The sequence below is a fragment of the Hyposmocoma kahamanoa genome, unplaced genomic scaffold (genome assembly GCF_003589595.1).
Source record: "Hyposmocoma kahamanoa isolate Upper Pololo Valley unplaced genomic scaffold, ASM358959v1 93, whole genome shotgun sequence".
Classification (NCBI taxonomy): Eukaryota; Metazoa; Arthropoda; class Insecta; order Lepidoptera; family Cosmopterigidae; genus Hyposmocoma; species Hyposmocoma kahamanoa.
In genome coordinates, this window is record NW_020654810.1 from 17,545,189 (window position 1) to 17,606,851 (window position 61,663).

General features: G+C 37.1%; 3 protein-coding genes across 3 annotated transcripts; all 3 read right to left on the minus strand.

Moving 5' to 3' along the window:
* Window positions 1-27,936: 27,936 nt before the first annotated feature.
* LOC113237083 (tissue alpha-L-fucosidase-like) lies at window positions 27,937-40,375 on the minus strand. The gene is made up of 5 exons (XM_026473344.1): window positions 40,177-40,375; window positions 35,713-36,084; window positions 29,977-30,117; window positions 28,564-28,928; window positions 27,937-28,062 (listed from the first exon to the last, which is right to left on the minus strand). The coding sequence occupies exons 1-5, from the start codon at window positions 40,373-40,375 to the stop codon at window positions 27,973-27,975; spliced, it is 1,167 nt and encodes a 388-aa protein (XP_026329129.1). The 3' UTR covers window positions 27,937-27,972.
* Window positions 40,376-41,780: 1,405 nt separating this feature from the next.
* On the minus strand, window positions 41,781-48,425 carry LOC113237084 (tissue alpha-L-fucosidase-like). The gene is made up of 6 exons (XM_026473345.1): window positions 48,221-48,425; window positions 46,444-46,576; window positions 44,846-45,309; window positions 44,012-44,152; window positions 42,443-42,813; window positions 41,781-41,882 (listed from the first exon to the last, which is right to left on the minus strand). Exons 1-6 carry the CDS (start codon window positions 48,423-48,425, stop codon window positions 41,781-41,783), a joined length of 1,416 nt encoding a protein of 471 aa, XP_026329130.1.
* Window positions 48,426-54,853: 6,428 nt separating this feature from the next.
* On the minus strand, window positions 54,854-60,444 carry LOC113237085 (putative alpha-L-fucosidase). Its single transcript, XM_026473346.1, has 5 exons — window positions 60,282-60,444; window positions 58,940-59,075; window positions 58,188-58,666; window positions 57,090-57,230; window positions 54,854-55,305 (listed from the first exon to the last, which is right to left on the minus strand). The coding sequence occupies exons 1-5, from the start codon at window positions 60,442-60,444 to the stop codon at window positions 54,854-54,856; spliced, it is 1,371 nt and encodes a 456-aa protein (XP_026329131.1).
* Between the last annotated feature and the right edge of the window lie 1,219 nt (window positions 60,445-61,663).

Consider the following 61,663-nt stretch of genomic DNA (forward strand, 5'->3'; position numbering starts at 1 on the left):
CTAATTTTGGTAGCAATAGAGCGGCTTGTGAAAATTTCGTTTAAGAAAGTGCTGCCATCTTACCTATCTCAGCAGCTAAGCAGCAGTGTGAGCATTACTGTGTTCCGGGTTTGAAGGGTAAGGGTTCTGGTGAAATTACAGGTACATGAGACTTGTTAACTTATGTCTCAGGGTGACGGGTGCAGTGGCAGTGTCCTTCAGATCTTTACGATTTAAAGCTCTGAGTGGCACAGCACTGCTATGGACAGGTATAAAGGCACACGACTTGTTGGTTCAGTCACTATATCTTAAAAAAAACAGTGACCGGCGATCTCAAAGCTGTTTATCGTAAATAGTTTTACGCAAATAAATTAGATCGTTATTTTAGATATAAAAGATCTCAGAGAATTTGTCAGAATTTTTTAAAACAACACGAGCTTATTGTTGAGAATTTTTTGTGAAATAAATCCACTAGTTTTATTTATATGGAATTATATGAAACTATTTTGACGTGTTCTGCGCAGTAAATCTAGATCTAACTTGTATCTATTACATTATGAAGATTACCACGTCTGCCGCGTTTTATGATGTTTCATTTATTATCATTGTCTATTTCAATATTTCCTTGTAGCCCTAAGGCCACAATTTTGTTGTGTCACAAACTAAGGCCACAAAGTATGCGCGCAATATACGCGCAAACCTTGAACGCTTCACTAAACGCACCACTTGCGAATTTGTGGCCTAAGGGTCACACACTACACAAGGCGTACCTCCAAAACGTATAACAAAAAAGTATAAGTTGTTGTAAAAATAAATCCAATAACATCACCTTTACTTCCACATTTAGTAGCAGTAGAGCTTCTTGTGAAAGAGTTCGTCCAAGGTAGTACTGCCACCTTACCTATTTCTGCCGCCAAGCAGTAATGTCGGCATTACTGTGTTCCGGTTTTGAAGAGAAGGGTGCTGGTGAAGTTACAGGTACATAAAACTTGTTATTTTATGTCTCAGAGTGACGGGAGCAATGGCAGTGACCCTCAGATCTTTGCGATTTAAAGCTCTCAGTGGCACTGCAACTGTTATGGACAGGCGTCTAGCTTACTATCATCGAATATAATAAAAATAAACAAGTAGATAAGATTGAGAGACTCAAGGACTTGCAGCAAACTTGCCCAACATTATTAGCGTAGTTGTGTACAAAGGACGAACGTTGCAAGCATTTTAGGTACTCTGTAGCGGCGAATCAATTCTATCCACTTAACGTTACCCTAATCTGAGGCTACAAGCCTTTAATGTATGTTTGCCCTTTGAGTCTTTATAAGTAAAGTAGATGAATAAAGAGTAACCTACTCTGCATATTATAAGAGCACAGCAACAATACAAATGAGACTAGGGATCTTACATTAGGTACTCAGTTTTTCTAGTCTGTTCTTATTCGATTGTTTCATAAAGCTTTCAGATTATAAATGAGATATAATTTATAATAAAATAATAAAATGGTAGTTACCTTTCTTATTCTATGTTTCTTTGTCTGCAGCACCTGCTGACATAAGTTCATGGGAAAAGGTTTTTACGTAGAGAGTTACCAACTCGTCGTGCTACTGCTTGGTTACGTAGGAAATGTAACTAACCACTGCACTATTAGTTTTTTTTTAAACGAATGCGCATTTGACCTCTATCATAAATAATGCTTATTCACTTTCGCCTCGAAAAGGTCCAAGTTACAGAGCGTTCGGGGAATAAGTCCGCAAGTATGAAGTTCCACTCTATGGCCGTTCGCTGTTTAGTGTCCATTAGAATATCTAAATAAATTGTACAACGACGATTCTTATTTCGCGTACTATACAAATTCTGTACTCAACATATTAAGAAAACTTCTGATTTAGAATATGGCAATAAATTGTCTGCCTAGACATAAACAAAGGAAAATGCCGGGCGAAGATTACTCGGTATTTTAAGTGCATATTTAACTTCAGGACGAAAACAACCTATTAAGACAATATTTCCAAAGCTACTGTTGTTGGTTATTATGTCAATTTCCTGGGCAAACGCTGCCAACAAAGAGCGCTCTGACGTCAGCGGTTGTGACGTCACTGCGTCATGTGGGTCAATAGAACGAGCTCGTCCGGGTAAAACCGTGCTACTGAAAATAGGTCACAGGTCTATAAATACGCACGCTGAACGTGAGCCTTGTGACCCTGGCCGGGTTATACCGCCCAATAAGGATAAGCTTGAAGCTGAGCTATGATTAAAGTGCAGTGGTGAGAGCGAAATAGCGAATTGTATGTTCTACACTACAAAGGGTATCTGTATGAAAATTGTGAGGAACATTTTGAAGTGGAAGATTTAAGAAATATAATAAATTGAAGTTGTCGGTAGAAGAAATGTGTATGGTTAGTTTTTCATAAAGCCATATTACATTGGTCCCCCAACAGGGTTCCCGTTTTGTACGCCAACGGCAGTAAACGATGCAGGAGATATCACGGACCAAATATGTGTTTTAATTTCCATGAAATGTTTATTTCCTACCTAGGTTAATTTCCCCACATTGTTACGTAAACCTTTTATTCCTAATTTACATTTGTAGTTCGAGCGCTTCCCACTTTGAACTTTGGACTGTGAAATTAAATGGCATGAGACTGAATTTAAATGAAAAATGGTTTGCTTGGCAGTGATCTTATCTCACACACAAATGAACATAAATACACGGGGCGGGAAATAGAGCAAACGGATCTATATCTATAATTCACAATAAAATGTATGCAGATTAAAATATTCAACGTATGTATATTTCCAAACAAAAAAAGGTTTACCTATACGATTGTTCAACAAAACATTTCATTATTCGACGGCAACAATATGCCAATCCCTATTGTTTCGCGTAACAAAGGATCCGACCATTTTTGAAGGAGATAAAACGTCTTTGATGGAACAACTTTAGGACGGACCCGTATTATGTCGTATTATCTGGCCAACCTAAGATGAAAAAGTTACAATTGTCGAAATTGCTAAATATAACTTTGTCACCAAGGTCAGAAATAAAGATTGTACCGTGAAAGATACTTTGGAGACTTGTCGCATTTATCAGCTTTATAAGTAATTTAGTTTAATTTAAGGGAACGGTTTTATACATAAACCTCTTGTTGTCGTGTAAAAGGAAATGACATGAAAATTTAAATTGACGACCTCCGCGGTCGCATGGCTTGCACACTGATTTGTTGATTGATTTGATGTGTTGTTGATTTGATACCGGGTTCGATCCCTGCCGGGTCAATGTAGAACTAACTATGCAATATTGTCTCGGTTCTGGGTGTTTGTGGTAGCGTCGTTATTTCCGATTTCCATAGCACAAGTGCTTAAGTTACTTTGGGAACAAAGCAACGTATGTGATGTTGTCTAATACTAAATTATTTAAATGTATAAGGCACTACGTCAATATCATAGTTTTTTAAATAAAAAAGAAAAGAAAGTCGTCTGAGATTGGCATTATCAAAGTAATTTATTAATTTATTTATTTACTGTTATGGGCAGGCGTGTAGCTTACCATCAGGCACACGACTTGTTAGTCCCGTTACTTAATGTCATAAAAAAAAAAAAAAAAAAAAATTTCTGTGTGTTCGCTCTTTGTTTTAATAATTGTAACAAGCTAATGGAAATAAAAACCAAAAATAAATGAATATTATGATAGTAAAATATCATGATATAAAATAAAATCAATATTAAGAAGAAAAGTACAAGAAAAGGAAGTTTTTTAATTTACGGCACTGTAAACTGTGTCTAACTGTAAACTGTGTGTAACTGTGTCTGTGGTAGACTTCATAATAATTATAATAATAATAATAATAATAATAATAATAATAATAATTATTACGTTAGAAACATTGTGTACGACTCAGATCATGCACGACTTGTTTTCCGTAGCTCAACAAACTGCACTCATTTTGCAGATTAGCAAGCAACACCGCTTAGTTCAGTTGCTACTTCAATTATCCAAGTGCACACTGCTTAATGACATAGTTTAATTGTAGAAGTTCAGAGCAATATGTTTATTTGTAACTGTTTAAAATGTAGACACTATACAAAATTAGTACGAATAATAGGCTCCACTCATTATAGTATTCGATTTTTTATCGTGCAATATTATTTAATATACGAGTATTGTATCGTGAAATATTATTTAATAATTACACAATAATACACTTAAATATTTAAACAATTAAAATTGCCACGTTAATTAGGTAGTGAACACTTGTCCGAGAATGATCGAAATAAGGCTTTATTTACATTGCCGCAGAATTAAAAACAAAGCGAATTTTTATTACGAAATTGTATATATAGTGTACTTCATGTCAACTGTGTAATGTACAAAATAGATACATTACTGTAGCTGCAGAGATTCCCGAGACTGCGTGACTCCAGAAGACGCGCGACCTGTAATTCGGACCAAATAGTTTTTGTACATTACACAATTGTCATAGAGTTAATTATACTAGGGTTTCAAAAATCCGCTTGCATTTCTTTCACATTAATGTAAATTGATGAAAGATGTGTATCAGCACCGCAGCAAGTGGAAGGCTGTTGTCTCTGTAGACAGACTCTATGATGGGAAAAGGGCTTGAATATGTATGGACCGGTTTTTTTACATAATATAAAGTGACGGGACGAACAAGTTGCCTGATGGTGAGCTACACGCCTGTTCATAATAGTTGAAGTGCCACTCATGTCTATAAATCGCCCGTCAACCTGAGACAAAAGTTGACAAGTCCCATGTGCCTGTGATTTCACCAGCACCATTACCCTTCAAAATCGGAACACAGTAATGCTGACATTACTGGTTGGCGGCAGAAACAGGTAAGTTGGCAGTACTTCCTTGGACGAACTCTTTCACTAGGAGCTCTACTGCTGCTAAAAACTACCGGATTGCAAAAGAGCAGCCAGGAAGCACGGCATCCTTTCCAGGGTGAGGCGTTACTTAATACCAGGACAGTTGCTTCAGCATACCAAGCACAAGTCCGGTCGTGTATGGAGTACTGCTGCCAACTATGGGATAGTACTGCTAAATATCAACTAGCCACCTTGTATTCACTTAAAAAGCGTGAGAAGAGGCTTATAGGTGACTAGGAATTAGTAGAGTTGACGCTGCAGAGCCTTGAACGCCGCCGTAAAGTAGCCTGCTTATCAGTATTCTACAGGATATATAACGGAAAGTGTGTGAGGGAATTGCATGAATTAATTCCGCCTTCCCCTTTTCATCTTCGGGAACCATACGCAGGCTGGGGTTTCATCCCTATGTTTTGGGTATCCCTAAGATTCACACGAAGCGCTTCGCTTCCTCATTTTTATAGCGAGTGGCTATGGAGTGGAATTCCCTGCCTGCAGACTTTTTCCCTGAACTTTATAACTAGGGCCTTTTCAAGGCCAGAGTGAATAGGAATTATTTAGGAATGCATGCTACATTGTCGATCATCATTAATTTCCATCTGGTGAGATGGAGGTCATTTGACTACGCATTTATTTTTTAATAAAACAAAAGGATTTAATATACACCAAATGTGACTTATGGCAGTAAAATATTTATGTTTCTACTTACATGTATTTCGAAGCATTAAGCTGGGGCGTAACTGAGCCATATTTAGCGACACGCCTTCAGATATTAATGGCGCTTTTAGCGTTCCCCAAAAAAGGTTGGAAATGTAATTTATGATCCACCCCAAATATATTTTGTAATTCATCTTTATATCAACCGTAGCAAAAATCAACCATGTTGTAATTTATTTTTCAGTGGTACAAATTACAGAAAACATTTTTACGACATCAATTATAGACAAAGATGAAATAAATTATTGACGCTGTCCATTTCATTTTTAGTTTGTTTCTGTGTTTTGTTCACGTGTGCAGTGGAGTCTTTGTATTGTATTGCGTTTTTACTGTATCTGTGAACCCAAATCCGCCTTGGGCCTTGCGTGATGGATTAGCAGCTGCGTCCGGCTATATAAATTCTGTAAGTGTTTATGTGTTCGTGCCGCTTGCAATACATTTTTATCGTTTATTATTTCTTGCGGTAAAGGCTGACCATGTAGACAGATCATTATATGAGACAGTGGCCAGCTGTGACAGGTATTTGGTTTGGTACAGCACGTAGGTAATCGCCATCAGAATAACACAACTTATCTGCATATAAGTGGTACTGTCCTCCATATGTATTTAGTATTCACAGCAACATTATGCAGTCTTGATCTTAGAGGTTGTCAAAAAGATATTTACGTAACATGCGCTTCAAAGCTAATTGGTCCAAGATATTATGAAGGTGGCTTTCCGCGGCTTGTGATATCACGGGCCGCGTCACGCCCGCGCTGATTTGTACATACGAGCCCGCGCCAGCACGGGCGGTACTATTCCCATGGGGTGTTGCCACGAGCTCGCACGGCGCAGCCCGTGAAGCTACGGGCTGTGGAAAGCCAACATGGAACATGAGCGCATTCCAAAAACGGATTGCGAGAAGGGCGAAAGAATTAGACAAAAAACCAGTTCGGCGGGAAGGAATAGAGAGCTTAAGGCTACAGGAAAATCGAAGTTGGCATCCCTGCCAACCGGTTTGGAACTGAAATGAACATCTAAGGAATAAAACTGAAAAGCGTAGTCAAAATTCTTAAGGACTTGCGATCACAACATTTTGGCCTTCGTGATCTGGATACCACCCTGGAGTTTCATAGCCCTGGCATTCATAGTATAGGGAATTTCCTTGTCCAATGTTTTGTAAATAGTACTCTTGTCTGGTCTGGACAGAACTCACGAAGCGGTTTTGACCCGCGCCCGCTGCGGTTGCGGGACAGCTGTTTTATTTCAACGCTCACGATACCGCAGGTTTGTGCGGTCACGTAGCCGCCGCGGTCGCAGAACGGCCCACAAACTTGGCGGGAGAGGATCGCAAGGCGCGCAGTTATCGATCTATGAACTATCGATTGAGATCGTAAGTTAAGTCTCAGACGTCGCCATGGAATCACATCAAAAACGATCTATCGCGTTATACTTGCTTCATCGAAGAATTAAAAGAAGAAAGCCTAAAAGATTCAGGGTGCATCCTCTGATTCCAGAAAGAGATCGTTACGGATTATTCTTACGGATTGTTCTTATAAATGAGTTAAAAACATGAAGACAAATTCATTAATTTTATTCGGATGTCCGTTTCTACTTATTCAGAACTTTTAAGAAAAATGGTAACTGGTAGGAAACGCGTCTCTCGCGGTTTGCGGCCGCCGCGAGCAACCGTCTCCGCTGCGGGCGTAAAACGCGTCGTAAAATAAGCTACTAAATTTTGCATACATTTCTACATTCTTCGGAGGCCACGGTCCCGCAACCTCGGCGGGCGCGGGTGAAAACTGTTCCATGACTTCTTAGCCTAAGTAAATAAAGACGATAAAAAGCAAGCATATATATATATATATATATATATATATACGTCCTTTACTTAGTAAATAAGTAGACGATATTCAATAGAAAATTTTGTTTTGTTAGAAATTAATCGAAAATATATTAATTTTGATTTCTTCAATTAGGTAATTGTTACAAAATAATCTTCAATAAAGTCTTTGAAAATTACGCGTCCTCCAATTAAGATTCTAATTTGTAATTTGTAAGGCTTTTTAAATTATCTAATTTGTAAGGCTTTTGTTGTTACAATGTTATAAATATATTTCAAAATTATTATTACATTAATAAATAATTGAAATTATACTGTGTGTTTTTGTTTACATATTACAAAAAGGTGTGATCAATATCGCGTACCATACGGTGTCGAAAGGTACAAAAATTATTTTTAGCCTTGTTTTATGAATTCATGCAGAAATTTCTTTGCTTTTAAGTAAAAAAATAGGATAAATGATACAACATTATATTTTTGCTGAAGTAAGCTGTCATTTTTGAAGACAGATCGGTAGGCAATAACATAACTTTTTTCAAGTGTATCATCATCATATCAGCCAGAAGACATTCACTGCAGAACATAGGCCTCCCCCAAAGATTTCCAGACTAGTCGATCGGACGCGGCGTGCATTCATTGATTACCCGCCGCCCTTACCAGGTCATCCACCCATCTAGTAGGGAGCCGTCCCACTGAACGCCTTCCGGTTCGTGGTCTGCATTCGAGAACCTTTCTGCTCCAACGGCCGACAGTTCTACGAGTTATGTGCGTTTTTTTTTACGGGGGGGAAATCTTTATTGATACCCTTGAGCACAGGGAGACTCAGTGGTTATGTGGGGGCTCTCTCTCCTGACTGGAGGGCCTACCCCACTAAAACCCCCCCGAGTTTATCTACCGCCAGTTGATTCGGCGCCGTGGGGTCGGTGCACATTCACCACGACGCCGCCCGGCCGCCCGCCCGCCAGACGCATTGCATGGCCTCACGTGCAATGCAGGCTCCGGAGTCCCTGCTCAGAGCCCGCTGGCTAGGGGATCAGGCGAGCAGCGAACTGCCTTCACCTCTTGGGTGTGCTGCGCGGTGTCATCCGCAGCGCTGCACTCGTGGCACGACGGGTACGGTTCAGTCCTCGCCACCTTGTGCAGGTGGTGACCTAAGCAGCCGTGCCCGGTCAGCACCTACACAAGGTGGTACGACAATGGCTCGTGGGACCGGCTCACCCACTCTACGAGGACAGGATGGATCGCCCCTATGGTACGAGCTCCATAGGGAGGATCCGCCAAACTCTCTTTCCACCGGTCCCGCATGCGCTGCGCCGCGAGACGGCGCTCCCGCTCGACCTCTTGGGGTGCAGGGCGCTCGTCTCGGTCCCTCATTCCCCGTCGGTAGGCTTGGACCTACGCCAGGACCTCGGTTTCAAGGTCCCATGGCGGAGTACCGGGCGAGTTATGTGCCCTGCCCACTGCCACTTTAACTTGCTAATCCATTGATCTATGTCGGTGATTTTCGTTCTTCTACGGATCATTTCTGATTCTATCATGTAGAGAAATGCTTGGCATGGCTCGCTCCATAGCTCGTTGCGTGACTTTGAACTTTTTTATAAGGCGAGCCGTAGGTCACCGCTGGCAACACGCACTGTTCGAAGACTTTTGTCTTCAAGGACTGCAGTATTGCGGACGAGAAGGCGTCTCGGAGCTTCCTGAAAGCTGCCCAATCGAGTCGAATTCGACGATTGACCTCTTTCTCGAAGTGGCTCGTCAGCAAATCGAAAATGAGTGATGTACTCGCCATTGGTGTCGATGCCGAGTCCTTTCCAGTCCAGTAACTTGAAGGCATCTTCCCATGCAGTGGTGAACAGTTTTGGAGAAATGACGTTTCCCTGTCGCTTCCCTCTTTGCCATTGGATAGGTCTTGTGCACTGGTCCTGTAGTCGAACTAGCATAGTGGCGTTTCTGTACAAGCATTTCAATACTTCGATATATTGATTGTCAATGTGACACCGTTGTAGAGCCTGTAGCATCGCCCAAATCTCGATCGAATCAAAGACTTTCTCATAGTCCACAAACGCTAAGCATAATGGCAGGTTATACTCTTCGATCTTCTGTATAATCTGCCGCAGTGTGTGGATGTGGTCTATGATACTGAAGCCTTTTCGGAAACCGGCTTGTTCGTGGAGCTGGAAGTCATCGAATCTGAGCGCGACACGGTTCGTGATGACTCGTGAAAACAGCTTAACGTGACTTAGAAGCGAGATGGGCCTGTAGTTCTTCAGTAGGATGTTGTCTCCCTTTTCGAAGAAGAGTATTACCATGCTGCTATTCCACGCTTCTGGCGTAGATCCTTCGACCAAGACTGAATTAAAAAGCCTCTGAAGGATTCTTACTACCGGTGTTCCGCTATTCCGTCTTCGCCCGGTGCCTTGTTGTTTTTTAGCTGTTTCAGAGCCATCCTAATCTCGTACAGGCTGATGTTCGGGATGTCCTTAGTATAGTATCGGGTGAGCTTAGGATCTAGGATCTTTTGAATCAGCAACAGGCCGAGTAATCGAGGCATATAACTGGCTATAGAACTTCTCGATCTCCCCTAGTACCTTATACTTGGACGATACATAGGGCGCACTATAAGTTTCCGGAACTGGCCACTTACATAAACAATATTTAAAAAGTGATTACAACATTTAAAAATGGACCTCTTTGACTGTAGAATACAGTTTGTTTCATCTGACTGTCACTTGTTTTTACATTGTGGCGTCATTTTAGAAATTGGTTGTCTACATCAACATGGATCTAACTTGTGAAAATTTTCGTAGTATTATTTTCTACAACATTCAGTGTAATTTAACAGCTCAGCCGAGCTTCGCTCGGCTTCAAACTGATTTTGGCAATAAAGCACCACTGCCAAAAGCAGTTTGCAGAATTCAAACGCGGTCGTGTGAATCTCAGTGAGGAATTTCGTGATGGTCGCCCGTCCACTGCTGTGAACAACAAAAACATCGGTGTTGTGCGCCGTATGATCAAAACAGATAGGCACGTGACATACCACGAGATTCGGGCATCGTTAGGCATTGCCATGAGTCAAATACAATCAATACTACACAAACATTTGGGCTGTGCTCTCGGTGGATCCTACGCAATTTGACTGAGGCTCAAAAAACGGATCGCGTCTCTTGGTGCAATGTCATGCTTACCAGATTCAACGAAGGGGCGTCAAATTTGGTGTGGGATACAATAACAGGTGACGAAACATGGATTCATAGTTATGATCCCAAAAACAAAGCAGCAATCGAGCGTATAGCTCTTTCAAGATGAGCCGAAACCAACCAAAGTGGCGCGCGTGCAGAGTGCCTCTAAGCGGGTGATTGCGTCTTTTTTTAATAAAACTGGACACGTGGCTACTGTTGCTTTGTAGAATCGTTGTACCGTGAATAGTGATTGGTACACGATCATTTGTTTGCCGGAAGTTATTGACAAACTCCGTAGAAATAACCGTAAACGCCGTATCATCGTGCACCACGATAATGCCAATTCTCACACCACCAGATAGATAAATGAATTTTTGAAGGTGAACAACGTTGACCTTAGGAGCCATCCCGCGTACAGTCCCGATCTGACACCTTGTGACTTTTATTTATTTCCAAAAATTAAGAACCAGATACGCGGTCAACGATTTTCATCACCTGACGAGGCTGTCGAAGGGTATGAAATTCTCAAAACGAGTGGACGTCATGTAATTCCAAACGTGATTCACTTAAAATGTTTTTAATTATATATGTAGACATACGTATATAGGTTCTTTTGGGGTAAATGTTGTCTGGATTGTGTTTAATAATGAAGACGAAGTGCGGGTAGTTAGAAAAACTCTGACGGCTAGAAGATGTTGACATCCGCTCTTCAGCCCCTTCGAGACCATGGACGTCGCAATACTTCCGAAACGTCGAGGTCATTAAAATATGTTTTATGTAATCGATATGTTTAGCGAAATTGAGTTATTGATATTTTTGGAATCAGCGAACCGACATCTACAACCTCCTACAAGCGTTTTTTTAATACATTATTTAGTTTCAGTTTTAATGTAAAGCCAAATCAGCGTAAGTAACAATAAAACTTTAGGTGCAAAAATCTCGAAAGCTATGGAAATGCAAATGCGTTAGTTATGACAAGGGCAGTATTGTAGCTCTGTTCCATCCTGTATATCGATGGGTCCTATGTATAAGGGCCAAAGTGCAAAATTACAATTTTACAGGAGAGGCTTCCAAACTTTCAATCTGGTATATTTTCAAGATTTCCTTGTATTTTGCAGTTTCCTTGAATACGTTTGATTTTGTTTTAATGCTATCTTATAGATTATAATGAAATGAAGCATTCACTACAACAACGTAGCAAGAACAACGACGCACCCATTTATCTTAAAAGAGAGGCATAACTTTCATGATGCCGTATTAAAATTCTAATCCAAATTACTCGAGAGTCGGCCTTGAGCCTACTAACGCCTACCACTGCCTCAACACAGATAAGGCGTTACCAACTTCGGGTCACTAATAACATTTTAGGAGGGGTGTTTGGAGTAAATAATTTCCTTCACATTTCTTGAAAATGTTGAAGAAAGAACAACGATCCTACCTCCACTAAAATGTGTATGTAACGTACAAAGTTGACGATTTCCTATTTGTCTTGATAACTTCTAGAAACAGATTTTCTGTTTCACAACTTCTTATTATTATTATTATTATTACTATTATTATATCGATAGCATGCACTATGAGTCTTGCCATCTGCCTCTTGTACCAGACGTACAAGAAAGAAACGGTACATTCGTGCGGGGAGGCTTCTTTCGTGCACCCCAACTACAAGTTCGTGTTTTGCAACTACAAGTGCACATTCATATTTTAGCAACAGTTAGTAGTACTTCCACCGGAAAACAGATACTAAAAGTCATTGACTTACAATTATATGGACGTCGGGTCCGCGCTAAAAAGTATCCGAACTTATAGGGCGGTAAAATCGTACACAGAGCGTCATTCACGCTTTAGTCTTCGTTTGTTCTACTGACAGCGAAGCAAGCAAGATTAGACAGTACTGCGATGACATTACAATTTAAATTCAACATTTTAGCCTTTTCATATTCCTTTACATGTCACTATGTTTAAATAGGTTGAAGTGGGACATTTTTTTCGTAGTTTTTGTATTAGACCCGTCGTCCATTTATTTGTAAGTCAGTGCTAAAAGTAGCAAAAGCTCTAAATGGAGCTTAGACTGCTATAGTCGTTGCTCCACTTAGACCTTTGAATCGCAAAGATCTGAAGGACACTGTTACTGCGCCTGTCAACTTGAGACATAAGTTGACAAGTCCCATGTGCCTGTAATTTCACAAGCATCCTTACCTTTCAAAATTGGAAGTGGCAGAAATAGGTAAGGTGGCCTTAATTCCTTGGACAAACTCTTTCAGAAGAAGCTCTACTAAAGTTCAAAATATTTTTGTGCGTTTGCTAGGGTACAAAATTTATGGACGCCATTTTGGATTTCTGTAGTACCGAGCAATCTTTTAAATTTTGAATTCATCGCCTTCTTTTTCGTGAGTTAGTTGTATTCACGTGAGCTTGTGTAAGTAAGTTATACAATCCCAGAATTTTATGACCACATATTACCTTATTCAGCACTTCATTTTGGTGTTCGGAAATTACAAAAGTAATGTTCAACAAACTAGTAGCTTTATCACTTTATGATTATTTGTCATTTGGGGCAACTGTCTTTAATACATTTTTAAAAAAGTTGTTTTTATTTATGACACCATTTGACGGAACGACGTAAAACGCTGTGGAGTGAAGTGTCTAGTGCATGTGCGGTGTTTAAAGTGAAATGAGCAAAAGACTCTCATACAATAGGAGTGCTATCTAGAAAGAAAGAAAGAAAGAAAAATTGTTTATTAGCGTCATAATTATGCCATATTACAATTTACAAATTTTACATTCTTAAGCCTAGATATAAGTATAACGCTAAACCGACGTCTACTCAGCATTAGTCGAGGCATATTGCAACACCCCAACGCTGGTCTTCCGGAGACACCGGCCAGTTAGGAAGTACCAGTACGCGCTGCAATGACACGCCGAACCATATAATTTATGGTGACAAGTACGAACTCAATATGATGTAATAAAATACTTAACAGTTAATGGTAAAAATATTAAATTAAATGTTCATTGGTATGTTCATATCTCACTTAGTATTAAGTTTATCAATGAAACAAGCAAGAAAAATATTGTCCTCTCTTTCTTACATAATTTGGAATATAAGATTATATATTAATCGATCAATCAGAGTACGCAAAATGTAAACAAACATCGCTATGTTCGAAATGCGTGATCGAAAGTTCCAGAATAATCAGAAAAGAATAGTAAAATTGCTAGAAAGGGACGGCAATATATAGAAATCTAGAATTAGAGAATTTTCACTTTCGATGTTACGGTTTTACGTCAATAACTTTGTGAATAATAGGTAAAACTAAGTTCTTATAGAACTACAGCATTTGTATAGTGAAATAGTAAAAGATTTAGCTGTAATCTCTGAAAAACTGACAAAAGTTTGAGAAAAATTTTGTGTTTTCGTTACAGGAAATCTAGAAATATTAACAGATTATAAAAGTTATAGTTCTTAAAGTTACTAGATAATGTAAAGGTCACTAATAGTCACAATTAGCCATAACTTTCAGTCCAAACAATGTAAAAATAAGAAAGTTATGGGCAAATTAAGATGGAATGATAAAACAAAATAGTAACCTTTTGTCAAGGGATTGACCTTGAGATAAGTAAATAAGGTCTGGTATAAAAGGAGTCCGTACAGAGCATCCATATTCAGTACCGGGAAGTGACCAGAAGAAAAACTAAATCAGTGAAGTGTAAATAAAAGTGATTTTAGTGACTTACTATAGTATAGTGACTAGAATTAGTAAATTAGAGCCATTTTAGACTGTGATTAATTGGATACTGTCAATTATTGCTGATTTACTTAAATTCGAAGGTTGTATTGCAACTGTGTTCCTGTGCTCGAGAATATAGTACTTATTTCTGGTTATCGAGTTTTAATAGTACCACCGGTAAGGGTGACTCGTGGATACCGGCACCTACAGACGCAAGGGGCCGGATTCGCGAGTACGGGCGAACAGTCCTGGATATGAGCACGGTCTGGTGAAAGCGGAATAGCGGCACGTGTTAGGAATTCGTGTCGGAGTTACAGATATTGTCGCGCCATCCACAGTCGTGCACAAGTGGTATGCCTGGTGAGATCAGAGGGATACTGCCACTGCACCCGTCACCGTCGGACATAAGTTGACAAGTCTCATGTGCCTGTGATTTCACCAGTACCCTTACCCTTCAAAACCGGAAGGCAGTAGTGGTGACATTATTTTTATTTTTTTATTTTTTTTTTTTATTGTAATGGTACAAATTACAGAAAACAGATTACAGCATTATTTTCAAACAAAATTATTTTAAAAAGAAACATCAGTAAATCAGCATTCCAATTATAATTGTACACAGCCTTCAGAAAACTATAGATTGTGCGATCTTATTAACAAATAACAATAATAATAACGTAGAACAATTTTAATATAGAGTAAGGTGTTCTGTAGGTAGTATGAGTGTTGCAAGAACAGTATTAAATGTGAAAGTTGTCAATTTGTTTCGTCAATTATTTTCGCATATAAACAGTTGAAGTCGAGGAGAGAATTACAGGTTCGCCACAAATTGACTATTCCCGTAGTACATTATTAATTCTATGGTATACGGAGCATCATTTACCATTATTCGATTTCCATAAAGCGAAATTAATCACTTTGCCGATATACAATACACAAAACCCTAGCATGTTTACGAGGTCACATTACAATGCTACAACAAATGTAGAACGTGCATAAATGGTCACCATTTCTTTTTGGAATAAAAGAAAATTTATGTCCGCCTTGTCCAAAATTGAATAACCAAATTGGGAAAAGGGGCAATTTTTCTTTATTTGTAGCCTGCTTGTACCGTAAAAAGGTACATATAAGTAGAACAAAATGCCTTCACGTTTTACCCGTATGTGCAATAGGAAATAAACAAACAATGTGTTGCTTTTCTATGTTTTTGTTGTAGTTGCAATATATATATATATATATATATATATATATACATAGCCTTGAGTAAAAAGTTGAGATCGTATTAGGAAATTGTGACGACAATTGTAGCGCGATCAGGTGTCAACATCAATATTTTCGAAAACCTGTGTAACCTAGTTTATAAAATCTAATAATTATATTTTATTTTTTGGCATTGTGATTTTAGCATCGAACGCACACACCTGTAATTTAGCTTAGGAATAATTTCAATTAAAATTTAGTTTTTATAAGACCTTTATGGTTTTTCTTAAGTCCTCCGGCCGCAGTCTTCGTAATTAACTGTACTGGAGTGAAATAAAAGAACAACACAGAAAGAATAGGAGGTAGAACCAAAAAAATAATGTAGTAAATTATCGTCTAACAAGATAGCAAGATGTTTTTACTGCTAGGAATGGTGACAGAGCGCAAATTAAATTGTAAAATAGAAAAATAATAATCTAACTTATCTTTCCTATGAACACGAATAATGGGCCCATTTCGGTTAAACACTGTTCATAAAACATAATTTACTTTTATATCTGTATTCGAACAGCAATTAATTATGATTATTCCTCGTGTTGTTCCGCAAACAAAAGGGCCGTACTGTTGTGTATTTGTAACGTGTTAGTGAAATTAATTTAAATACATAGTATTGTCATAAATATCAATTAAGTAATTACAAATTCGTGGTTCAGTGTTATCTGAGTACCACACTCGTCAATAAGCCCGCCCCTGACTAATACTGGCGCAAAGTACCCATCACGCTTGCCGCGTTTCCTCGCTGTATGGTAATTGACAAAGAACAACCCGGCGCGGGAGTTATCTCCACTCTCTCTTAACAACAGCAAACGAAACGAAAATTTAGCGACTTTCCAAATCTCGATATTTGTCTCGTTTCGAAGTCACTGAGCCACTGAGATGCGAAGCTGCAAATGTATTAATGAAATTAGTTAATTAAAACTGAAGATCTTCTAGTTCTCAACACTGCCAGAAATGTCCTCAAAAACGAAGTGAACACTAAGTGTTTATTGAATGTCAGGATGTTTCACCGCCCCGTGGTATTCAATTATTTTTTGAGAAATTACTCCACTAGTTTATTATAATTATTAATAAAAAGATCGAATTCTTAAGACTTCGATCTTTGTATTAATAATTGGACGTAGTAAAAAGGATCTTATAAGTGTTTCTCACTCTTGTTTTATTTTCAAAACTAATAATGTCAAATAACTCCAGAGATATTTATTTATGTTTATATGTTGGACTTTTTTGCTGATCTAAGAAGTTAGACTTCAGGAACCGTTTGGTTCATATAACTCAGTTTTTTTATAATTTTGTGGATTGGATCCTTTTTGCTTAACGACATCCGATTATAACTAACTTTTAGTTGAAAATTGTCTTAACATTAAGTACGTTGAAAATTTGTCGTGAAGCGACATTGTTTTGGAATAGAGAAATAAGAAATTAAAAGATTTAAGGAATAAAAAACTCCAGCTAGTATGAAATACTTGGTTGTGTAGTACAGTACGTCTATTGGTTAACGTTGAAATTGACAATGCCTCACATTTTATCGACACGAACTCCAGTTGATTCGGTACAGTTCATTGTTTTTTATTTATTTGGGTCAACAAACAGTAGACACAATCATAACTTAGAACTAATTTTATTTACAGTAAATATGTAAATATTATGTCACCAACACCTTAACCACTAATGAATACAAAAAACTGAGAAGTGGTGATGCATTTCAATAATAAACAACTAAAGAAAAAATAATAATGAAAAAGAAATAGTTATGAACAATTCAAATCAATAAAATGTTTATGTTATACACATTACAAGTTAATATTGAATGGCAAAGGTATATTCTAATGCTAATAAATTAAAATTAAAATAATTATTGAATAGTAAATAACTTCACACGTCCTTAAGTTTTATGTATGTATATTTAGTGAGTGAAGAAATAGATTATAAAAATAGTAAACAAGGTCACTAAAAACCAAAAACAAACATCTGCAACAAGCACATAGAAAAAGTCGTCAGATCCGCTAGTTCGTTCCGTGGCTTAGTTAGCATAGCGTTCGAATCCAACTGGATCGAAGGAATTTTTTCAGTGTTCGATCTTTGTATTAATAATTTTATTATAATAAACTAGTGGAGTAATCACAAAAATAATCGAATATCATGGTGGTCAAACATCCTTACATTCAATAAACTTAAAATTATGTATATTTATTTAATTTTATAATTATCCTCTTAATCCTTGACCTCATTCCGACGGTGCCCGCTTAGATGTGATAGGAGAGATGAATGCGTTACTAAGCCCCTTGCGGCGCTCCGCCATTAATGAGTTGGTTAATTTCCCGTGAATTTGCCTCAGGAAATGTTTTTGGAAAAATGTTGTTTCCGAAAAATATTTTCTAACGGTCAATTAAGCTCCCAAAGTCATATAAGGATGTAAGGTTCTTAATTCCAAAGTGGAGCAAAGAAGTGTATGACAAACATATCTAAATAACGAAATACTATGGGTTGCTGAACACAGTATATTCTCGCTCTACTTCGGTAGATAATGGACGTAATGGGCCTTGTGATGTAACAAATAATAAACGTTTTCTACTGAAACTCAAAGGCGTGGCGTCTTTTGTGGAACTATGCAAACATACTCGTGCAGTACCTACAATTATTTTCTAAATATCTCGGCGGTGTTTTGGCGGTCGTCGAATTTTTATCAGTTGTCCTTTGCACTTACAGAACTTGGAACTATTTATTTAGTTTACATTTTTGTAAACTCGATTGTTATATTATTAAAGATTAAATGCTATAATGAAAAGGGATTTTTACAGCTTGTAGTCCGACGTAACAACGTAGTTCTGAATTCAAATTATTATAAATTATGAATGTAATAATTACTTGATGTGAAAATTTAATTTATATATTCGAATACGAGAATGGAGATTCTAAAAAAAATCTTGAACTGTATTATGAAATTATTTTAGAAGAGAAGACGAAAAATATACTTTATTGCTAATGAAAAAAAAAACATTTATAAAATAGACTTGAATATAAAAACTTTGTATTTTAAATATGAAATAGAACAGACATTTTCAAATTTAAATGATTCTAGCGCGCGGTGTATATGCTCAGTGTTGTCACGTATTTATTTTAACCAACGGAAAGCGAGGTGGCTTATTTCGAGATCTTGTTTAATATATAAAAATATCTATTTTGGTTTTGCCCTCTAAAAAGCAAAGAGAAATCAAAAGATTTATAAAACGTTATTTTTAGAGTCTCCTTTTTAGCGGTGCTCCCTGATTATTCATTTTATCTCACAATTTCAGTAAGTACCTTGACAAAATACCCTCAGATTATCTTGAAGTCACATTGTCTTTGATACTCAAATCCGTTGATGGACGCCTAAAGTAATCTGCATCTTAATGCTTAAATACGTAGTGCAGTGTAAGTAAATACGTCGATATTTCGGGAAAGAAAGGACGTAAATGCCAAACTACAAAATTTACAAGACGAGTGAAATACAAGCAGCTTTTTATGAGTTACTAAATTTTGAGTAGACAGACAGAAGGATCTGAAATGAAAGAAACTGAATGAGCATGAAAACTGAACTACTTAGACAACTCTTTTTGCGTTGACTCTTGATGAATATTGACTCTTACAACCTTTCTTCCACGAAGTATCGATATAATAGCACTACTATTAATACTATACTAGCGCTTTGTAGCGCCACGTCAATGTTACCACAATAATACTTTCAAATACCAAAAACCTCATGATAAAAACTCTCTAAACAAGAATTAATTCTTCTGGTCACAATAGTTGTAGTAGAGCTCCTTGTGAAACAGGTCGTCCAGCGGCAGTACCATCGTACATATTTCTGCCATCAAGCGGTAAGTATCACTGTGCTCCGGTTTTGAAGAGTAAGGGTTCTAGTGAAAGTCGAGGTACATGAGACCTTTCAACATATGTCATAGGGTGAAGGGCGCAATGGAGTGTATAGTTCAGATGTTTCCGATTTAAAGCTCTATGTGGCGCTGAACTGCTATGGACAGGTGTGTCGCTTACATGTGTCCTGTTACTTGATATAAAAAAAAATATAAACCAGTCAAGAACCAAACAGTCAATATTTGGAAGTTCCATAAATTCAATACGTTTATTAATACTTGGCCAGAGAATATTAAATTTGAAAATAATAAACGAAATATAATTAATTATATTTTACACATCTTAACACAAAATTAACTAAAATTCGAAAATAAAAACAATAAGGTAGCAAAAAACTTGCAGCTCAAATATTTACCAAAAGGGAGGAATAACTGCGTTTCAGCAAGAAAATAGTATTATATTATTATGACATCTCTACGCTTTTTTGGTATAGACAACTCAGTTATAGTCTCCGAGTATTTTGTATATACTTGGTTTATTTATGTCTCAGATATAGAGAAGTTAACAAAAACTGCCCCCGTGTCCGAACGGCAGTACCATCGTACTTATTTCTACCATCAAGCGGTAAGCATCACTGTGCTCGGGTTTTGAAGAGTAAGGGTTCTAGTGAAACTCTAGGTACATGAGATATGTCAACTTATGTCTCAGAGTGACGGACGCAGTGGAGTGTATACTTCAGATGTTACCGATTTAAAGCTCTAGGGCACGTTCAAATTAGCCACTGTTAGCCACGCTGCAGCTGCGTTGCAGCCGCGCGGCGGCCGCGCGACTGCCGCGCAACTGTCACTTTTCATACAATTTCGAAAAGCCTTGTAACCGCGCTGCGGCAGTCGTGCTGCAGTCACGGTTAGTGAGGTGTCATGTAAATTTTTCAAATTAACTACGATGAACGAAAATCGAGTTGAAGAATTCATAGAGTATGCAAAACAACACCCTGCAATATGTGATTTCAGTTTCGCTAGTTATTCTAATGGACTGGAAAAAAAGGCATGGGAAAATTTATACTAATTATAAGTCGTTCTTCTGCACAAATAGTGTTTCCGAAGATGGTTTCTTGTCGTTGAATATGGCTTTCCAAGAGTAAGTAAGTAATTCCATAAACATGGTTCTATTCATTCTAATGTAATTTTTGAATTTTTTGTCGTCATATAGCCGAACCTTGTAGTATTAATTTTGATTATTTTGACAAAAATAAAGATAACGAACGGATTCTAATACGTTCTGGTATTCTTTTTAATTTTTTTTCTTCAGTTTTAACAAAATAAGTAAAAGTAAGGTTTCTTCGTTAGAATCCATCATGTAACTGAGTTGAAAGATAATACATTACTAAAAATTAGATCGCACTTCATTAGATCGCGCTGCTGCAGCGCGTCTAACAGCGGCTAATTTGAATCCGCCCTAAGCAGCACTAAACTGCCATGGACAGGCGTGTCGCTTACCACCAGGCGCACGACTTGTACATACCGTCACTTAGTATCATAAAAAAGTAAAAAAAATATAATACCGCTTAATTGGTTGATATATTTATTGTCAGGGTATATAAAAAGAAACTACTCAAATAATTATATCCCCCATTTAGTAGTAAAACAATTAAGTTGGCATCACCGCGATCATTGCGGCTACCCGCACTCGGCTCGCTCTCTCGCTGTTGTAATAATAAGATGTAAATCAGGTGTCATAACAAAGATATTACGCTGGTAATGTATCTATGAGGATTATTTTGGGAAAAGGTTTTGTGTTATATGTCTCTTAGGATTACATAAAACGTATAGATTTTAAGACTTTCGTGGTTATTCAGTAAATGATTATCACTAATATCAGGTTTCATACCACGGTATGGCTTCTTTTTATTTTCCCGATATTTCGGAACTGACGGATCGGACTGGACGGCGGCAGATGACAGCTTTAAGAGCAGACATATCTGTCTACCCTCTTGCGCTGTCGACGACTACCTTCATCGCGATTTGTTTTGAAATATCGGGAAAATAAAAAGAAGTCATACCGTGGTAAGAAACCTGATATTAGTGATAATCGTTGACATAAAACATGTTTCCAATATTATAATAGACTAAGTATTAATTTTGACTTCACATTATAAAAAAAAAACGGTAGACAAGTCCAATATGTCTCCCGTAGCTTATGCCATCTACCACTGTCCTGAGCTAGTCTTACCCATCTACGGACCGCGACGATGTCATCTACCCATCTCATTACAAGACGTGCCACATTTCTGTAGCCCCCTTTTAGCCATCATTTGGTTGTCGCCTTACATCATCCGTCAAAATCAAAAAATCATTCATTCCATATAGATAAAATAAATTTACACTGGCTACTGTTTTAAGCTACTGCTCGTTCACTACGCTGACTTCCCTGAGAAGAAAGAGCAAGAAACTATAGGGATTGCTCTTTTCAAATAAACTTAAATGCTATGGAATACACTTTGAATAAAATTTGTGTGAATTCTGGAGCCGTGTCGTCTTTCCATACATCTTTATCTAACACGTAGTTTTCAATTTTGTAATATGACTTTTCAATCAAAATATTTTTAATGTAGTTTTTAAACTTAGGAAATGATAATCTTATTATATGCTCCGGAATCTTATTGTAAAAACGTATACAGTTCCCCATAAAAAAGTCGAATCGTGGTACCATGAGTTTGGACTTAGCTCTAAGGTTAATATTATGGAAGTCTTTTTTCTTATTGAAATTATGTATATTTTCACAGTCATATAAAATATTTGAGTAAATGTACTGTGACGCCACAGTCATGATACCACTCCTTAAACTTTTCTTTGTCATCACCAGGCCTCACAATACGCCCAATTACATTTCAGCTTTGTTATCCATTCTCTGTTCTTAGTTTATGTGCGGGCTCCGGAATTCGAAACTCGGTCTATAAGTTTGCTTCAAAGCATGAGACGCTCCATAACTCTCTGTGCTACTCTACATACATGTTTCGGCGCAATAAATCATTGTGGGCAGGACACATAAGTTGTACAAGCGGGTACATAAGATTTAGTAAATTTGAAATATATCTGATAATCTCGCATGGACGAAAAACTATGAAACAGAGACGCCTCCTGCAGGTTACAGAGTGTATCGCGCACTCCTTCTGACTTCGACGGAGTCTGCGGGGGAAACAGTGGTGGTTAGATTCTCGGGCTGCACACACGCTACCTAGAAGCAGTCCTACGTTTCGCCTAGTCCCTTTTTTGATAGTTGAAATCAATAGAAAGTACAAGTTGTTATTAAATCTGCCCAAACGACGTCTGAAGCTTCAATTTTAAGCCATGACGGTTCCGACACACATATCACCTAGATTTATTGGTGATGGTACTGACAGACCGCGCCGGAGTAAAAAACTGTTTCTACCACAAGGCAGTACTACTGAGTTCCAAATTGGAGAATAGGAAGAACCAGCGCAATCATTGGCACTGGTGACTTGAGATTTCAGCTTGGGCCATCATCGCATTGGCGAAAAGGGTACAAAGGGTGATTGTTTAATATAGCAACACTTACCATTAGATAAATCCTTTGAATGTACGTCAGTTACAAAAATATTTTACTCAAAAAAAAATATGGCGATCTATTTGTTTATTTTTTTATTCTAAAAAGTAGTCGTTTTCACAGAGGCTGTCACTCTTTTACTATGTGCTTAATAAGCAGTTACGTACACATTTTAAATTACAAATAGTTAGATTTCATCCTTTAATGCTTTTCGTCTCGTAGATACGATTCATAGTTAGATTTCGTAGATACGGAATGTATATTCTTCGATTTTATACGTTATTCCATTGTTTATTCCAACAAGCTCAAGTACTCATACAATGTTATTAATATTTCCATAAAAATTAACATACTTATAATAATCAACATATTTATAAGTCATTCTTGCGATGTTTTCTTACAAAACCGTTAATAAGTTAATTCCAATGCTTCACCATTCAAAATCCTCTTCATAAATATTCAAAGAATGATTAAAACGTAAGAGAAACATTAGGAAAATCTGTCCAAAGTTGTTATATTAAAGAGACGATCCTAAAATATACCGGGAAAAGTTGGAATGTTCTTAAACGCGCTCAGTGTTAACTGTTATTGCGAAACTTCGCTGCAGGGCTTGAAGAAATATGCCCAACTGTTTTTGAAACACTTGAATAAAGGACACTATGAATGGTTTAACTTAAAGAGCCCTGTCATTTTTTACGTTTACACGTTTACCAAAAATCGGATAGTTATTTAATACATTTTTGAAGTGTTGTAACTAAACAAAGCAGTTTAAGATAAAGACAAGATAGTTCATAATTTATTATTATCGATATAGCTCTTTTAATTATATCCGGATTTTTTTTAAAAACACAAATTTGCCTTGTTGCTTAAAATTATCTTATCCAAATGCATTAGCGCTGCATGTGCGTCATAACGTGGCATTTGCACGTTACATTACAATACAATACAGTGGCTATGAACTGTAGACGACTAGAACACGTCTCAGTTTCCAATTCATATTCCTGTTCTGCAAACCATGGCGTTATTCGCATTCGCGACAAAGATGAGTTGCGACCTTCGCAGTGCCACGCATTGCCTGCCGTGCCAGTTCTTTGCATCTTGCTACATAAAAACTCGTGCAAAGAATATTGTGCCGAGGCGGCACAATGTTCTTGTGTATATACAGCTACTTGTGCATATTACAATATATTGTACACAGCTGTTCGCATTTTGTACATAAACTGCGCTGAAATGGCAAGAAAAGAAATGCGCTCTGCTAATAGACGAGTCCAACATAAATCATTACACAATGTTTTGTAGAATAATGGGCTTTTTCCTTGACCAGACGTCTAAACACAACTTGATGAATTAGGAAAATGGCGGCCCATTTATATCTCTAGGTATAGCGTAAAATAAAAATCCATCGCGTTTATATGAAAAGCTTAAGTATTCGTAAAGTCACATCTTGTTGTCAGTATGCTCTAATTTTAATTAAACTTTAATTTTAAAAAGTTCGCCATTCCAATATTAACAATGCATTATTCCACCTATGTACTATTGTGCATACGAGGTGAAATAAATAAGCTTGCGCAAGCAGAAAAACTTTCTCTTCCCTAGCATGAAAAGAGAAAGATGTAATTTTTTAAAACATTTATGTTTTTTTCGTTCTAGTAATTCCGAACCCTTTATTCACTTATTTCATCGTTATACTTTGTTTTGTACGATTTTAGATATTTATTTAATGAATAAAAAAGAGAGATACATTCCCAAACAGTTATTATTTTGCTGTTTTACAAGAAGAAAACTTTTGTAATTACAATAGATGAACAGAAACAGGAAACTTTTATTTTTCAATATTAACTTAGATTTTTTTATGATATCGTGTGATGAGATGAACACTGATGAATGACACGCCTGTCCATAAGAGTTGCAGTGCCACTCAGAGCTTTAAATCACAAAGGTCAGAGGGGCACTACGCCCGTCACCTTGAGACACAAGTTGACAAGTCCCATGTGCCTGTAATTTTACCAACACTCTTACCCTTCAAAACCGGAATGCAGTAATGCTCAAAATTCTTCGAAGACGTCGGAACTTCCCGCATCACGAAGTACAAGGGTTCAAATTTAAGGCTAATATAATCAGAATATACATATATGCTTATTTATTATTGTATTATATGCATTCAAGCGTTGTTGTTTTGTAGGCCAGGAGCTCATAACACACAGACACTAATAAACATCGCTATAACTTAAGTTTATTTTGGAATAATTGTTTGTATTAGAAGCTTAAAATTATCAAGGTCTCATGTCTCATGTAGGTACTGAGGCAGTGATCGTGTGATGTGTAAAATATGTAAATAGATGTACATACACATACGTGTCAGGCTCATGGATCTGTCGCATCATCAACACGCATCAGTGCTTTTATGCTACATGTACATACGCCAGCACATCAAGCTATACCTTGACGTATCTTGTTCCGTTGCACTGGAGGCGATTTTCGAACAAAAATGTGTCGTCTGGTGTGCCGTTGTCTGTACATGCTCGTCGGTGAAGGGTACCCCTGACCAGGTCTTCCTGACCTTTTTAATTTGGTCATGGTAAGTTCGCATTGGTCGGCCATTACCAATGGTGTGGAAGGAGGCAACAGAAAGGGAAAGGGAGGATATAGCCCCCGTCCAGATTCACCGGCGGAGAGTCGGTCATAAAAGGAGCGCTATGGCTCTTAAGCTGCTGACATAAGCGGATTATGGGTGGCAGAAGTCAAAGTAACATGGGTCCTTGAGCGGCAGTCTTAGGGGAGTCTGTCGCTCGTTACTGGTGGTCCCGAAATTTCGATGTACGTGTTCTCTCAAGGTAAGCGATGGGGCGGTAACATCTTTCCCCAAAATGAGATGGGGTTCGATGCCCAGTCGAACTGCTCAACGTCAGAGTTGTGAGAGAATGCGAAAGCGCCCCCGTTATGAACACCGTCAGGGTTTAGTCGGTAGGAATCCGACATAACCCTACGCCTCCCCTGGGCGGCAAGTATCCATGAGCATTTTTTGGCGTTAAATAAATGGTCGGCCATTACCAACTTGTTCGCTCACACTTGCCTTATAAATCTGTTTCGTCCATCTTCTTTTATTCTCTCAACATGTCCGAACCATTTAAGCATCGTTTGCTCTATCTTTGTCACTACATCTTATCTCACGCCGCAACGCTATTTGTTAGGTACCTACATCTTCCAAAGCGACTATTTCATATATTTTGCGACTAGAATCAATCATTATACCACTATAATCATGGTTTTTGAGCGCAATTGGATCCAAGTGACTTCACTTGGATCCAATTGCGCTTCGAGGGATTCGAGAATGGTGCCGTCTCGGAACAAGTTTTTTTACTAGGGTGGATAGTACAACAGCCTTAAACTTTAAAATACCAGGCCGACTAATTCACTTCTTTATACCTGACTACTCAAATACTAGCTACTCGTTTTCAGTGACACAGCAATAAGCCACGCGATTTATACATTTCGATCTGCGGACGTACAGATTATATTGAACGGATTGGAAGTAGCGCGTCAGATGTTATTTATTGGAGGCTGACGCAAAGCCTTCGTAATCTGTCGTTGGAACTGGGTCAAATATATCAAAGTATATAAACGTAATCTAACCGCACAGAGGGATATAAATTATTTGATTTGTGGGTTATGTGAACAAAATGGCGGTGATCGGCAATCTCAAAGTCATTTACCGTAAACAGTTTTCCATTGCAAATAAAAAATTTTGGTATTGTTATGGTAATTCAATGATCGAGGGTGACAAAACTGATATTTTTAAGGTTGTGGTTTAATTTTTTGATTATTTATTTATCCCGGAACTTCTCATAGAGACGTGCAGTGTCCCTAATGTTTTGATTAAAAAAAATGGATGAAAACAGCGATATACGAACAGAGAGAGACACCGTATGGGACGCTACTGTGCCAAAACCGCGTGTCTTTAGACGCGTGTTAGGTACATTGACAAAAAGCCATTAGCTTAAAAAGCTAACAAAAAAGAAAAAAAAAATTAAGATTTGTGGGATTTTGTTACATTTTTTAAATAGCATGTCTTTTTATTAAATAAATAAAGCTATGTATTGTACATAGCTATGCTTATCTTTCATTCCAGTGTTGCCTAATATGTGGATTTAGAAAGTAATCATCATTCGGTAAATCATATTCGACTGTCAGAGTTTATGATAGGTTGATTCATTGCTCGGCCATTCATAACAACTCAATCGCCAGTGCAGAAATTGGTATTGAGTTTACGTCTGAAAATCGTAATCGTTGTGGAGATCTGCGGTCACCCCTTAGGTCCATTAGAATATAGGAGAATTTTATCTGTTATTTTATTTAACTTAAGTGGGTAAAGAGTCTAAAGTGTGTTGGTTTATGTTGTTTATCTACAGTAGTACAGTAAAAAATATTTTAAAAAACAAAAAAAAAACAATTTTTTATGTTACATGTACTTCTTTGATTAATTAAAATAAAATTGAATTTAGGTTACAATTTCTTGAAAATATTTGCTTACCTTCTCCATTATTAAATTAAGTATTACAATTTATCATGTCTTATTTTTGTAAATGAAGATTGAATTGAAATGAACTAATAAATTTGGATATTATTACAGACACTTGTGATTACATCGTACATAAACTGACGAAATATTTTCATCTTAATATTTAAATACTTATAATGAATGCACCGTCTCGTTATGTTAACGATAAACGTAAAAAATTGCAGCAGGGCGTAATGCAGTAAAGCATAGTAACGAAAAGGAAAACAAGCCACTCCTCTTGAGTAGTGTTGGATGCCTGACCGCTATTAGCTGACGCTGGCCGTGCCTCTGCATTTTGAGCTGGGCCTGATACCTACCATAATGAACGGGCAAAATTTATGCTTCAATTCCCAAACAGCGCATGGCAACGCTTTCTCACAAATACTCCCTTAAACAGTGTGAGATTTAAATTGGTCATAACCCTCTCTCTTGCTAAGATATTTTTAAAACATATGCAGATTTGCTTGTCATATTGGCACCGTCTGGCAGTTTTACCATGACGACATCCGATGTTATGTTGTACTGCAATGAAATAAATTAATTGTATTCTTATATTTTCACAATGATACATAAATTATAAACAAGAAATACAAATAACTAAAAGAGAAGCCGTGTTAGCCTAATGGTCAAACCATTCAATCTCTCAAGCAGAGGGGCGTGTGCTTGAATCCGGGCACCTCTGAGATTCTTGAAAATTTAATTTGAAATTTACCATGACGTTTTCGGTGAAAGAAATCATCGTGAGGAAACTTGCACACATCTGCAAAGCAATTTAATAAGGTGTGTGAAGTTCCCGTATTAGGCCTCGTAGGGTCTATAGCCCAAACCCTCTCATTGTGAGAAGAGGGATAGTAGGACTATATAGACTAATTATTTATTTATATTTATTTATTTTATTTATAAAAATGTTAGTTTTGAAAAATAAACTTTTTATGTGAACATTAAATTCTTGTAGCTAAATCATGTATTATACAAATCTACTGTAGTCAAAATTTGTTATACAGGCTATATACAGATATTTACATCCAACGTAGTGTATTTTTCCGGTCCTAGCAATTGAATGTGATAATTATTGTTTTTCATATAATTGGTCAAATCCTTCACACTCAGTGTATCATCTACGGGCCATAATAAGAAAATGGCGTAAATCGATAGAATACTATCATTTGCTCTCGGTACATCTGAAACTCTTAACGGGTCGTATGTTTCTTTCTTGCAAGTGTACCAGACGTGTGGATTGAGACTATCATTTTGGTGATACCAGGGCGAGGTATCGTAAATCGCTTCGCCGTTAACTTCAAGCCATTCGCCCATCTGCAAAAGCCGTTCTCGGAATATAGGGGGTATAACGCCTTCTTTCGTCGGCCCGACGTTGATAAGTACATTTCCTGAAAGTTTACAATATGAGCCTGTGCACACGGCGTATTTTAGAGCCAATGCACATGGCGCATTGTATAAGCGCCTACGACGAGCGTTTCTTGAGCGTGCGCTTACTTTGAATCGATTCAAACGCGTTCAAACATCGCATTGCAAGCAAAAAGCTTATATCTGCCGTCCACTAACTAAAAGTGACAAATCTTGAAATATTCGTTTTAAATAGTAAAAGATAGAGTACACAATTCTATTTTAAAAACAGTTAATTATTATAAAACTAACGATGCATAGCTGAAATATCATTAAACAAGTTCAATATTCTACAACTGGGTTATGGTTTTTTTATGATATCTCAAAAAATATTTTGTTACCCGCGTTTTAGCTAGCGGATGGCAGATATACTTCACTGGAGTTTACACTTATAATTTCTGTAGGCGCTTCATTTCAAAAATCTAACTGAAATGAATAAACAAAATTAAAATTAAAACTATCTTTACGCGCAGATGACGTGCGTTTACAGCGCCTGTACGCGCGTCGTCGGCGCGTATGATATACACCGTGTGCACGGCTCTAACGATTTGGACCTATTAGGGAGTTACCCCACACTTAATAGTACAGAATCACATCAAGACGCTCAGAAAAAGCTTTATATTCGTTTCGTACGACACGACTCGACACAGGTCGGCAATGAACCTGGTTCGTGCGAATTTCCGATCGCGTCCGGCCAAGATCGGTAGCGTCAACGCCCGAAAGGCCACGCCGACGCACGAACGAGAGCGTTGGAGTCCGAAAGGTCACGGTAACACCCGAATGCCTGGTAGCCAATGGTAGGGTTTTAAAATAGCTTTTAAAATAACTGAAGTCGAAATTGGGTGCAGGCGGTGGGGGAGGAGAAGGACCCCCTGCAATGTTTCGAATTTAATTTTAGAGATATTAATTGCGACGTCGGCGTGCGAACGATCGCGTCTACGGAGAATAAGTTTAAGGGAGTCACTAAACTTATTAACGCGGAATCAATTGTAAAATAGATTAAAAAAATTATAATATGTGTAAGTTTCTTACCACCACAGCTCACAGTAGATGCAATCGTCCCCAGCAATTGACTGATGCTTATTGTATCTAAAGGCACCATATTACGTCTATAACCCCAAGATTGAACATCAAGAGATAAAGCGTTCTCAAATTTGTGATGCTGTAATGTTTCTGTTGGAAAAAAATATAATAATATATGCTTTCGTGTAAATTTAGAAATGAAACAATTTTTTCGGATCCAAATTGCGTATATTTGTTTTTTTTTTTTAGAAAAAACCAACGTTTCTGATTATTTATCCCTGGGTCAAGGCTGACTGAGATGATAAAATCATCAACCTGTTTCGTATTTATGGAAAAAAAGTTTCATTTCCAATGTGTAGCAATCGCAAATTTGTGAAAACCGAAATCGTTTAAACTTTCAAAGAATACATTAGGGTATAGTAAACTCGCCTAATTACGTATAATTAATCTAATTCGGTAACAAAATGTTGGGAAGTTAATACAGATTTAAATGAAAAGATTACACTTTCATTCTTTTAAAAGGAACATTAAGGTAGAAGGATAGGTTCCCTTTTTCTTTTGTAAAAGGCTGATTCAAATTGAGCCAGTGAGATGGTAACAATCGTAACAATCGACGAATTTGTCACGTGACGCGCAGTTTTGCTTGTTGAGCGGACATGCATTTTTTTGTTTTTAATAGAAAAGGTGTATGTATTGCGTTAAAACTGTGCCGAGTTAGTGGTAAAACAATAGATTATGTGGTTTATGTGAGAAAATCAGCTGGTGTTTCGTAGTTTTTGACTAGTGCTTATTTTGTTCACTCAAAAAGTTAACGATTTTTCAAGTTTTCATGATGAATGATAGGCAATCATTTTGCGAAAATAGGGCATTTTACAGGCAAATTACATTTACAATCCATTTGTGTGATCATCGTGGAATAAATCTGCACGCGTGTCTTACTCCACTCAGTTGCGCGATCGGATGCGACAAAAATAAACGTTATATAGTAGATGCAACTGAAATCGCGATCAGAGTATAAACATTGAAGATTTAATGCACACCCTAAACTCTATATAGAGCATCAAAAGAATTCAGTATTCCTTGGACAACTCTTAGGGTCGTATTCTAGAAGTCTACTCAATGCTCAAGTCAGGATTGCACTGGAAACACAAGCACTGGAAATACGACCCTAATGGCAGGGACTTGAGTATAGGACTTGAGTAGGGCTTGAGGACGGGGTTGTTCCCGAGATGCTGGAAGGAGGGAAGGCTCGTCCTGGTGCCCAAGCCGGGCCGACCTGCGGACTCCCCCTCGGGGTTCAGGCCCCTCGTCCTGCTGGACGAGGTGGCGAAGATCCTGGAGCGAATCATCGCCTCCAGGATCAACGAACACCTGAGGGGGACAGGCCCCGATGTGTCGGAGCGGCAGTTCGGGTTCAGGGCTGGACTCTCCACCCTGGACGCACTGGAGTCGCTGCGACACATCGTGGAGGAGGATAACGGCGAGGGGGAAGGCGTGGTGGAAAATGCGTTACGCATTCCCCGCCGCTGGGAGACGGCGGGGGTATGTGGGACTCTCTCCTGGGGACTATGTCGATCCCCAAGAGCATACCCACTAAAAACCTCACGATGTTCCTGCGCGCACCTGGCGCCGGAGCCGCGGGGTCCGGCGCGGGAGCCCTGGCGCAAGCTAGGGCGGGCGGGCGGCGTCATGGTGAATGTTCACCGATCCCACGGCGCCGACTCAACCGGCGAGAGGGAAACCCGGGGGGTTTTAGTGGGGTAGGCCCTCCAGTCTGGAGGGAGAGTCCCCACATAACCCCTAAGTCTCCCTGGGCTCAGGGGTATCCATAAAGATTTCCCCCCCGTCAAAAAAAAAAAAATAAAAAAAAATAAAGGGACTTGAGTATGATTTTCAGTGCTCACTGCAATACTCAAGTCCTGACTTGAGTATTGAGTAGAGTTCTGGAATACGACCCTCAGAGATAATGTTCATCGTGCCAAAAACGAAAAAAATAAGTCAAAAAAAAACTTGTATAAATTCGTGATAATGTAATTAGGTAAGTATATATTACGGACTTAAAGTGACTGTCACGTAATTGCCCAAGTTAACAGTGTTCTGATAATTAAGTACTAATTCTAGAAATATTTGTGATAGAAATTATATTTAATATCTTCAATGATATGGCTAAAAACAGATTAACAATCCTAAAAAAGTTTTAGTTTATTTTTCAATCATTCAGATGTTTTGCAAAATTATGTTTTACCACGAAATTAGATGAGGACACCCTACTAATACAAAGTCCGCCAAACTGCAGGGTAGTTTATTGGCCGTGACACTCTTATGTTTAGTTTCATATCTATGCCTACGTACTTATCATGTTTCGATATAACTAAATAAATTGCTTACTTATAAAAGATTTCTGACAGTAATTTCTCTTCTTAATAAAAAATATTCATCATGTTACAAGTGATATGAACTTGGACAAGACCAAAGTCATGATTAATGATGACCCGAGACCCATAGTCGTAAATGGCCACCTTCTAGAAGTTGTTTCCGAATACACTTACCTCGGGCAGATTCTGCAGTTAAGTAGAAACAATTTCGAGAAGGAAGCCAGGAGGAGGATTCAGCTTGGATGGGCAGCGTTTGGGAAGCTACGCCGAGTCTTCTCGTCACCTATACCACAAAGTCTGAAAACAAAGGTTTTCAACCAGTGCGTCCTGCCTGTTATGATTTACGGAGCCGAGACGCGGCCACTCACGATACGGCCACGAGTTCACCAATTTAAAGTCGTTCAGCGAGTGACAGAACGGGCTATGCTTGGAGTTTCTTAGAAGTATAAAATTCGTAATGAGGTTAACCGATAGAAAACTAAGGTCACCGACATAGCTCGTGTAATATGCAAGCAGAAGTGGCAGTGGGCTGGCCATATCTGTCGAAGAAACGATAACCGATGGGGAAACCGAGTTCTAGAGTAGAGACCGCGACTCGGCAAATGTAGTGTAGGACGCCCTCCGGCCAGGTGGAGTGACGACCTGCGAAAGATTACTGGCGGGAAATGGATGCGACAAGCTGAGGACCGAGCGAAATGGCGCACATTGGGTGAGGCCTATGTCCAGCAGTAGACTGCGATAGGTTGAATATGATAATACAAGTGTCTTGTTAACTCCCAGCATGATCAAATATTATTGAAATAATACACTAGGAATGTAATAGACGCATTACCAGCATGCCATAGGATTCCTACATCCCTCGTATTGTATCATTCTCACTAAATGACGTACTGACATTTTTCTCGTATGATTTTACTTAGTTTTCAAAAAAGAATCGTCGTAGGTACGTCTATTTATTTTCAAGTTTGACACAAACTACAACTTAAAGAGCTGAATCGAAAATACGTCACATGAAAAAATTGTCTTATCCGTAACAATAATAGTTATGACAATGAAGGTGCTCGCACACTTGCCCTCGTCGACAGAACCGAATGTATTGAATTTTAGAATTCATTGTACGAAATAAAACCTTGAACACTTTTCCGTGCCGAATAGAATGAATCGTACCTATATAACTTAATAATGTTCGTCAGTTTCATTTCAGATATTTCATAAGAAAACTATCTCCATAATGATCGCCTTGCCAGCACACCATCACTTGTCTAATCATATTTCAATTCCCTCGCCATCGCACACTCACATACTCCCACATAATTACTTGCACAACAATCACCCACCTTCATTACACACCCTCACACACTCACACACAAACACACACACATTTACACGCACACTTAAAAACTCATTTCAACAATTATGAATGTACAAGTACATAATTCTAAGTTATAAATTTGTATTTTCCATGGGGTGGAGTCCTGGTGATCTGAAATACAGACCTGAAATACGTCTACTTTAGGCACCAGTCGCCCACAATACGAGGGTCAAACTGAAAGTTCTTAGAACTGGCCACTTATAAACAATATAATAAAAAAATAATTCTTAAATTTGAAAATAGAACTCTTTGCCAATATTACTGAGTATATATTTCATTCATTTGTCATTTGTTTTTCGATTTGGCGGCAAATTGAAAATTGTCTGTGTCACGTCAACATGAATTTAACACGAGAAAATTTTCGTGGAATGATTTTTTACGACTTTCGATGTCATTTAAGTCAACAAGAAAGTTATGATAGACTACGATTGGCCTTTCACGATGAAGCCCCATCTCGTGCGACTGTTTACAACTGGTTTAATGAGTTTAAACGTGGTCGCACTAATCTCACTGATGATTTACGTGAGGGACGGCCTTCTACGGCGACGACTGAAGATAACATCTGTGTTGTGCGGCGTATGATAGAGACTGACAAAAGAGTGACCTATCAGCAGATTCGGACAAGCTTAGGCATCGGTATGAGTCAAGTGCACAAAATCCTCCACGAACATTTAGCGGTCAGGAAGCTTTGCGCCCGGTGGATACCTCATAATTTGACTGAGGCTCAAAAACTCCATCGTGTGGATTGGTGCCGTAAAATGATTGAAAGATTTAACGGAGGTGACTCAAATGCTGTGTTCGACATACTAACAGGTGACGAAAGCTGGATTTACTGTTATGATCCTGAAACCAAAAGACAATCTGCTCAGTGGGTGTTTCCTTTCGAGGAGTTGCCAACTAAAGTAAAGAGAGATCGAAGTGCGGGAAAAAAAATGGTGGCCTCGTTCTTTGGAAGGATAGGTCATTTCGCAACAATTGTGTTAGAGGATCAAAAAACAGTTTCTGCAGAATGGTACACTACCAATTGTTTGCCACTTGTCTTGGAAAAAGTTCGAGAGAAACGACCTCGCAGTAGGATCCTCCTTCACCACGACAACGCCTCGTCGCACACCGCCAAGCGAACGATCGACTATTTGGCGACATCAAACGTTGAATTATTGGGTCACCCGCCGTATAGCCCCGACCTCGCGCCTTGTGATTTTTATTTATTTTCAAAAATTAAAGAAAAACTTAAAGGAAAGCGGTTTATGAATGCTGAAGAAGCGGTGGCTGCGTATCGCGATGCCATTGAAGAGACCCCTAAGGACGAGTGGGCAAAGTGCTTTTCCCAGTGGTTCCATCGCATGCAGCGGTGTATTGACGTGAATGGACAATATTTTGAAAAGATATAATAAAACTAATAACTGGCTAATGTAATCAGTTTTTAATTTTCTAAGAACTTTCAGTTTGACCCTCGTATAATTCTTTCTTTTTTTTATGAATAGTGCTTGTTATTATGCTCAATTTACATATATTGTGGTGAGAAAATAACAAACTTATTATTATTATTATTATTATTATTAGTTGAAATAAGTCAAAATGTTAGTTATTAACTGCCTCTGTGGCCGAACGGTTACCATGCCGGACTGCCACGCAGAGGTCCCAGGTTCGATTCCCGGGCCGGGAGAAATGTTTGTATGGCCTACAATTATTTCTCTCGTGAGTTTGGGTGTAATTTGTGGTTGTCTATATGTGTGTCCATGGCACCCGCGACACAGGGTTTACCTAGTGCGGGGCTATGTTGAGTGTGCGCGTTATTTATTTATTTATTTATTTATTTTAATCTAGAAACCGAACGCGGTAATCGTTATAGGCTTATAGCGCGTGCAGAATGGCATATAAAGTACAAGCATACGGCAGAATTTACAAAGCTTCATCATCAGAATTTATAAAGCTTCATCATCAGCTCATTCGGTATAGAATCTTTAGTATTATAATGCTAATAATTCAAGTACTTACTAGGATTAAATCTATCATCACAGTTATAAAAATCTCCGTGGTGACAATAGGACCCTGAGCCCCATCTGTCGTTAACTACTATACGATGCCTGACAGGACTCTCGTTGTAGAGCCAAGCCAGGAAGTTTGTCGCTTTCCAGTAAGATGGATCTGCATCCCAATCTCCATCCGACCACCACAAACTAGGTTTATAGTCCAGGATTAACTGTTTGATATCCGGTTTTATTACGCGTTCAACGAATATCGAAGTGTTGTAATTATTATTTCTATCAATTTGGTACCATTTGTTCTCCCATTCCATGAGTGAATAATATATACCAAATTCCATATCATATGTTTTGACGGCTTTTCCGACCAAGTATACAATGTCTTCTTTTGGTCCTATATCTATTGAGTTCCAATTATGAGCTGTCGTTGATGGAAATAAGGCGAAGCCATCATGATGCTTTGCAGTAAAAACCACGTAGCTAAAACATATAAGTAATCCAATATTTAAATATCTGTTCCATAAAGCATGCAAACAGAGCATCGAGTATGTAACCAGAAATAGAGACGAAATGTTATTTATTTGTTTGAAAACCATTCTGCCAAATCATTACGGTGACAACTGCGCTCCAATTGGCCAGGCCAAATGCGAAACAATTGACGGGTGTCGTCAATTGTTTAATTTACTTATCTATATTCAATCCATTTACAATAACTTGATTTTTCTTTCACTATTAAAGAGGTTTTTAAGCAATTTTATAAATTCATACATACCAAAAAAAGTTTGCGATCAATAGCATAAGCTCCTATAATTCTTTAAATTTAACTTTATCAAGAAAAAATCTATGTTGTATGCTTTCTTTAAATAGGAATACCCTGTTTGAAATTAAAATATAAAACTATTTTTTATTATTTATTTTAAAAAATTGAGCCATTAATCATAATGTAATAGTGATAGAAATTTCATAGAAAGAAAAAGACTGTTTAATTAAACTTAAACAACAATTTATTATTAAAAGGTGTGAATTCAATATAAAATAACTCCTCCCCTGGCTCGAATACATGCGAAGATCCTCCTGGGCATGCTGAGCATCAAGTTATCCAGCATTTCCTGGGGTAAACTATCCCATTCTTCAATAGCGGCTTCCCTGAGCTCTGGAACTGTCTGGGGACGTGGCTCACGGTTCCATACTGCTCGTTTAAGAGCATCCCACGCGTGCTCTATTGGGTTTAAGTCGGGCGAGCCGGCAGGCCAGTCTAATCGTGTGATATCGTATTCTTGAAGAGCAGCATTGACTCGTTGAGCTCGATGTGCGGGCGCATTATCATCGACCAGTACAAATTGGTGCCCATGGTTTACTCGGAATGGTCTGACGATATCATCAATAGCAACTGCTTTGTACATGTCTGCTGTCATGAAGCCCCGATACGGGATCAAAGGCGTTCTAGCTCCAATCATAATGCCACCCCAAAAGGACACCGATTTTCCGCCTTGCTGAACTGTTCCAGTGGCAGTTCTTTGTCTTTCACGGTCGCCTGGTCTTCTCCAGACACGGACACGTCGGTTATCTGGATGAGTGCTGATTCGGGATTCGTCAACGAAGAGACAGTTTTGCCAAATGTTTTCGTCCTCACCTTCTTCATTTTGCCGAAGTCTAGCCCACTGCAATCTTCGTTGTTGACGATGCCAGGAATTGAGCGGAGCTCGCCAAGACCTCCGTGCTCGTAATCCAGCCTGGTGCAAGCAATTGCGAACGGTCTGCGTGCTAACTTCAAGCCCAGAGGCGGCCCTGACTTCTGCTTTTATTTTAGTGGCGTTGATTGTTGGATCACGGGCTGCCAGCAATCTAATATAGCGCTTTTGGGCAGCTGTCAAAACAGTTGGGCGACCGCTGCGGGGTCGGTCAGCTAAATTCCCCATTCCGTGATACCTCTGCAACGTAGCCACGACACAGGATTGGGATATAGCAAGTCTGCGTGCTATTACTCTCGTGGTGTATCCTTCTTCCCTCAAAGTTACTATTCTAGCTCGTAAAACCTCTGATAATCCTCTTGGCATTTTTTCAATCACAACTTTCCGCGAAAAATATCTTGAATCGCTTATAATTGACTAAATCAGATTTCTGAATGAGCGTAAGCTAGGACTGAAAGCCTTTTTATATGAAAAAACAATTGAACGGGGTCATTGTTTTATGTTCTAATTTATTTTTAAATAAAGAATCTAAAAAGAAGAAAAAATCATAATATAATCTACAGTAACAAAAAAGATTTCAATTTTTCGAAGTGATCGCAAACTTTTTTTGATGTGTGTACATCACGCCCTTTTTCCATTGGGGTAGGCAAAAACCAACAGACTTCCACTTGATACGGTCCTAACACACATCATTCGCCTCATCAACATGCATCAGTGCTGTCATATACGGTCGTCGGTTAAGGGTAGGTACTCCTGGACCTTTTTTAGAACGGCCTTTAAAGCGTACTGTACCTACTTTAAGATAACTTCATTACAAAGAGCTATTTTTCCACTATGCGACTAGCCGCGAGCGATCGTAGCCGTTGCAGCTAGTTTTATAGCGACTGCGCGCGCGACATTTCATGTACAAGTAGTCTCATTTACAAAATGAACGTCGAACATGTCATACTTGTCATTAAAAAGCTAACGAAAACACGGGTTTTTCATACAACAACACGTCACGTTCACAACAACACCATAGGTCACGCGCAGCTACTTGAACAATTCCATATCTTCTGCTTAAGTTTTGTTTACTGAACCCCTCCCTATCAACCTTTGGTTATACGGGCAGGGCACTACTACATGTGTGATTACACATGTAGTAGTGCAAAGCCTGCACATTATCAGTCAGGTCCTGACCCCAGATTAAACCGTTGACACAGGCTTCATCCGGTTCTCAAAAAGCTAGTGGCTTGGGTGAGCGCCCCCTGGCACACATACAGTACCCTCCCTATTGTATAGAAAGTCCAAAACTCCCAAGCGGCTGGAGGGACCGGAAGATATCTAGCTTATCCTCCACTAGTTCTCCGGATTAGTACCAAGATGTCAGTCGCAGTGAGCAGCGAAAACCGGACATAGCTTCCAACTTAAGAGTCTATATAACCTCAAATTATAGGTTTTGGTTGATACCGTATAACAGTCAAAGTGTTGAATCAATCACTTAAAAAAAAAAAAAAAATATATAGTAAAATTGAGGACACGGTATGAAAACACGATTCTTAAAAATTTTCACGATAGAAAAAAGACAAATCAACCTCGAAATTTTACAAGAAAACCGCTGTATTCAATAAGTACTTTACATATACCATTTTTTTTTTTATATCAACTGAAGTAAATAGAACACGTATATGCGACATACATTTTTGAAATGGCTTTATTTCCGTTTGTAAAAAAAATAATTCTGAAATAAATCCGGTGTCCTTACCGCTCGACCCAAGCAAAATGAACCGTGTTAATACGGGAAAAATTTGAATTCTAGCTGAGGTAGTATCGAGGATAACTCACGTGTCTCGCGCACGTTTTCGCTACTAAGACGCACTAAACGCTCTGGCCCCACATTACTAAGGCAGATAAATGAGGCCATCTCCTCAGTGACTGTCACTTGGCTGTGGTTTCGCTAGATAGTAGATAGGGATAGTCCGGCTAGCCGAATTGAGTCGCGCGCGGCTAGTCGAGTCGCGTGTTCTTTTGCAGACAGCTTCCAAGTCGCGGCCGCGTCAATTGGTATTATTAAATTCGTACTCTATTTGCCTATTTTATAAAAAAATTAAAAATTAAACAAACTGTGCTCCGGCTTTTGCAAATAGTTCTGCCCATTTGTCGGCATCAAAGTTTTCGCCTGTAAACATTGGCGCGAAGTCTTTGTATGTTCCAGTGTAGCTTATGTTCTTGAGAAAATTCAACACGTCTTTGTCTTCTGTAACACAGAAACAAAAATCTATTGACAAAAACTATTACGAGAAAACTTCAAGAGCGTTGAATTTCTAGTCTTGGCAGTATTTAACGAGTTCATAATAACACTAAGTAGGTACAGGTACTTAGTGTTACATATAACATTAAAGCAAGCTTCGTTTATTGGCAATGAATTAATATCAATTGCATATTTCTTCTGTCACTTATCTACTTAATTATATCAATAATTATAAGTGTCTAAACAGCCGTGGCTGTCTAATGGTTTGACCTACCGCCTTTCAAGGTTTTGAATTCGGGCTCCTGAGTTTTCAGAATTATGTACGATATTTAATATAAAAAATACTGTGAGCTTTTCGGTGAAGGAAAACGTTGGAAACCTGCACTCTTCTACAAAGCAATTTAAGATGTGTGTTAAGTTTCCAATCCACATTGGCACGGGAACTATAACCCACACAAGAGGTAGCTTGTGCCCAGCTGTGGGGCTACATAGGCTGACTATTTATATAAGTGTCTAATTTTGTTCATACATAAAATGTTGTATTTGTTTAACTCACCCTCTCGCCAATAGTACCAGAACCATTCACTTCTAAAGGCTGGTACAGAATACACGCCCCAGTGAACGAAAATGCCAATTTTAGCGACGTCGTACCACTTGGGTAGAGTTCGTGTATCCAAATCCTCCCATTCTGGCTTATAATAATGGTGATCTCGGGCGTGGACTCGAAGAAAGAGACATAAAATTAACATCCACATTATGAAACTGCCGAACAATTTAAGATTTTAATTTAATTTAAGAATTAACCAACCAGTAATTTAATTTATTGTAAATCAATTTATTCAATGAGAAGAAAAATATACGTTTATCTAAAGAAAAAAATACGAAACTTACCTATTGACGCTTCGAGATTGCAATGAATGATTCAATAGGCAATACGATCCCTGGCGATGTCAATCGCAATGACAAATGTATGAAATCCAATGAAATTTCTAAGCATGGTAATTTATAATATGCAATTGTCTTATTGCATAAATAAATAAGCAGTAATTTGCACTGAGTTATCGACCCTGTTTAAATAGCAATAATGACGTAAAAGAAAATAATTAATTATATTAGAAGTTGGCGGGAGAGAAAGGACGCAATCGACATAATTATGTACGCCGAGAGGTTTACAAGGTCAGAAATATTTTTTATGACGAATTTATTAGAATGATTTATTTCATATTATCAATGTGACAGTGTTTGTGGTTTAAAATAAAAGGTGAAAGGATGATATGATCAACAATAATTAATATGATAAAAATGTATACAATAACGATAAAAAATTCTTGCCAAATGTCAGATACATACATAATTGATAGGTGTGTGAAAAAGGTGAAAATATTTCACATCTATATGACAAACGGCAAAGGAGTGGAATTTTAATTATACTTACCTGTCTGCAGACTTATCCCCCGAATGCTGTGTGCCTTTTCCAGGCAAGAGTGAATATTGCATATACATACAAGCATTATATAGGTATACCTACATGCTAATATCGTCGACCTCATCATCACTTTCTATCAGGTGATAAGGAGGTCAAATACGCACTTTTTTTATTAAAAAAATGTCTTTGAAAGATATTCTTCTAGTAGAATTATTTATAGTGTCACTTTTTAAATTTGCGTCTAGATGCTTTTAACATCGGGGCCAATCACTCCCGGATTTATGGTTGCGAGTTTAGTAGAAGTGATTCATGGTTTTTTGCGTTTTGCAATTGATGCCTTCCATCGCCATATTGCTATAAATGCCTTCCACCGCCATGTTACAATTGACGCCGTCTGTCGCATACGTACTCACGTATATTTTTTAAAACGTGTGTACACAATGTTTAGCTTGCTTGTGTTGTTTCTTGAAAACGCTTCACCAATATTGATTTATAAAGAAAATTCTGTCAAAACTTCATGAATTAGGTACTTCATGAAAAACTCGCAGGCAGTCCGCAATGTTTTCTATGCAGCGGCCATAATGATCAAAAGCGTGACATAGAACGATGCATTCATAACACTTAAAATTCCGACACAAGTCTCTTGTTTTTGTAGGCGTTGAATTAATTTTCACGGAGATACATTACTATCATATCAAAGTTGCATGCTGGTCCAATGTTATTTTATATGACGATCAAGGCCCTTTGAAGTCTGTAATCTTCAGCACCCACGCATCTTGAGACATCGAGTGGGTTTTTGGTAGATGAATTTGAAGACCATGTTCAAAAAATGTGTACTGAAATGTAAATTAAAAAGGTAGTTACTAATTATTTTTAACCGACTTTAGAAAAAGAGGAGGTTCTCAATTCGACATATTTTTTTTTGCATGTATGTTACGCGATAACTCCGCCATTTGGTAACCGATTTTGATTTTTTGTTGGAAAAAGGGTACCTCAGAAGTGGTTCCATTTAAATTTGAAGAAAACACTCGACCTCTAAGGGAGGTAAACTAGGGGATGAATGACTTTTGAGGTCGGTTTTTTTAGTACTCTATACTGAGGTTAGGTTATTAAATTAATATTAAGTTTATTGAATATCAGGATGTTTTACAACCATGATATAATTTTCTTTTTGTGAAATTACTTCACTACTTTCTTATAATTATTAATATAAAGGATTCCAATCTCAAGGATCTTAAGAATTTTTTCGATGTGCTTGCTACAGGTCTTTATTTTCGGTTTTTGAAATGTTCTATGAAAATATTTACTACTATTTTTAAATATTACATGTTACTTTTTGATTAACGTTTAAATTCTACACATATTTAATTATACATATATATGTATACACACTTACATTTACAGGGATAAATTGTTCAATACTCAACAAAACAATATGAGACTTTCCATCTTCCTTCACATAATTCGCCAGGTCCTTGAGTAATAACAAGTCGCTATTGGGCCAAAATAAAAAAATGGCATACACGGCTAAAATCACGTCATTCCGGTTCGGTTGACTGGAGGGACTCAAAGGGTCGTAAATTTCCTTCTTGCAAGTGTACCAAACGTTATTATTATTCATACTGTCCGCCTGATGGAACCAGGGCGAAGTGTCATAAATTGCTTCACCGTGAATATCTAACCATGCACCCAACTCTAAAAGCAGCTGTTTAAATTTAGGCACTATAATTCCATCTTTCGTTGGACCCACGTTGATAAGCGCATTTCCTAGAAAAATTAATTCATATACATGATGTTCTTCTACGCACTTATTTGGAAGTATCTTTTCTATTTCTTTTTATCGTAGCGATGGCATATGCTATTGTGGGCCAGAACCATCAGAACTCAACCACGCCGACCGCGAACCTAATAGCCGCCTTTAAATCCTCAAGCGTGCAAGTTTTAGGGCACGCTGGGCACGACGTGAAGTGGGAAATATTTAGAATTGAGCCGCACAAAATCTAGGAGGTCTACTCCCATTCTCCTTCCAACATCCGCTCGAAACAATTACTGTCAAATAAGTAATACTCGACAAAATTAAAGTACAATGTCAAGTATGAGGCTTCATTAGCGTCATCCTTGTTTTAACTTGATCGAGTATTACTTATTTGACAATAATTGTTTCGGACAGATGTTGAACGGAGCACGAGAGTACAGGGCCAGGTTAGAACCATCCGAAAATCTCTAAATGAACAAATTGTCCTTACTCCGGCCAACTCTCGGCCTACTCTTGAAGCACGAAATCCGTGGTTACAGCCGTTTTCCCACTATGGATGACCAACAGATTTGAATTTCGATCGGGGCTAGAACCATTTTTCCGGAAAAATTTCTGAAGAATAGAAAAAAATTGAAAAATATAATTGGAAAGCTTATATTATGTTCTTCGTTTAGAAATATCTTTTGAAGTTTTATTTAGGGTGAATAATAAAAAATAAAATAAAATTGTACAGCTCATAACAAATTAGAAAAAAACGAGATTTAAACAAGACAAGAAACCTTTGTAATGGCTCCATCGTTTTCATTTAGTAACTCCAACTTTTGACAGTTGTCAATGTCAAATGTGGAAAAATATAGGAAAAATAATAGGAAAAATACTAATTTCCTGAAAATATGATTTTTTCAAAATGGAATTTTTTTCATTACCTAACACTAGCTAGAACTAAGAATATAATATGACAACGCGATTTGACGGTTTGATAGTTTCGATCGTGCCCGTCTTTCGTAGGTGGATTTTGAGAGTATTCGCGTAGGTCATCTATCGTGGGAAAACGACCGTATCTACGGATTTCGTGCTTCTAGAGTAGGGCCCCTGAGTCGAAGCCTATTTAAAGACTTCCAGATCAGTCATGTCACTTCGTATCCAGGTGGAAGGATCTCAAAAGAAGAAAATATCATAACAACAATATTTATAAATTTTCAATCTCACCACCGCAGCTCACAGTAGAGATAACCTTTTCCAATATCTGATCGATTCGCATAACTTCTGATGGTAGCATATTTTCCCTAAAACTCCAGGATCGCATGTCGATGGTGAAAGCGTTTTCCCATTTATGATTTAACAATATCTCTGAAACAGTGACGAACAACAACGTGTGAAAGAGATAGTTAGAACTCTTGAAAAGAACACATGAAAAATAATTGAAACTGTTTAATATATCACATAAATTACATATTTTGTTACTTAAGTGCATATCCATAAATTTTTCTTTTAGCTTTTTAAGAGGAGAGAAAACGTATGAGTTTTCCAAGATGATATATTCGACAAAATAAAAAAACAAAGAATGTGACAATAACAAATTCGGAGTTCAAAAAAAGGTTCTTAAAAAGAATGCTAGTGTTCCTATTATAACTAATAAATTTTGGCCGACGACTTGTTTTGTCTTACTAGGCAAACGCAGGCATAGTTTACAAAAACGTTATGGTAATGCCGTACACATTGGCTAATCATCATCACCTTATAATATTATATTATTTAGATAACTTGATATTATAGAATATTAAGCATTAATATTAGATATAACTGCTTAAAACAACTTGACTATCGCATTCAGCGGTGATCATGGCACCAGAAAAGGGTTCGTGTTGGTTTTATTGAACAAATTGAAAAAAGAAATATACGCGGTTTAGATTCGAAAAAATAGTTTCATTTTCAATACTTTTTATATAGTTTACAGAGTAATTACTTTGTCAAGCATTCCTTAGCACGCAGTTTTAAATTATATTAAAATATTTACGGCATTAATCATGAAAATACACTTACTAGGATTAAATCTGTCTTTACAGTTAAAAAAGTCTCCATGGGTACAACCCGTAGCTGGGCCCCATCTATCGTTGACCACTATTTCGTTCTTAACAGGGCTCTCATTGTAGAGCCAGGCTAACAGATTTGTTGATTTCCAGTAAGTATCAGTTGCTTCCCATTCTCCATCGGCCCATAGCACAGATGGCCGGTAGTCATTGACTAGTTGTTTTATATCTGGCCAAACTATGTTGTCAGTGTAAAGAGAAGTGGAATATTCCCTTTTTTTATCTGCCTCGTACATGTCGTTAAACCATTCTATCAGTGAGTAATAAATTCCAAATTTCATATTATATTTTCTGACGGAATCTGAAAGCAAACGCACAATGTCTTTCTTTGGGCCTACATCCACCGAATTCCAATTGGGTACTCTAGAGGGAAATAACGCAAAGCCGTCGTGATGCTTAGCAGTCAGAACAACATACCTGAAAGTACAATTTCAGAATTAATATATAATCTAATAAAAGTATACTAAAACCTTCTACAACATGATTTAGCGGATATGAATTACTTGAATTATTTAGTTTACGCTCTATCAGGGAAGTTGAAGCCAGTTCCAGTTCCAAAACAATTTTATTTTGTAAGCGGAAATTATGCTTGTTTTGACCTTTATTTTATTATTTTGTTAAAAGCTTTTGTTTCTAACAAAAATATGATCTAATTCTTAACGTTAGTTATTGACAAGAACAAGCAACATGTGGGTGGTCGCTATTGAACGAAATTAGGGTGGTAAGGCGTCGACTTTCCTGATACTAAAATAACAATGACGACGAGTTATATTTTTAACTTAACTTAATCGATTTTCAAAACCATAATTAAATTATGATTTAAGAGTTGTTACACACGGTGACTTTTAGTTTGCGATACAAACGTGCGATTGCATCGATGCAATCACTTATAAATCACAAGTGTAGCCATGCAGTCGCGCGTTTGTATCGCTTCTTAACGTCGCGTGTGTGTGTAAAGGTAGACGATTAGCAGAAGCGAGACGTGAAAATTGTCTTTAATACCTTAACAAACTTATTAGCACACACGATACTAGTATAGTTTATTTCACTGGTTACTTATTGTACACGTAAAATTAAGCAGAAAATGTAGTAAATTACTTTAAAATATTTATGATATTTGATGACGCGTTGAAAATTTTAGGCAAGTCAGTGGGAATCGAGTTATATGGACACCTCGCCACTTACGATTAGCAACTGCATCGCGTATGCATCGCTGCTAAAAGTCGCCTTGTGTAACCACTCTTAGAAGATCTGTACTTCGCACCGTTGGTGTAATAAGGCTACATTCGCAAAATGACCCCTTTTCAGGAGAAATGTGTAGAGATTCACGAATAAAATTAGTTGATAACTTTTTATGCTATAATAAGAGAGTCATAAAATGTCATATAATTTGTTTCATATACTTCATATTATTTTTATGACTTTCGTGTGCTTAAAGCACTTTTGACTTCAGATCACATGTGTCTTTATTATACCATTGGTACCAAGAGTATGCTTTACATACGTAACATTTGTTAAGATTTTCAATGAAAAAATATGAATTAAACAAACTGTGCTCCAGATTTCGCAAAAAGTTCTGCCCATTTGTCAGGTTCAAACGATTCAGCTTTAAAATTTGATGCGAAGTCCTCGTAAGTACCAGTATAGCTTATGTTTTGTAAATATTCTAATACATCAGGTTCACCTAAAATACAAAAGTGCTAAATGTAATACTTTAGATACTCTCTTTAACTCTATGTAGTCCATAATAGATCGCCACAGGCATGGATTATTCAATTCAAGACCAGCACTACCTTAAAACGAACCACTGTCAATTGCACTTAAAAGTTTGCGGCATACAAAATATCATACGTAAGAATATTCTTGGTAATGGTCTATCGAGGCCACGTGGCTTGAAGGAATAAGCGTTCATTTTATGCATAGTTTATGAAGGCAAGTATGGTAACTCCATACAAACATAGCAGCGCGGCTTATATGTGTGCGGGCCTGTCGCGCGCCGTGAACGGACGACGCACACATTAGCATTATCTCTCAATGTACTTGCGTTGCATGACACTGATCGACTCACGCCCTTTTCATTACTACGCGAGTGTGTGTCCGTAAACGGGGTATCGAGTATATGTTGTTACGTTAGACGTTTGTACGTTTGTATGGGGTTACCATACTTGTCTTATTTTACTATATTTCATGCATTTTGGCCATCGATTGGTAGTTCCTGCCTGGCCGAGGCCGTGGTTGTAATTCATTTGTCACACATTTCACGCCCTCAATAATAATGTGTGGCGATGTGAAAGCATTTATGTAAAATTTACAAAATGGGTAAAGGGAAGTACCTATATGTATATAGATTGAGTTAATATATCTTTTGACATGTCAAATAGGCTGACGGCTAAAAAGCCGCTTAAACCGAATACAAAAATTTGCAACAGGCACATAGAGAAATTCGGATTTACTAACTCGGTCTGTACGTAGCTCAGTTAGTAAGAGCGGTGACCCCGGTGTGGCGACAGACTGCTGCAGCTGGTTGGAGTCCAGTCATTTCGAAAAAAATCTTTGTGCTGTTAGATATTTGTGTTAATAATAATATCAAATAGAATATAGTCATATCTGGTAGGGGAGTGGGATATTTGGATGGTACAAATGGGATATGTGGCAGGGGCCATGTAAAATAATTCATTTTTATATTTATTTTGAAAGTTTCCCAAATATTTTACTTTTTGATTTAGTGTGTGCGTTAGTTATGCGCAATTCATAGTGAAGATAAGCTAAACTTGATTAACCAATTCGGTTGTATGAAATAGACTAAACTTTAGTCCAACTAACTTTTAGACTAAAAACGGTCAAGATATCGTGTTCTTAGGTTTTCACGATTGTTACACATTGGAAATAAAACTATTGTGAGTCTAAATTACGTATATTTGTTTTTCGAAACTAACTAACGATTCGGGCCCTTCATAGATCTCATGGTCATTTCGAACTGAAATTATAAAGTCATCAATCAGTTATGTCACTAATATTAAGTAAGTGAAAAATTTGATGAGAAGCTCAATCTTAGACATAACTGGTTGATTACTTTACCATTTCAGTCAACCGTGACCAAGGGACTTGTAAAGGGCCGGAAATGTTGGTTTGTTTAAAGAAAAAAAACAAACATGCGTTTTAGATTCGAAACAACAACTTCTTTACCGCCTTTAAGGTTTCAAGGGAATCACCGCTCCTTTAGTAGATACTTGACTTTATGATTGTATGCACCTTTGAATATTTGGATGTCATTGTCTGAAATAATTCTTCTGTTCTATAGTTTATGAAAGTCTAAATGTTGATTTACCAAATCGCCAGAAATACCAGAACCATTCACTTCTAAAGGCTGGTACAGAGTACACTCCCCAATGGAGGAAAATGCCAATTTTTCCCACATCGTACCATTGGGGAAGGGGACGCGTGTCCAAATCCGTCCATTCGGGCATATACAGTGCCTTAGTATCGTCTTGGCAATTGACTTGGTGTACCCAATATAAAATTATCACCCACATGATGGCAACTGGAATGATGAAATTTATACAATGATATTATGATAATAGAACGCCTTCCGGCCAAATGGATGACTATAATTATGCATTGTCATTGATGATTAATTTGGGACAAGCCGATGACCGTGCAAAATAGTTCACATCGAGATTGCAACAGGCTGATTTTTTAATGATATCAAGCGACAGACGTCGTCCGCCTAGTGGTGAGCGACAGACGTCATCCGCCTAGTGGTGAGCGACAGACGTCGTCCGCCTAGTGGTGAGCGACAAGCCTTTTTTGACAATTGCAGTGTCACTCAGTGCTATAAATCGCAAAGATCTGACACATAACTTGATAAGTCCCATATGCCTATAATTTCACCATCACCCTTACCCTTCAAAACCGAAACACTGTATTACTTACATTACTGTTTCGCGGAAGAAATAAGTTAAATAGCAATACATCTTTCACAAGGGGCTCTACTGCCACTGAACGCTACTAGTTGCTCATTGACAAACGTTTCGCTACCGCTTAAGGCTGTAGTTAAAATTAAAAATGTTATTTTTCATCAATTGCGTTCGTAACATAATCCTATTCTAGGTATTTAAACCAGCAAACACTAATAGAGTTATTCTTATAGTCATTTATGATAATGGAAAATGTCCTTAATGTAGCAAAGGCATTGTCGGCATTGAGACATAAAGATCTTCTATCTCCTATACCGGTGTCCCGCCATTCAATCCGGAACACATTGAGCATAACAGTATTGCGGTAGAATAGCTTTAAATAGGAAGGCGCAAGTTAGGTGTGAGTTTGCAGGAAGCGACCGCCATGAAAGCAATTGATATTATTGTGAGTATTGAGGTAAAAAGACAAACAAAAGTAGCAAAAGCAATAATTAAATTGTTAAAAGATTGTTACTAGTTACCGGTTTCTTACAACGTGATTGTAATCTATTGTTAGAAGTTTGTTACCACCATAATCATCTTGACTCAATAGTAATGGTCTAATACCTTGTCTAGTTAATGCAAATGTACTTTAATAAAAAATACAGGTTCACATTTTTTGTTTCTCGACATTAAAGGTGCTTATTTTCCCATACATATGAATAATTTATACTACTAGCTGCCGTGTGATTCCATTGAGCAGTTTATTACCATGGATCAATCTACTAACATTAATAAATTTGTTGATATTTTGAACTAGCTTTCCAATCAGTTAATAAGAAAGTAGGTAACGCACATTCAGGCAACACATTGATATTGAAAAGCCAGCTTAAGTTTCGATGATCAATGAGATTGCCATAATAAAACCGTTTCAAGCGGATGAGTAAAATCAACCCAAAAAAATAATACAAGGTCGATGACCTCTGGCAAATTTTGTAATCCCAAGAGTGACTAACTACTATGGAGATAGGACCATAAAGAAACATATACCATGCTTATTAAACAGCTTACCAGAGGTTATTAGACATGAAACTAAAAAATGTAAATTTTAAAAAATGTTGCTAGATCACTATTTTACAATTTCTTGTTCAATCATTAGTAATTATATTATTTAAGTAACAAAAACATAAAGGATAAACTATAACAATACCTCCTTAATCAAGTATGATATGATTTTTCAAATATACTTAACTATAATTTTGTTATTATATACTACTTATATTATTACGTAGACTAAGTATCCTAATCCTAACTTATTTACGCTAACTAAATTATAAAAAGACTAATTTTTTATTTTGAAAATTAAACACACCGTATAAAATTTACGACAGAAAGAATGGTTTCATCACACGCCATTCGAGTGAGAAGGAACGAAATATCTTCTTACCTACCCTACCCTATTTTAGTGAAAAAAAATAAAAAGAAAGTATTTTTAACAACATTGAGTGTCAGTTTGTAACTTTTTGCTCAATTGAGACTCGTTTCGATTCTGCAGTGAAACTGTGTATATAGTTTTGTAGGACTATGTTTAGTTAAGTATATTGTAGCCTTTTTTAAATTCTAGAAATAATAAAAAAATATATAAATCGTTAACTAAATAACTAAATAAACCCTTAAATATTAAAAGAAGTCACCCAAACTACGAGAAAAATAAAAGTATATCCTATACAGCCGAACACCATGTTGATCTGTCACGCTGGTCCCGGGTTCGATTCCCGGAGAAATATTTGTTTGGCCTACATTTATTTCTGTCGTGAGTTTGGTTGTAGTTTGTGGTTGTCTATGTACGTGTCCATGGCACCCGCGACCTAGACTTTCCCCAGGCTATGAGTATTATTTATATTATTTAATACGGAAACATTGTAAAAGATTGTAATGACTTACCTAATAGGTTGTTAAGTATGCACCCAACCAAAAACGTAACTTCACCCTTACAGGCAGCGTTGATAAATTATGTATAGAATACTAAACTCCAATGTAACATCCGTAATACAATAGACAATTGCTTTTTACTGTAGATGTAGATGATAAATCACAAATAAAATTAAAAATAACACAGTGTTGTTGTTTATAATGCAGTTACAATAGCCATAACTGTTAAAGAACGTATCGTTAGGTCAAACGGTTCCGTAGCTGTTTTTTAAAAGGTAGTTTGTTTGCTGTTTTCTCATAGAAAATGTCCTTTCACCATAGATACAAATAACGAACAGAATTTTTGACAAATGACATGACAAAAAGTTAAAGTAAGTAAATAGTGAATAAAACTTTATTTTTTAACTTAAATTAATTAATCCTATCGAGTTCTTAGGTTTTCGCGATTGTTACACATAGGAAATGAAACTATTTTTCCGGATTTAAATCGCGTATATTTGTTTTTTCAAACAAACCGACGTTTCGGGACCTGTAAATGGCCATACGTATATATAACAAATATACGCGATTTAAATCCGGAAAAATAGTTTCATTTCCTATTAATTAATCCTAATTTATTTTAGTTTTTATTATTTTTTAGTGCATAATTTAGAGTTTAACTAAGGTGCATAATCAAAATTATGCACTTAAAAAGAAAAAAACAAACAGAAGTAGACACTGAAAATATTTTAATTCTGCCAAATTAGTGGCCAAATCAAACACGCGTAACTGTCGTGCCAACCAAAGTAGCGCGATTTACGAATTATTAATTAAAAAAGAAAAAAATAATTTTACGAATCATTCTCATGTATTTGGTTTAGTGCAGATACGCGGCTTTTACCAATGCTACATACGCGGATTTGCTCTATCCCCGATTATAGATTGGTTAACCTTTTTTCCAAACTCAATTTCACTCAATTATTTAACAAAAATAAAATAGACATTTGTGAGAAAGTTTACCTTTCTAAGTTTTACTCTTCGTTAATTTACAAGACAAAGATTCTATTACTTATGTAAGTATAAAGAATCTCAGTTTATTTTAATATAACATAATTAATCATGTGAAGGCTTAATACGAAAACAAGGTATCTCTAATGTTGCCCAAACATAAAATGTATATAATAGAAGCATGTGTAGATAATAAACAATTCGCATTGAAAACAATAACGACTTATTATACTCTATTCAGTTTAGGAGTCATAACATTCGAATGGTTTGAGCATGGTTTTAAATGTGGGACCGTAATATATTCGTGAAACTATACATGATTAATTCAATTTTTGCTCCGTAATTTTCTTTTTACCCCATCATACTTATCGTGCTGCATTTTTGTTAAAGAAAAAAGGAAGTACGAAATCGAGTCAAGAAACAATAAAAGATAAGCAACGTAACGCGATGATCGATACGCGCAGATAGGCCGACAAGACTGGTCCGTGTAGCCTATTCGCATTTGGGTTGTTAATCACCATTAATCTGATACAGTAACTGATAGGCTCTTTCGGAGATCTGCAGCGCGTGTGCAGGTACAGTTACAGGTGGTCGCTATGCCCAAGGGGCTCTACGGCTTAAACATATCGGTAACCATATTTAAAAGATTCTCTCGAGAAATCGATTCCTAATTGTATGAGTCTGTGACCGTTTACTATGTTTTTCGGGACTTTCTGTGACCGTTTACTATATTAACTAATATAGAGTTTAATACAAATAATAAGTAAGTATGATAAATAATCACAATGACTACATGTGGTTGTTGTTGTAGTGGAGTGACATTAACAGTGTCCATGTTCAAAATCATCAATATCATGTGTAATTATTTGATTTTCGATCATATTACCAATGTTAACACCTCTATCAAAATGAAAAAATTCAACTTTTTTTAAGTGTAGTTGAAATGTCTCGGTAAAACTCCGCGATTAATTGGTTACAACACTATTATTTAAAAAAACAGTAGATCTAGGACGTCTATCTGTTTTTAAGACGTTTCGGACTGACTCAAAATTGTATTTTATTTTGGGCTTCGTGCGAAAGTAATACTTGAAATATATTCTGTCATATTATATGATGCTACACTAAAATTAATGTTTTTTTTTTGAAACCCAAAAACTTAATATATAAAGTTAATATAAATAATTTGTTTCTTTGCTGTTTCGTTGATTGCATTCAAAGTTACATACTGTCGTCTTCCTTAGTTGTCAAATTGGGCTTTTTACTTTGTGACGACTATAATTATGTCTATGTCGATGTCGTGAAAATGTAGAAAAATAATGAAATATTTTACAAACTGCCTTATGAATTTGTTATGAGGAATTATTACTGGAAAAAGACAAAGACAGAAATCACGGGACAGTAGAGTTCAGCGCAATCCCAAGTGCGATAGAATTCGTACAGGCTTTTGAAATCGGGCTCGAGAACATACTAATCTGTCAAGTGAGAAGAAAATAGCTTATAACGGGAAAAATCAAGTATATTATAGTAAATATTTTCAGCAATAAAGGATGGTATTGACAATATACATTGTTCTACTTATTGTAAAAAAAAATATTATAATTTTAGGTACATATATTAGTCAGTCAAAGAAGACTCTGGTCAAACTTTAGTATACTAAACGTGTTTTTATTCGATGTATCGGCATACGAAATCTTGCTGATGAGTTGGATGTCACTATTTAGAGAACAGATGGCTTTCGTAGAAAAATTTAATGTATGCATGCTCTTTTAAAGTCTTAAATTTCTATCCACAGCAAATAATTTGTCAGTTACACATTAGCTTAGTCGGTGAAATATTACTTTATTGCATTGTAATTGTATTTTTTATATGTGCAATGAGTGAAATACGCATTCAAAAGCTTAAAAACTAAGCAAGCAGTGTATGCACAGCGGCTATTACGTGAACATGTGAGTCCGCCTGTAATTAATTATAATATTCTCTACTATGATTTAATGTTGCTTAAGTGGTACGTACAATCAATAAAGTCCAAATAACACTAACATTTCTTTACTCAGATAATGCTCTAATTCGTTATCTTCAACACCCATGCAGTTTCGTTTGTAATATCGCCTTCAGGCAGACGTATTGCAACCGCATCCGATGTAATCATAAACTGCAATTGAAGTTAATGTATCAATTAATGAGGGAGGACGATAGACGCGCACTGGAGAACTATTTCAAATGAGAATGCTGTTATTAGTCACGGATCGCATTTAAGAAGAATCTACCATGCTGGCCTATTGTAGTTGGTGGGTATTCACACAATATTATTACTGTATATTTTGCAACTAAAGTTGTAAGGAGATATGGACACATTCACGCGCAAAATGACATCGCCCAGACGGTGTGTTGCAGACACCAGCCTGTTCAAGCGATGCCATACAGGCGCTGCTAGTGCGTTGCAACGCTACGATCTCAGCGCACCGAATGCGATACGAGCAATGCGATGTAGTAATGTAACGCCGCTTACTACGCATCGCAGCATCCCTCCCCGATGCACACACGTTCTGACTCGGCGCGCCATTTCAATGTTTAGTTTAGGCATCGCAATTACACATTACGTTCTAATATTAAAATGTATAGCTTTACTATGAACATTGCATAATTTAGGTTCCCTTCTTAGCGCTTATTTGAATACTTTAATAGATTTATTTACATTTGTTCTACTTGTATTGTATTAGATTGAGTTATATTGAAATAAATTTATCTATATGTGGCGCTACGCCATGTGGCATGGAGTTCTATATATTTATATATCGTACAAACAGCATCACCGCTCAGGCGTCACAATGCCATTACATCATTTCATACCACAGACCCATTCAACGACGTCTGTTGGTGTCCTGTGCGAGCCCTGTGTAATATTAGGTAGGTGTTTGAGAAGACCAGGAAAAGAATGATCGGTCACCTAAAACAGGTTTGGAGCCAATGACGACATCTCTAGTTCATTAAACGCTGAGCGTAAGTGGCTTATGTAAGAAAAAGGTTAATAAGGTTCGATGTCCTGAAAAATTGGCTATTCCTTTTAGGCATAAAGTTATTTAAATTAAAATGACATTTGACTTCATTTCAGTTAGTACTTGTGCGTGTCTCTTCACAAATACTTTTCAAAAGTTTTCCACGCATTTTTTTTTATTCCCAAAGTCTTCATAAGTGACTTTGACCATCCTATCCCTAGACTCTTGTTTACTTACTGTGACAGGAGTACTGTTTACGGTGTCCAACAACTTTACGTGGCAGGTGCTGTTTTCCATGTAATACTTCAAGTCTTCGACGATTAATAAGCTGTTTACTGGCCATTTCAAAAAAATTGCATAAACAGCTAAAATTTTATCGTTTTTATTTGGTACATGTGAGGTTCTCCAAGGATCATATGTTTGTTTCTTGCAAGTGTACCAGACATCCGAATTCAGGCTGTCGTTTTGGTGAAACCACGGTGAAGTGTCATAAATTGCTTCGCCATTAATTTTGAGCCATTCACCCAGACTTAGTAGTCGTTCTCGAAATACACGTGGTATAGTTCCCTCTTTCGATGGTCCTACATTAATAAGGGCATTTCCTAGAATAAATACTTACATATTAGGATTCGTCAATTGAAACTATTTTTAACCGACTTCAAAAAAATGTGGTTCACAATTCGACTGTAATTTTTTTGTGTGTATGTTGCGCGATTACTCCGACATTTGTGAATTAATTTCGATGACTTTTTTTTGTTGTAAAGGGGGTAGTGGTCACATTTAAATTTGAAGAAAATATTCCACATCTAAAGATGGCACATTAGGGGATGAATCCGGTTTATTGAATTTCACCCACTTTCTGTTAACCGATTGAGATAAATCTCGGCAAAAAGACAGAAGATTCCACATACTTTTGACGTGGGTTTTTTAATGAAAAGTTATAATTACTTATTATTTCCAGCGGTTCGGGCCTTTTCTATGGTCACGGCTGACTCAGTCAGCCAAAAACAAATATGCGTGATTTAGATTCGAAAAAAATAGTTTCACTTTCTATGTGTAACAATTGCAAAACTCTAAGACCTCGATATTTACCAGTATGGACTGGACGTTGCAAATAAAATTCGACTGTTCGAAGACCTTAAAAACAAAAGTACGCGCGCCCTAAAGTACGCTCGGGACCATGTGACCTATAAAGGGTCAAACACGTTGGTGTATTTGAAAAAAGAAATATACGTGATTTAGATCCGAAAAATATAGTTTTGTTGTATTTTTTTTAAGATTAAGAATTTCACGACATTTGACCACCACTACTTTGTTATAATTATCAATATAAAGATGAATACGAAAAAAGAAGAGGAACGAACACTTAGAAAAAAATTATTCGATCCGGCTGGATTTGAACCAACCTTCTTCTTTTCAACCAACTTCCAGCAAACCGTGTCAGATGTTATGTCAAATAAGCCACGGAACAAACTAGCGGATCTTACGAATTTTCTATGTGTTTGTTATAGATATTTGTTTCTGGTTTTTAACGACTTTTTTGCCAATGGTTTTATTTCTTTACACTTTTATTTTTAATCAATCCGAAACCTACCAATAAAAAACTAAGATCTTATTCAGATGAATAGTAATGAAAAAATGCGTTGCTAAAAGTCGTACAACAGCTTGTGACTTTAGAAATGCCGTTTTCAGGATACCGTTACGGATTATTGAAGTTAACCCGTAGTAGTTAAACGTAATACATAGTTTAACGCGTCTGAATACAGGTAATGTGTTCTTTTATAATGAACAATTTCAGGATATCGTCGGGGATAGTGCAATAATGCGCAACTAGCATTTTGACTACGAGTCTCCATTTTGGTAATTTAGTCGTCAAATCAAATTCGCGTAAATGTCGTGGCAACCAAATTAGCGTGATTTACGGGAATCTATTATTATATCAGTCCATATACAACATATATTAATGCTTACTGTGCAAAGATGAAAGTCGTAGCCATTGAAATAACAAAGTAATAATGTTAAATCCCTCTCCTGTAAAACTCGGTTTGGTGCAGATACGCGCTTTTTACATTGGTAAATGTAGTCAATACTACAATATTGCAGAATTTGCACTATTCCTGACGTTATGTAAATTTATATGTTACAAACTGCACCCTTGGTGTAATAAGGCCACATCTGGAAAATGACAACTTTTCAGATAAGAGGTTTAAAAATACTACTAAGTCGATAAAATTTTATGCTTAAATAGGACAGTTATAAAACTTCACATATACGTAATTTGTTTTATGTAATTCGTATTATTTTTACGACTTTTCTGTGATGAAATCACTTTTGGCGTATGATTGCATGTGGCTTGTTTATAACAAAATACCTCAACTACATTTACCTCCACAGCTTATTGTAACGACAACCGTTCGTAGCAATTCTTCAAAGCTCATAATTTCTTCAGGCGCTATGTTTTTTCTAAAACCCCAAGACAGTATATCTGTGTTAAACGCGTTTTCCCATTTATGGTATAGCAATTTTCCTGTAACAAATTGAACAGCACTAAATAAATAAATTATAAGTAGCAGTAGAGCTTTTTATGGAAGAGTTCATCCAGGAAAATACTGCCACCTTACCAATTTCTGCAGCCAAGCAGTAATGTGAGCATTATTGCGTTCCGGTTTGGAAGAGTAACGGGCGCTGGTTAATTAACAGGCACTTGGGACTTGTTAACTTATGTCTCTGGATGACGGGCGCAGTGGCAGTGCCCCTAGGATCTTTGCGATTTAAAGCTCTGATTGGCACTGCAACTGTTACGAACAGGCGTGTGGTTACCACCACTTGTTCGTCCCGTCACTTGGTTTTATAAAAAAGAAATAAATAAATAAATATTAGAAAACATACATACGTTGCTCTGATCCCAAAGTAAATATCTAAAGCACTTGTGTTAACAACAACGGTACCACAAACACAGACTGGAGAGACCTTAGAAAAGTTAGTTTGCTACATTGACCTGGCTGGGAATCGAACCCGTGACCTCAGAGATATCGAAGTCATGAAAACTGGTGTGCAAGCCACTCGACCACGGAGGTTGTCACATTAATGGCAACATTTGTTCATGAATACTAAATTCCAATTTCAGTACATTAGTGATACTTAGGGTCGTATTCCAGAACTTTACTCAATGCTCAAGTCAGGATTTGAGTATTGTTTAAAGCACTCGAAATCATACTCAAGTTCCTGCTATTACGGTCTTATTTTCAGTGCTTGAAATCATACTCAGATCCTGACTTGAGCATTGAGTATAGTTCTGGAATACGACTCTTAGTAATGTTGAAATGTTGATCTATTTACCCTTTGACTTATGTGGTAATGTTGGGACACATACTTATTATTTATAACTGCCTCTATGGCCGAACGAGAGATCACAAAACTTTTAAGGTAGAAGAAATTCATAGTATGGAATAATTACGTTCTATAGAATATATTTAAGACTTACTAGGGTTGAATCTATCGTCACAGGTGTAGAAGTCACCATAGCGACATGTTGTCCCCAAGCCCCATCTATCATTGACTACTATCTCATCCTTAACAGGGCTCTCATTGTAGAGCCAAGCTATTATATCTGTGGCTTTCCAATACTCATGAGGGCACTCATTTGATCCATCGGTCCATAGCACTGAAGGACGGTAGTTATTGATTAACTGCCTGATTTGTGGAACGACTACATTATCAGTGTATGTAGAACAGTTGTTAAAATGGTACTGCCAATTGCATGCTTTATCGTCTAAGTATATACGGTTAAACCACTCGTACAAGGAATAATAAATACCAAACTTCATGTTGTATTTTCTAACGGACTTTGACAGCATATCCACTATGTCTTTCTTCGGTCCTACGTTTACTGAATTCCAACCTGCTACCATCGACGGAAACAAAGCGAAGCCGTCGTGATGCTTGGTGGTTAGAACAACGTATCTAAAATATACATGGGATTATAAAACATAATATTAAAGCTCCTACATAGATAATGTCAAAAAAATAAGAATCATTTTCAAAATTGAATTTAGGCAAATCAAATGAAATTGCTGCCTTTTGCGCTGATCTGTGTACTTTGCCCAAACGATAACTTTATGTGGAAGCACCAAATTGTATACATACGGATTGGTTATGGGAACAATTAAAATGTGAAGTTACTACCTATGCTGGAAGAATCTACTCTATATTGAAATTATAAAAAAAAAAACAAACTGTGCTCCTGCATTTACAAAAAGTTTTGCCCATTTATCAGGTTTAAACGATTTTGCTGTAAACATCGGCGCAAACTGCCTGTACGTGTGTATATCGGTGAAATGATTTTTCATATAGTTATTCGTATCTTCGTCACCTTAAAGAAATAAAACAAGTAGAATTCCTTAAAATTATTAGGTCACTATTCAACTCAAATAACCCGGATTAAAATTTTTGTTATTATACAAAGAGTTGTTTAAGTTACGAAAAGATTACGCGCAGGCGATGAGGAAGTCACCAAAGTTATCAACGCAAACTCGTTTTGATTTGCTCGTGTTTAACCATACTTGTCGCATTAAGCCGATTTACCGTTAACGGGACCGTTCACGTGCCGTCGCGCTATTTGTTACCCGACTTCAGAAAAAGAAGGTTCTCTATTCGACTGTATGTTTTTTTTGCATGTATGTTACACGATAACTTACGGCATTTTTGAACCGATTTTGATGATTCTTTTTTCAGAAAGAGGGTAGAGGGTAGAATTAGTCCCATTTAAATTTGAAGAAAATATTCCACCTCTAAGGGTGGCAAAGTAGGTGATGAATGACTTGAGGTCGGTTTTTTATTTCTAGCTAGGAGTAGCCGACGTCGGCACGCGTGTGGACGCAATCGGAAATTTGCAGGAAGTAAATTCGTTGCGGACCTGTGGTGAGTTCATACGAACCGATGTGAAACGCACAACGTCTTTTACGCTGTTACATTCATGGATATAAGGCGTTTTTTGACCGGTTTAATGCGATTCTGCTTTAATAAGTGCGGTAACTCCCTTACTGGCAGCCAGTAAACTTTTGCATACATGTTATTAAGCATCTACGGCGCGTAAAGGCTCGATTCGTGAGCTCGTTCGTGTAAAAAGTACGCCGTGTGCAGAGGTCGGCGTTTCAGACGACAAACCAATGCTACCTATTGCAATTTTCTCTGCCTGAATTTTAGTTGAAAATTAAATTTGAGGTAAGTTTTGAAAAATATCAGGACTATTATTATTTCGACGAATGTATCACAAAATTCCTACAAAGAAAAGGTCGGGAGGATCGCTAGATCAACAGGTAATTTTCTAAACGTGTAATAGGACTAAAAGGACAATAGACCAATGAAGAGAGGATGTTATTACTTTTGTCGGTTATAAATATGTTTCCTTCAACTAGTACTACTTGAGTCTTATGGTTCCCTTGGGTCCAATAAAAATTGGGTCTAACACACCTTGGGCATAAGAAAACTTGGGTTAGATAAAACTTTGGTCTAATAAGTGTTTGGTCTAAATATCTAATATCTACTAATCCATTATGTTTCAGATCGTTTTATTTACCAGTCTTCCAGTTGTACCAAAACCATTCAGATTTAAAACCTGGTACAGAATATATACCCCAATGAACGAAAATGCCAATTTTTGCGGTGTCATACCACTGGGGTAAAGGCCGTTTTTCCAAATCCTTCCACTCTGGTTTATAATGCGAACCTAAGGCGTACATTCGAAGTATACTATATAAAATTATCAGCCACATGATGAGTGAGGTAGAATAATCAAGGCTTAATTTATCAAGATTAAATATCATCACCTTACGACAATATACAAGAGGTGTGTACGTGTAATCTTTTGCAGATAAAAATGCTAAGAAATCTAGATATTATTATTGTTTGCAGTTAATGTGTCAGTTTGAAGCATAAAAACAAATTACAATGTGACATTGTGAAAATCAAACTACTGGTAAGTTAACACGCAACAAAAAATAATTTTCTTAAAAATAAATTAATAAAAGTAAGGACGTTACTTAACACTAACAACTCAACGAACCAAATGATATTTAGAAAATAATGCTTCTGCTGATATTATTTAAATATATATTTACATTCCTGACCATAAATTAAAGTACAATCAACAATCGGTAATTGAAATATTTATAAGTTATTGGTAAAATAACCATTGTTTTAATGCACACACTAACTTGCATGACAGGCTTACTTTTATCACAGATTCACCTCACGGAAATTGAAAAGGTAAATAAACATAACATATTCATGATTCATTTATGTCATTTATTTGTATAGTACTGTAGACTAGGCCGTACTCTATGAGTAGAATTGCTGGCTGAATGAGTTAGTTTGTATTTAGAATTCTTTGAAAAAGAATGTTAAGAAAATAGAAGATCTTGACATATCATATTAAGATCATTGTTTCGTAACCCTACGCCAAAATTATGTAAAATAGTGAAATAAAGTATAAAATTGAAGATTATTATAGTTTGAGTTTATAGAAATACCTCTCGCAATGCATCTGAGCTACAGCCCTCGATTATAAATGGTGGAGGCACGGATCCCAATATGATGGTGATGAAGAAAGTACGAATCCAGATGTGAAAATTTTTTATATTTTTATGAAGATACACCATCAAACAGATAAAACTTATTTGTTCTTGTTTATTTTTTTAAATTTGATAGATATATTATCCTGTATGTGCGAATAGTTCCTGCTCATCCCTCCAGTTGATCAAGGACTGTCTGCATTCTGGGAAAATATATTTATTTAATTATTAGAAATTCTTCATGTGGTATACCCTCATACCATATGTATGTCTGAGGACATGTAGTTAGAATATGTTGTTGACGTTATACGTGGGTTGGTTCTTGTTGTTTAAGGATGATAAGTGAAGCTGATGGAACGTGATAGCTGCAAAATGAGGACTAAGGCAG

Coding starts and splice junctions, on each gene's coding strand:
- LOC113237085 (XM_026473346.1), bottom strand. CDS start 60,444: ATGTACGCCTTAGGTTCGCATTATAAACCAGAGTGGAAGGATTTGGAA. Junction 59,076..60,281: donor TTGGTACAACTGGAAGACTG/GTAAATAAAACG, acceptor TATTTCTTTAAG/GTGACGAAGATACGAATAAC. Junction 55,306..57,089: donor CGTTACAATAAGCTGTGGAG/GTAAATGTAGTT, acceptor TATTTATTCTAG/GAAATGCCCTTATTAATGTA.
- LOC113237084 (XM_026473345.1), bottom strand. CDS start 48,425: ATGTGGGTGATAATTTTATATTGGGTACACCAAGTCAATTGCCAAGAC. Junction 45,310..46,443: donor TTTGCGAAATCTGGAGCACA/GTTTGTTTAATT, acceptor TTGTACTTTCAG/GTATGTTGTTCTGACTGCTA. Junction 44,153..44,845: donor TAAAGACAGATTTAATCCTA/GTAAGTGTATTT, acceptor TCACTGTTTCAG/AGATATTGTTAAATCATAAA.
- LOC113237083 (XM_026473344.1), bottom strand. CDS start 40,375: ATGTGGATGTTAATTTTATGTCTCTTTCTTCGAGTCCACGCCCGAGAT. Junction 36,085..40,176: donor CTGGTACTATTGGCGAGAGG/GTGAGTTAAACA, acceptor TAGGACCAAAAG/AAGACATTGTATACTTGGTC. Junction 30,118..35,712: donor TGATGATAGATTTAATCCTA/GTAAGTACTTGA, acceptor TTTTTCCAACAG/AAACATTACAGCATCACAAA.